This window comes from Fundulus heteroclitus, unplaced genomic scaffold (assembly GCF_011125445.2).
Source record: "Fundulus heteroclitus isolate FHET01 unplaced genomic scaffold, MU-UCD_Fhet_4.1 scaffold_210, whole genome shotgun sequence".
Lineage (NCBI taxonomy): Eukaryota > Metazoa > Chordata > Actinopteri > Cyprinodontiformes > Fundulidae > Fundulus > Fundulus heteroclitus.
The window spans coordinates 225,826-287,916 of record NW_023396622.1 but is presented as its reverse complement, the minus strand read 5'-3'; the positions used below and the strand labels follow the sequence as shown (position 1 = coordinate 287,916).

The following is a 62,091-nucleotide window of genomic DNA, read 5'->3' as shown; positions in this document are numbered from 1 at the left end:
TGACGTTCAGAGAAATGGGTTATTCACCGGGAAGATGTTAGAGCAATCCAACACTAAATGGCTAAAAAACAAAAAATTAAAGATCTGGACTGGCCTAGTCTATTGAATAATTAAAAACAATTTTGCTAGAGTGGGCCAAGTATGTATATATAAACAGTTCAGTGTACGTGAATCACAGACCACACTTCAACCCACTAATTAGACAGGATAACACAGGTTAAATAAGAAACTATTTTAGTTGTCAAAGTTTTAGAAGATTAGAAAAAGACACAAAGTGGTTTACAGACTCCACCCCACTTCCTCCAGAGCATTTCACTTAGATTGTTATACAATATTCTATAGCTACTAATCTACAGCTACATGCAGCATATTTTTATGTTTTCTTCTGATGGTAATATTCTGTGGTAAATATTTGTAAATAACCCTGTGTGTCATTTCTCACTCCTTGTCATAATCTATAGACAAGTTGTGACATGGTGTACACTTAAATAACGTAGACATTTTTTTCTCATCTTGCATCACAAAGCACTATCTATATTGCACAATACAGGTGGGGACGATCCAACTGTCACATCCATAATTCTTTTGAAAACTGTTCTGTGGAAAGAGGACAAAAGACAGGACAAAAAATTTTAAATACAAGAAAAGCATGATCACAATAACAAGCTGAATATGGAGATTGCATTAATTGTTACATTTAAAACCTTTAGTTAAGGAATTATTTAGAAGTTTAAATTATTTAGAATAATTATTTCTCTAATAAAAAAAGAAATAAAAAACTAAAAAACTGAACCAAACAGAAATGTTTTCTGACCTGATTTAAAGGAGCCACGTTTCTGCAGAGCTGAGGAGTAGTTCTGATCCTGGTGACATACAGTAAAATGTCCCTAAAGGCCTGAGGAGTCTCATACCATTCAGCTCTGAGACCTATGGTATTTAGGCCAAAGATAATTCAGTACCTTATAGATCAACAACAACCTAAAGCTGGACAGATCTGTGGTGGTAGCATTTTACTGACATGGCTCACCAATGAGAGGAGTATGAGAAGAAAACCTGGAACAGAAAAAGTACCATCTTCAATTCTGAGAATCAAAGGCCAGCTTCTCCTTCTTGGTTTTGAAACAAATTATCCTGAGTTTGTTTTTAAAATGAAAACTTTTTTTGTCTTGTTAAGCTTAAGACAGAAGTCATCCAGTTCTAGAAGGTCTAAGAGGCTAGACTTTCCTTGAAGTAGTTGAGGGACACTAGTGAGGATGACTGCATGGCTTCCAGCTCTAGTTCTGTGGTACATCGTATTCACGACAACACCTGCTCAGACATGAACAAGAGAACTGAGCCGACAGTTATGCTGAAAACATTCTGAGGAATCCTAAATTTCTAACGAAACAGTTTTGCAAATCCCCACCCAGTCCCTCCCCTATGTCTTAAAATGTTTCACAAGAGATAAAACCTGAGATAAAACCTTATATTTCACTACAGAAAAGAGTGGGTACCAAAGTTGCCTGCCCACAAAATGTTTATTTTGACATCAGAATGTGACTGTTTATTTTAAAATAAACGTTTGTACACTAATAACCCAAAATGGCTGCCATCTCTGTTCTTTCCATTGAAGTCTCTTTCAACAAATTCTGTCCACCTATGGTCTCTCCAGACCCAATCGCACCGCTCGTAATTTAAATCATATTTGAGATTTTAGTAGAAAAAATGCCTGGACATAGTCACAGCAAAATGTCTCCAGAATAAATTTTTTGTTACTGTTAGAGTTGCAGTAGGTAACACCTGTATGCGTTGCATCATTTCACTATTAAGACAATCCATGTACAATTACTGAATATTTATGTAACTTATCTCTAGAAGTGGGTTGTAACTTTACCTTTACTCATTTACATTTAGGTAAATAAACTTTTGAAAAAAAAAATAACTTTAGGAGTACCAGTTTGTGTTACTGTGCTGTACTTTTTAATTTTACTTGAGTAATATTATTGTGAAATGTCGCTACTCTAGAGGAAACGTTCCGGCTACTCTATCCCTGTTATTTGAATAAATTTTTTGGCTACGCCACCCATCTATTATTATGATTTTCTGAACTATGACGTGAACTTATTTGACTTGGTGGGGGCTGTGATGTATGTGAATTTAGTTTTAAAAACATAAAAATATTGACATTAAGTAGTGAAATTTACATTTGCAGTCATTTTTGTCACATGTGAATATGAGAAGGTATACTGTGTAAAATAATATTTTAGTACCATTGATGCTGTCATCCTTAATGTCAATTAGTTTTTAGTAGTTGTGTCCTGATGTGGGGAAAAATTACCTTTAAATGAGAAAACTAAATGATGTTGTATCCTTAAAAATATCTCCCCCTTTTTATATTCTTTACAAAGGCTACTAATAGAGTGCAGGATCTGCTTTAAAATTCTCACACTAACACAAAAAGCACTAAACAACCAGGCCCCAGATTGTGAATGCAATCTTCTTACAAAATAGACCGCTGCTTGTTTCCTTCGTTTGGAAATTCGGGTTCTGTTAGTTGTTACATGTACCAAATTAAAAACAAAGGGGGGCCGAGCCTTTCAGTCTGTGGCATCAAGGCTTTGGAGCAGTCTACCTCTGCAGTTGCATTCAGTTGACTCTGTGGACTCTTTTAACAAGCACATAAAATGCTCTTTTTTTTTAAAACAGGCATTTTATTGAATGAGTATTTTTATTGGGCTTTTTATAAATTTTTATTATTTTATTTTCATTGGTGTTTTATTGGTTTTCTGTACAGCATTTTGCGAGTGCTTTGTCTGTGAAAGGCACTCAATAAATACACTTTACTTTCTTGAACATTTTTGAACTGTACATCTTAATGATATTTTATTATACTATTACTCAAAGGGCAAAAATGTCAGCTTTCAATAAATATGTGAACATTATTAAGTTAATGCAAAAATAATGTGAAGTGGGGACCGTTTCCAAACATCCATGTAATTTCCAGAAGAGTCAATATATAATATACAAGTTAAGCACAAAACACAAAAGTTATTTACTGGGGGAATACTAACACAGTTTGTCTGACACAACATCATATTTAACACCTAAGTGAAGAACCTTAGTGAAGAACACTAAGAAAAGCAAACACACAGTTGTCCTAAAGTAGATAGATGGGAAGAAAATGTAAATGACACATTTACAAAACTTTTTCACTTAATTTGCAAGTAATTTTTTAACAATGTCTGTAACATTGTAAGAATGTATTAGAGATTCATATACTTTTTAATATAGTAATATTTTTGCTAAGGTCTTTTTACACATCACACCAGTTAATATTATCCGGTCGTTGTTAGGAACAACAAACTAATATTTAAAATTGTAACATGTGAGCTGTTTCTATGGAAAAGCTTCGTTCTGGAGGCATGTTACCCCAGGCTGTTATTGCATAACTCCACAGTTGTATTTCAGGTAAATAACAGGTTCACAGGAATTATATTTGTTCCAAGACCGGAAATATTCTGAACCATGAGTGTATATAAAGGGAAATCAGGGGAATGGGTGCATAGATGCAATACTTCACATCTACAGAGGAACCTCTTGGACTTATTTGCAGGGGTAAGATACATGCCTTTTAAGAACATTTTCATGGGCTATAAGACCAGAATCAAATATTATGATCAAAAACAGCTTAATTCAACTGTTATGCAAAGTTTCTCTATTGACCATGAAGAAAATGCAGCTAAATGGTTTTGATATGCAGCTTTGTCTATTGATAACCAGTCTAAAAGTTGATAATGTCCTTTCTTTCTGCCATCAGAAGTGCTGACAGAGTGAAAATGGAAACCTATGAGGTAACTGTGTACTATTCCGAAGAATTGATGTCCGGCACGTTGAACAATATCTACATCGAGTTGATAGGAAAAGAAGGAACCAGCGGAACAAATTGGCTCCCAGGAATTAAATACTACTTAGGAATGGTATACCTTTTATTAACTTTTATCTTGATGCACAAATAATTTGTAAATGATGTCTTCTTTATCATCATATCACTTGTCTTTGTCTTAGGGGTCTCAATATACCATAACCTCAAAAAACTCCATTGGAAAACTGTTGCTAATCAAGATACACAAGAAGCCTTTAGTTTATTATCAAGACAGCTGGTTTCCCAAAAAAATAGAAGTCAAAGCTCCCGATGGAAAACTCTACATCTTCCCAATGTGCACCTGGATAACTGATGATCAGATACACTACTTCAACGAGGGTCAAGGTTTGTGCAAGTTTGCTCATCTGACATCTTCCTGCTATGCATAGACCAGATATGTCCAGTGATTATACTCTAAGGGGCACACATTATCGCATAAAATTTGTCAAAAAATAAAAAAATTAAATAAATCTCTGCTCATCACGTGCAGACAAAGTAAGAGTTAAACAAAGAGATGTTGCTATTGATCACTTTACATTACAAGTCTTTTGGAGAAGCTCCACTGAATTATGGCATTTGTTCTTTATTTATCTAAAAATTGTTTAAAGATGCCACATGGCAAATCAACATGGGAGATTTTTAGTTTATGTCTTTAGTATCATTGTCCTTCACATTTCAACCAAATTGTTTCACATCAATCATAAGTTGAAGAATTTGGAGGTAGACTTTGTTCTTCATTCAATACTATTGGATTAGTGGTTCGAAAATCTCCAAACTTGTGTAAATCTGCAGCTGTCCTTAGGTCTTTATTGTTTTTTTTTTGGGGGGGATGGTTTCATGCCTGACATGAGAAACTAATTGTTGTAGTAAATCAAAATCACTAAAAGTTCATACATCTGGTATTTGACAAGTTGAGACATTCTTGTACCTTGACGACAAATTATTTACAAATGTTTGGAAATTTTGACACTCTGCTAATGATTTTGATCCTTTTGGGATTAAAGAGAATCTACAACAAATTCAAACTTGTGCACCCTGCAAAAACCACAATTGAGATAAGCAAATATGATACCAAAAAATTTTATGGCAATATTTATTATGACTGATATAATAATAGATTTCCTGCTTTTTGTCAGAATAAATCCAAATGTTGATTTTGAGCCAGGGAATCCAGTAAGTTTGACAGGTATAATTGAATAATAATCAATTAAAAGTAGCCATGGGAATTCAAGCACCTAAAATATGTAGCTCTGTTTATGTAAAACATACAATATATTTTTTTCTGAACTCAGGGTATGAATCTATATCTTTTATCTTTATTGTTGTTTTTTATATGTTCACTTCAGCTTTAAAAGACTTAGAGGACTGCCCTCCTCGAAGCCAGGAGATACGGTCTGAAGAACTGCAGAAACGACAAAAAGCATACAGCTGGAAGGAATCCGAAAAAGGAATACCTGAACATGTTGAAGCAAAATCCGAATCTCAGTTGCCTTTAGACGCCCAATTCATCTTAAGCAAGAGCATGATGTTCAAGCTAAAAGCAGCATTAGGGTGAGTCCCTATATTGTAAATGTCAGGTTTTAACAAATATTTATAGTTCTATAGTTCTATGTATGCAATGGGTAAACATATTGTACATAGTTGCCTATTATAATGCTTTAATTGTGTTAATGGTGTTTCCTATTATTTTATAGAAAAGTTTGGGCCGATGGGTGGACCAAATTTTCACGGATGTTTAATGCTGATCAATGGACTAATTTTGATCAACTCAATAAACTGGTGGACTACAGCAGTTATAAAATCCTGGGTATGTACTGTTATGCTGGGGATTAAATTACAGTAATTTATATATAATGGCAAAATAATGCCCACCAACCCCCCCCACCCCCCCCCACACACACACACACACACACACACACACACATCCATGTTTGTACAAAGTGAGGACTGTTCCCTGATTTCCATAGACTTCCATTCATTTTCAAGCCTTCCAATGGCCTAAACCTGACCCTAACCCCTTTTTTCAGTCCACACTTTACATTAAAGTCTTCACTTACAAGTAAAATGACCAAAAAAATTTCTCGCTCAGCTGCAAGTACAAGAGCACACAAAGTCAAAGTCTTAATGCTGTAATAGTGGCAGAGCAGGGTTTTGTTTTTCACACTGATATTTCTTTTGTTACAGACAAAGTCAAAGAGAACTGGAGGAAGGATGAATTTTTTGGCTATCAGTTTCTAAATGGTCTCAATCCAATGTTGATCAAATGCATCAAGGCCCTGCCTGACAACTTTCATGTCACTGACGACATGATCTCCCATTATTGCAATGGCAACTTGGACGACGAAATAAAGGTGATTGCTTAACTACAAAAGAAATCCATGAACGGAATGTTTCTTTGAATCAGTGACAATGCATGCCAGGTTTTGCTAAATAAAAGTTCACACCCCTTGTATCTGAGAAAAATACCTTGTTCTTTTTGCTCTAAATTTATACAGAAAGGCAACATATTTCTGTGTGACTACAAGCTTTTGGATGGAGTACAAACAGAAGAAATCAATAAAAAAAAGCAATACCTGGCAGCTCCACTCGTCCTGCTCTATAAAACACCTGAGGATACGCTGGTGCCTATTGCTATTCAGGTAAGATCTATCAAGTCAATTGCACCTAAGTGAGGTTAAGGACTAGTACAAAAACAACTACAAAGTGATCACAAGTGTTAATGTAGTAGATAGACTTATTGCTAACAATAAGAAGAGTGCCATTGAGAAAAGTAATTAACCTGTGGAAAACATTTAAGTTGTCAATGTTCCTAGAAATGTGTTTCAGCGTATTCATCTGAAGAACAGGCTGTGTGCTATGTGCAGAGAAATTAGTAGAAAACCCAAAAGTTACATAACATTAGTTGAGTCAGCCATCTTAAAGGGTTCAATTGTAATGTCTGTGCTGTGAAAAAAGTATTGTGTCATTCTTTTATCCTTAACTGATACTAAAAGGAAGACAAGTACTCAAAGTGGACTGAAGAAGGGTTATACTCAGTTCAACTTTAAACTTGCTGTTTATCAGGAGCAAGTCTTTCTGCTAATCAGCTAAATTAAATAAATGTCAGCACTGATTTAAAACCAAAACAGGTAAATGGACAACATATTTAAGAAAAGGGCAAACATAAAAGTATCTTTTAAAACACCTAATCTTTTTTTCATAACTCATGAATCGCTAGAAAATGCAGAAACTAACACTCACACTATTCTTTTGTAGCTGAAGCAGAAGCCAGCAGCAGACAACCCGATCTTTCTCCCTAATGACTCTCAGTATGACTGGTTGTTGGCAAAAATCTTTGTGAGAAGTGCAGAATTTCATTTGCATCAGCTCAACTTTCACCTGCTGCGCACTCACCTGCTGGCTGAGGTCTTCGCAGTGTCCCTGCTGCGCAACTTGCCGATGGTGCATCCTCTGTACAAGGTAACTGAAGCTGGACAGCCATAAAGTTTAGCCTTTTGTTATATTAGCAGATAGTTTACATTGTTTCTTTATTAAATTTCTAACTTCATACATATGTTTCCTGATTTTGGAGCAGTGAATGTTTAGCAGCAGAAACCAAATACTGAGCAACAAAACAAACTTGTTGATTCAGTCATGTATATTTTTAAAAGAATTGTCTCTGTCTTCAGCTTCTTATAGCCCACACTCACTACACTCTGGGTGTTAATGTCTTGGCTCGAAATAACTTAATTAATTCGACTGGTGCCTTCACACAGGTGAGAAAACAATGTTTGGTCAGAAACAACATATATGCTATTTCTAAAAAAAAATCTTATTTTAACTTTGAATTGACTTTTCAATAGATTTCAGCTTCAGGTGAAAAGGGTACGCTCCAAATCCTGAAGAGATCCCTGTCATCACTGACATACAAATCCCTCTGTATACATGATGACATTAAAGAGCGTGGGATGGAGAACATTCCAAACTTTTACTACAGAGATGATGGATGCAGACTGTGGGACATTTTACACAGGTACAATTGATTTATCCCTTTCAGGAATTATCTTTTTAAATTTGGATAATCAATGGTGTGAAAGATCTTTTGTCATTCAATAACTGCAAAAAAATTTTTTTTGGAATTACTTAAAGTCTTTTGGGACAAAACACTAAAATCAAAAATATTTGGGTAGGTTTTTTTTTTTTTTTTTACTAGTTCTAATAATTAACAGATAGTCAAATAGAAACATCAAGATACCTGAATAAATATTCAGTTCTTAATTAGGAGATGTTTTCATTGATTTTTGATTGTTACTTGACAGGTAAATGGCAAAAATCCAACCTGGTTTTATTCATTTAGCAAAATATCGTAAGATAAATGTTTATTCTATGGAAACATCTGACACATTATATCACTTAGTAACTAGCATTATTCTCTTGAACTAGAATGACTGAGAGATGTTTGTCGCAGTCATCTATCAGTCTCTAACATTACTCTGAAGTAAGAAGAGCTGGTAACTAAAAACAACAAATCTCAGATTAAACACTAGGAACAAACTCCAGGGCAAACAGGAGCTTAACAGAAAGATCTGACAAATTGAGAAATATCTGGGCTGAGGATGGAATTGCTGAATAAGGAGCAGTTGATTCATAAATTGTGAGGAAAGTTAAGAACCTGAAGTTAGACAAAGGAAATTAGAGAGCTGTGTTGAGCAAAATTTGCACATAAACAGTAAAGAATCAAGAAGACTTTATTGTCACCATGTGTTACAATGGTGAAATAACCTTTGAGCAGGCCTGGCTTAAGATGTACAGAAAAAAGAAAACAAAAATTAGTAAATAACATGTGTAAAGATGTATAAACTTGAAATATAACTCAATCCAACATCAAAATAAATTAAAAAAACAACAAAAGGTGATGAAGAATCTAAGAAACATAAATAACAAGAAGCAGAAAGAAGACAAATCTAAAGGAAAAATAGGTTGGGAAATAAAATTAAGATCTGAGAAAAACAGGAACTCCAAAAAACTTAAGTCAGAATCTAAATACATGGAAATACCTAAAATACAGACCACAGGTTCTGTGTATCTCAAAACTAATGCGATACGAACTGAATATTGACTGCAAAGATTGATAATACCACAAATTATTTAAAATGAAAAATCTTTATGGAATTCAATTTGAAGGTATTAAAGACCAGAAAAAAGTTTTCTATTACACTTCACAAAAAATATACGATGTAAGATATTTTCATTTGGTTTTTATGTTCATTTATACTAACTCAATTTTACACTATTTTGAAAATGTTTGGTGTCCTATTTTTTCATTTAACTATTGGTTAAGCCTTTAATGTAACAAATCTATTTCAATTAATGCTATCCTTCATCTACAAAAGCTTTGTCGAAGGAATCCTGAAGCACTACTACAAGAATGAAAATGATGTTAAACGAGATGCTGAAGTGCAAGAGTGGATAAGGGAAATTAATCACCGTGGATTCATGGGCCAGGAAAAATCAGGTAGGCTTTCATTCTGTAAACCCAGGTGCTACTTGAAACAGAATATACAAGGGTAAGAGTATAATTTTTAGGGCTGTCTGCCATGTTTGTTCTTTGAAGAAATTAATAGTGAATGTAGTCTGGTTGGTTTTCTGATCTTCAGACCAATTGAGATCAGGGCCTTCACATTTACTCACACTAAACATCTCATTCTAGTTTAAAGATTAGAAAGTAGAAGTTAGTGTTTGACTTTGATTTAAATTTAACAAGTAAAGGTGTAGGTCTGACATGCAGTGGCAAAGCAAAGAAAAGGTTTAGAGCAGAAACAGCTCAAGTTTCCAATCAGCTTTTAAAATGTACTTACTCAGCAAAATCAGTTCAATTCTAATTTCTAGATGTAATCAAGGCCTTATCATAGCCTGCTGGCTTTTCCCTCCAAGTAAAAGAGGTCTTTGATAGGGCAGTTAGGCATTTCCAGTGCATTGTCGGCATTTTATTTTACATAGTTTTCTGTTCATAATTAATGTGCTATTTTCTAAGATAGGCACATTTGGTGTATTGACGATGTTAAAGGGTAATAAGTTCTCTACTTAACTTCTTTTGAGTTCTCATCCAGAGATCAGTCAGCACAAAAAAGAAAAAAGATGACTCCGCTCTGCTTTTGGATAAAAAAAAACCCACTCTGAAAATATCTATTTCCTGATCATGTTGGCTATTACTCAGTTCACACAACTATTCCAGATCACATTGGATTATTATAATAAAGTAATAGAGCATCTGTCTTAAGATAATGTTGAAATCACCAAGTTGAGTTGAGAAAAACTGTATGGACATTGATCTGAAAGAGAAACAAACCCACTTTAGTATAAAAAGGATTTAAGGCAATATTTAATTTGTAGAAAGGGGACCTTCCTTCTAAAGACCATTTCTACAAACATGCATGGTTTATACAACAGATAACATGTGACAGTATTACAGGGATTGGTCATAGAGATGCAAGATGGAATTCTGGTTTCCAGGATGATGAGGAATGGAACCTGCATGGCAGGCTTCAATCTCCTTCATAGAGATAAAAAGTTACTTCATCTCTTTCCTGGGTTAATCTTGTTTTCTGCTTGTCACTTCGTACTATACTTCATATTAAATGTTGAAGTCAATAACACATCACATCACCTGCATCAAAGTGAGCCTATATCATTATATAAATCTTCAAATATAAGCAACATTTTGAAACTTTAAAATGTATTCTATCAAGGTGGCTTGTAAACCGTCTCCCTGAAAACCACATCTAAGATGTAAGGTTCATTGCCAGCAACTAGTCTGAAGCTTAACTTTGGCCTACTTTATTAATTCTAAAAGAGTTTTGGATCATTGTTCTGCTGGAACATCCACCTGTGTAATCTATTGATCAGAGTTAAAGTTACAGAATATCATGCTAGTCTTTTTTTGCATTGCACCCTCTGTGTACAATGCTATAATTACTCTGGTAAAAAAATAAAAGCTTTGTAGAATATTTCTACCCCACCATACTTGGCTCTGCCTTCCGCTTTGAAAGCCTCAACCTGACTCTTCCAAACACTTTGTGTCATCATGACCAGATAGCTCAGTATTTGTATTGTCTGACCATAAGACATTTCTCCTGTAGGCCTTTGTTTTGTGCATGTGGGTCACTGAAAAGCGCTGTTGTGCTTTAAAGTGTTGGTTTTAGAGTAAAGGCTCCTTTGCTGTCTGTAATAATTTCAGTGGATTGTTCTTTTCTATTGACAGTAACAGTTTGGGTCAGATAGATGGGATTTGGACACAATAAGCTCACCTAATTTACAACACAAGTTTATTTGCATAGCAAATTTCAGTAGCAAGAGAATTAAAACTGCTTTAAGCGTACTAAATTAATTCCACTCTTTAAATTTTTTTGGCTAAAAAATATGTGTTGTGAAAGTGGTTAAAAAAAGTATTCAAGTTTAATGCCACCCTGGAAAAATAATTATTCAAATATTCTTAAAGGACCAAACTGACTGATGATAGTATCGACTTTTTACATGACCTGTATGTAGAGAAGGCACACAATCTGTTATACAGTAGCAAATGTCATACATTTTGAATAATTTTCTTTAATTATTAGGAATCCCACAGAGATTCAACACTGTGTCTGAGTTGGTCAAGTTCGTCACTATGGTGATCTTCACTGGCTCGGTCCAGCATTCTGCTGTGAACTCTGGACAGGTGAACTTTTGAACTTCTTTTACAGACACAATATACTCAGCAATTCTTGTTCAATTCTTGCACTGCTTTGTAAAGATTTGGATATGGTTTTAGTCTTGATTGTTGCATTATATAACAAATAAAAACCAAACTGAAGTATATATATATATATATATATATATATATATATATATATATATATATATATATATATATATATATATATATATATATATATTCTGAGTCCAAACCAGAACACGAGCCAACATGTCAAACTATTAGATTCATTATTTGTAGCCTTCATTGAAACTTGTTGATGACATTTTTGTTCACCCCAGTATGACTTTGGTGGCTGGATGCCCAACCTGCCAACCACCATGAAATGTCCCCCACCAACAGAAAAGGGGAAAGCAACTGAGGACACAATAATCGCCGCACTACCAGACAAATCCACAACATATAAAGCCAATGCAACGTTGTATTTGCTGACTCGGGAGTACAGTGACTTTGTAAGTGGGAAAATCTCAGTCTAAATCATATTATATTCCTTTTGTGTAAAATACACTGCTTTTTGCATTATTTCTTTTTTTGGCTCTTAAGACAAAACAGTAAAATACAGAGGGTAGTGTTCAGTATATTTTAAGATAAACCTTTCATCATGCTAAAGCAGGTTGTTCCAAGTAAAAGGTATTATGTAATTAGTAAAACAAGTTTATACACTAAACAAGTTAAAAGCATAACACACATTAGATATGTTTAAATACACTCATTTTTGCATTTCTACATATTAATTCTACTTGACACACATTCACAGATCAGTAGAAAATATTTAAAGTGATTGATTTCATCAGGTCAAACTTGGTGATTACCCAGAGGAACACTTCACTGAGGAGAAACCCCGCGAGCTGATAAAGAAGTTCCAAGATGACCTGAAAAAGCTGAGTAAAAAGATCAAGAAGAGAAACAACAAACTCGATCTGCCATATGAATACCTGGATCCAGAAAAGGTGGAAAACAGTGTGACCATTTGAAAATCAGATGTTGAGACCTCCTTTAAATTGGTCAAATTCACCAATTTACCAATTCACAAAAACAAACAATTACATATATAAATAACTAATGGAGGAAATCTACCTTTTCATTTTGAATAATCCTTTATGGTGGGAAAAAAGAAAACTTCTTTGGATGTGTATTAATATTTTATTAATATTAATAAACACTGAAGAAAAAAACAATCAGAAATTTACGTAAACATGTTATATATCGTAGAACTTCTGTGATCAGTCTGCGCATTAATGACAAACATCTTTGTTCTGGGGTTTCAACTGACTAATACATACTTCTGGCCTGTATATGTTATAATTTGATGTTGGTTACATTTTCTTCCTCCACAGATGTTGAATGATTCAACATCAGTCTTCTATATGGAAGTTGCTGGAATTTACTTTATATTTTGAAGGGTTTAATACTTGGGGTTGTGCTTTTGTGCTTTTGTGAGTGTTCTTGCAGTGATTAGATTTACAGTGATAACAAAATATCAAGGTACACAATAGATATCAATTGTTCCCAGCATAACATTTAGCATTTAACAAAAAAGTGTTTTTCTGTTCACTTTATTCAGTCATTTTCCATACATATTGTGTCCAGGTTTAATCATTACATGTTGTTATGGGTGGTGAATTTACATTTGTTCAATACTTTGATAATAAGCTAAGTTGCTTTGTAACATGCTGGTGAAGATTCTTAGTCATCCAGATCATGGTCATTCCAAAAAAGTAAAAAAACAACTGGACTTTTTTCCAAAGTTTGAAGATGTTTCACGTTCTATCCAGAAAACTTTTTCAATTCAAAATGTCTGAAATAGTGTGGAGTAGTCAACACAGGAGAGCTACCTCCTCAGGACACTCTTTTGAGTACCAAAATGTTCACATCTTGGACAAAGAAGAGAGATGGTTTGAAAGAGGGATAAAAGAATCCATTTACATTAAGAGAGAAAAACCAACCTTAAACAGAGGAGGAGGACTTAGGTTCCAACTTTCAAAAACGTACAACACAGCAATAGGGTTGATTCATCCCAATTATCACATTAATCCTCACCTCCGTATGGGTGATCAAAACATAGCTCTTGTAAGCCAGGCCAATAATGGCCCTGACGATTTCCCATTGCAGAGGCGTGGACCTGTTTCAATTTAGATAACAATTTGCATGCTATCTAAGCCATTACATGGCCTTTGTTGGGCAGTACTATAAAGCTTGTAATTCCATACTACTCCAGACATTTTGAATTGAGAAAGCTTTCTGGATAGGAAGCGAAACGTCTTCAAACTTCGGAAAAACGTCCAGTTGTTTTGTTTTTACCTTTTTGAAATTGCTTTGTAACATTTTAAGCTTACTTTTTTAAAGAAAAATAGCTTTAATTCCTTAGGAGATAAGCTATTTATATATGTTTGAAATGTTAGAGTTACCACAAGATGTTATGCATAATTTGACCCACCACCATAATTTCTGAACTATGCCCCACATATTAGATTTGAAAGCCATATGAATGGTATGTTGAACTAAATTAAAAAAACGTTCTAATTGGTGTTTGGAAGAAAAAAAAAATGTTTTGTTTTCTTTTTGTAAATACCTGCTTGATGTTTTTTGATTATTTGTATGTGTACTTATTAAATTAACAGTACGTATGCAGATAAATTTCAGTGTTAATTATATTCATTGAGCCTTTTTAAAACCTTCATTCCTTAAGAAAATCCAATTGAAGTGGCGTTTCATAGAAAAATGTAAGTATGATTAACCGTGGGCCTACTTGTGTTTATATCAGCTTACTTGGCCAGCTAAATGGACAAAAGCTTTGTTCAGCTGAGATGAATATTTCTGTGATTTTTACAAAACAACAGAGCATCACTCAGTGTTTAGCTAAATTATAATCTTGTTAATTTTTTTTATGTTCCCTGAGCTTTCTTAATAGCTCTTATGTTTTGTTAATTAGCAATTTATTCCAGGTGCAGCCAAGACAGTGGAAGTCATATATTGACGATGATTTGAGTTTAATAAAGAAAACACATGAAGGCATGAAGGATACTGACACACAGGGGTAAACCTGGACATTTGGGTGCATATGTTTGGAGGTGGGGGGTTACTTATACCAAAATCCAATCTGATCCAAATGAGCTGTTTGCAGTTTCACAAATATAATTCGTATTATGTTTGAAGCAAATTTAATCATACGCGTGTGATTTAGAGCCAAACATACTTTTTAATTATCAGGCTCCTCTTCTGTGGACCCAACTGTGAGGTTTAGTCTATTAGGAAGATACCCTGTCTAGTATTACGACTAGGCCTAAAAAAATCCTTTTAAACAAAGCTTATATTTATTATTCAATTATCCTGAGCTATCTCTGTAGTTATGCTGATATAGGCTCAGGCTGCTGGATGACTTAAATATCTATTTCTCTCACTCTGCTGAGTTCTCCTACTGTTCTCCAATTTTTTCGTTTTTCTTTTCTCTTCATAGTAGGTGTATTTGGTCTGGTTTTCTGTTTAGCCATGACACCATCCAGGAGGGCAGATAATCTGCCATTACCTTTTCTAACAAACAAAAGATTCCTTGATCAGTGTGTGCTTTTGTGTCTCTGCTCTGTCTTCTCTAACCCCCAGTCGTTCATGGCAGATGACCGTTCACACTGAGCCTGGTTCTGCTGGAGGTTTTCGTCCCTGTTAAAGGGGAGTTTTCCTCTTCACTGTTACTTCATGCTTGCTCAGTATGAGGGATTACTGCAAAGCCATGGACAATGCACATGACAATTCACAGTGTCTCTACGATCTTTCAGGAGGAGTGAATGCTCCTTGTCAAGACTTGATGTAATCTACTGGGTTTCCTTAGATAGGAAACGTTTTGACAAATCTGTATAATCTAATCCAATCTGTATAATCTGATTCAATCTGTATAATCTGACTGAATTTGATTTTGGAAAGTGCCTTGAGATGACATGTATCATGAATTGGCGCTATATAAATAAAATTGAATTGAATGAATGCTCCTTGTCAAAGACTCGATGAAACCTGCTGGATTTCCTTAGATAGGATATTTTTGACCAATCTGTCTGTATGATTGGATTAAAATTGACTTTGTAAAGTGGTTTGAGATGACGTGTTATGAATTGGCACTATATAAAAAAATAAATTCAATCAACTTCATGGTCTAAATGGGTATGGCTAAAAAAAATCACTTGACCACACCAACCTGTCAAACAGTCATCCACAATACAGCACACAAACTTTTGTGCAGATCTGATGATGTGTCAGGGAGCAATAGCTGTCTAAATATTCATGTGCTCTGTACTTTTGTGGGATGACTCACAGAAAGTGTCATGCTGGTGGGAACTTTGGTGTGGAAGTTATTACAGCTCCGTGCTTGATGGCGTGAAGTCAGATTTATAGGCTTGGCCACACCCACATGTTTTGATGCATCAAAAAGCTTTTGACAACTTTTGATCTTCAATGCCTTAAGACTATACTGAGTGACTAACTCTGTTAGTCGAAAAGTGTAGGAGGGGTTCACTTAGATACGACATTAGTAAAAAAAGACAGAAAGGTGGCTTTGACCCACATTGGATCATTGCTCCAAGAGACTTTTTTGTAGGTACTCGGAACTTAAATATTTGTACTAAAATTCATAATCCTCAGTCAAAGCATGGCTTGGGAGTGACTCTTTTAGTTATGCTAAGTGGCACTGTCGAGGTATTAGGCCATGCCCACCAAATCTTTCACCCCATATCTCTCGGGTGTTGTGCAATTATACACTGTTTAAAGTTATTTAATGTTTAATAAATAACTCTCTGTCTGTTAGGTATTGTACGGTGGCCGACAGGTGCAAACGCCCTGCAACTTCAGAAAACACGTGCAAATAGGCAAAAGACGAGCAAATTAAGAAACCAACTTCATCAATTTGACAACACCTGTGCGGCATTCAGCAAACGCGCTGCATATACATAAACGCGATGCAAAAAGAAAACCAACTTCATCAATTTGACAACACCTGTGCGGCATTCAGCAAACGCGCTGCATATACATAAACGCGATGCAAAAAGAAAACCATGATGTTTTCTGAAGTTGCAGGGCGTTTGCACCTGTCGGCCACCATAGTATTGTCCGGTGAATATCAGCTCTTAAGCTGATATCAGGACAATAGTTCAAAGGGATCATGCGAGCACTGGCGATCTTTTAACAGCAAACTCTGCACACACATAGAATAAAGGAGTAACAACTTCTCTTCAAGTTCAAGAATTTAATAACAGAAATAAAATTAACATTCACAAAACATCACTATAGAATGTTGTTTATCTGAATTAACACTAAATTTCAATCAATAAATCCTCTCTACTAGGCAAGTGAAACTTAACTACACTGCTAAGCAAAATAAAGATAAAAGAAGCTAAGCTAGGGAAGTATATACATACAAAAGAACACAAAAGACAAAACAAAAGTGGTTGATCATCATCAGAGTAATTCAGTGATTCTTGGTCCACAGCAGATCTGACTTAAGAACATGGAATGGAGTTCAATTATCTTAACTAATTGAGAACAACATTTGGCATGTGTTCAACCCATTCACAATGCAAATCCTGAGTTAAACAAAACATTATTTGATGAAATAACATTTTGTTTGAGTTAAAGAACCAAAGTTCACCTTAAAGAACATGGAATAATCTTAAATTAGCTTCCTTAATTCAAAACAACGTTTGGCATGTTTTCAACCCATTCACAATAAAATTCCCGAGTTACATGCCCCCAAATAACAAAACGTTATTTGGGGGGGTCGTGGCCGAGTGGTTAGAGCAGCACGCTTGCAGTCTGAGAAGGTTGCAAGTACCCGGTTTGATCCCCAGTCCCGGCACTCTGGGTCCCTGAGCAAGACCCTTAACCCCAGATTGCTCCCCGAGCGCCGCACATGGTAGCCCACTGCTCCCCAAGGGGATGGGTTAAGAGCAAAGAACAAATTTTGTTGTTATGTATGTTTCAATGTATGTTTCAATGACAATAAAGATGATATTACTATTATTACTATTATTTGAGGAAAACACATTATAGATAATGATTTGCTCAGTAAAATCATTACTTTAGAGACGCTCGATTTTATCAATGCGATTCTACCTCCGGGAGTAAGGGGTCGCTGCAGCGATTGGTTGCTAAAATTGGTTACTCCTAAAGTTACACAAAACGTCTTTAAATCAACATTGATATTCCATATTAGTTTGGTAATAACACTTATAGCACTATCGAACGATGGCGGAGCGAAACAAAGCAAGCCTTATGTTTAAAATGGCTTTTGTTGAATAACCGGAAATCGGAAGTTACCAGAAGCTAACTAGCATTTTGGCTTACGGATTTTTGGCACTAACTTTAAAACTTCTGCATTAGTTTTAGTCATAATGAGTGAGCCGGTTAACATAAACATTAATATACCATAAGTGTATGAAACCCCTGTTGAGAGAACATTTGTTATAACCATAAAAACACAATCTAATTTATCGACCTGATAAAGAATATTAGCATGAGCTACGCCCGTTAGCTCTTTGTGTTTAAAAAACACCATGTACTCATTACACAAACATTTCCAAATTAACCATTTACTCTCCCTGCCACAATCCTGCCAGACCTGGCGGTGCCTCGTGAGAGTTCGGTTAATTTTGGCCATCCAATGAAAAGCAGCGGTCCAGTGAAAGCGTTGATCCCTTCAGCAGCGGGTTAGCCTGTGGCTCTGCGGCCCAGCAGCAGCAGCCATGTGGCCATAAGCCAAACAAAACGTGGTCAGGATCGGAGGCCTGGGCCGACATCCTCCATGCAGTCCCTGATCTCTCAGCTTGTCTGGTGAGGGAAGGCGACCAATCCGTCATCTCGCGTCCACTTTCCTGCAACAGCTGACAAAGATAAACAAAGCTGTTTCGACATTCTTTACTCCGCGGCTGGTTGCACAGAAGTCAGAGTGCAACTTAGCTTCGGTTGGGTTTCAGAGTTTGAAATACTTAGATCGGACACAAAGACTGATTACGGGAAGACATGTCAGCTGGGATATGTCTACACTATAGTATGGTCTTCTCCACCAATGTGATGAACGGAACACTGATGTCATACTGTGCACACCCCTTAATTCGACACAATTGGTCCTACTTAATATCTGTGTAATGAATGAACTGGGCTCGCTCTGGTGTCTGGAAATTTGCCCATTGTGCTGTTGTGTATGAGAGCCAAGTACTGAAGCTGTAAACATCCCTCTGCCTTTTAGATTAAATATGGTAAAATAGAGTTTCAGTTTCAAGAGTATTTTTATTACTACCCTTTTTTATATAGGAACTGACGTGACTTCCTGTGGGCCCGTTATCTAATGGCCCAAATCTCGTTTTCCCCGGTCGATGATTTGGCCACAAGAGAAGAGACAGTGAATTCAGAGGCAAAAACAGTTTAACATATATTTATTACAATTTGGAATTCCAAAGTGGGAGACACTTACAAGTTTTATCACAGGCGCGGATACCTTAACCATCTCTTTCCGTCTCATAAGCGTGTCTCATTGCTTACACGTTCGTACTTTGCTTTTCAACCCAGGGTGGCTCCAGAAGGGGGCGGACCAACCTTTTCCTGAGTTTCCTCCCAGTCTAAGTGCAGACACTGAGTCTGCTGAAAACATCTGTTTCCTGACACTTGACCGTTAGATGTAATCTATTACCCTAGCTCGGTTCCTGGGAGTTGACTGAAATAACATTGAAACCTTGAGAAAAGAACTTTAAAAGCGTTATCTGCTCACAAGGCTGTCATAAATCTCCCGTTCCATCCTGTGGCTGGTACACGCTTGCTGAAGTCTGAATCCACCTTTTGTTCTGCACACATTCTCATCTTTAGGTTACTGGGTTAAAGTTGATATCTGTATTACTTTAAAATACACTATTATCATATAGGTTCCATAACAGAACCTAATACAACATGATGTCAGAAGGTGCCGTGCCTGGCGATTAATAGCGTCAGCTTTGCAACCGGCTAGTGACAATGGATAACTCAGCACAAGCGATGGCGGCTTCAGCAGCAGGGACAACTGCGGACTGGGGAGATGCACTGATAAGGCAGGCAATGGCGACCGCAGTCCTGGCAGCAACATTCACCATTAAAACATTGGAGCTCCTTTATTTTTCCAAACCCCAGGAGTGGGACAACGATTTGAGCATTTTAACCTATCAGTAACCTAAACAACTCTTCAGACGCTAATCAAGTAAACACACTTGTTTACTGCATGGGGGATGAGGCTGATGACATGCTAAGAGGACTCGAGCTAACGAGAATACAATTCCAACGATATGCTAAAGCTGTTAAAACAGCCTTTGATAGACTGTCCCAAGGAAGAATTTGAATAAGAGAGTGCAACAGCCATCAGAACCTGTGGACTCACCCATAACAGCTCTCTACGCATTGGCAGAAAATTGTGAGTATGGTGCACTTCATGAAGACCTCCTGAGAGATAGGCTTGTAGTTGGTCTTAAAGATTCGTCACTGTCAGAAAGAACGCAGCTTGACAAAGATCTTACTCCGGCTAAAGCTATCATGATGCCAAGGCAATCTGATGGAATAAAAAGACAGCAAACTGACTTAAGAGGGGAAGCTTGCAAAATAGCCATGGATGCAGTACAAGTAAAAAAAGACTAAAGCAAATAAGTTCAGAAGCAGAGAATTTCGATCGGAGTTCGATCACACCAAGCTGCCGCTTTATTGCGAGGCGTTACAGAGTGTCAGGCTCGATCCACGACTGCAAGCATGTGTACGCATCTAACTCAATCATCAAGTTTGCGGACGACATTAAGGTGATTGGCCTCATCAGCAACAACGATGAGACAGCCTACAGGGAGGAGATCAAGCACCTGGCCACATGGTGCACTGAAAATAACCAGCTCCTCAACACCACCAAAACGAAGGAGCTCATCGTGGACGTCAGAAAAGATTCAGCAGGCACGCACAACACCATCCACATCAATGGAACGGCTGTTGAGTGTCTCTCCAGTTTCAAGATTCTGGGAACCCACATCTCAGCGGACATGTCCTGGTCAACCAACACCTCCTGCCTGGTCAAAAAGGCTCACCATCGCCTCTTCTTCCTGAGGACACTGAGGAAAAATCAGCTATCCTCGACTATCCTGGTGAACTTCTATCGCTGTGCAATAGAAATTATCCTGACCAACAGTACAACAGTGTGGTATGGGAGCTGTACTGTTGCAGAGCGCAAGGCACTGCAGCGGGTGGTGAAAGCCACCCAATACATCACTAGGACTCCACTACCCACTATTTAGCACATCCAGAAAAAACGCTGCCTACATCGAGCTCGCAGCATCCTTAAGGACTCTTCTCACCCAGCCCACAGACTGTTTTCTCTCCTACCCTCCGGCAGACGTTTCAGGTGCCTCCAGACCACAATCAGCAGACTAAAGAACTGTTTTTTCCCCAGAGCTGGCTCTTTATTGAACTTTAACCATCACTGATAGACTCTCCTCTCCCTCCTCACACCTACCTCCATTTTGTTATTCTGTTATTTACTAGACTGTAATGTTCACCTGCACTCCTAAGTGTTTCTATTGTACAACTGTTTACATGCATCTTGCACTACTCACCTTGACTGAATATTGATTTGCACTGCTGACTGTTTATTCACAATTGTTTACATATACATTGCAATACCGTACTTTAACTGTAATATGCAATTACCTTCCACTGCATTTTAATTTAAATAGCTTCTGTCCAAACTCTATTTATTCATTTTATAGTAATAGCTACCTGTATACCATGTTCACAATTCTGCCTATAGTAATAGCCACCTGTACATATATTCATAGTACATGTAAACTCTGTTATAATAATCATCTGTATATTATGCTACTGTACATATTGTACATGTAAAACTCTATTCATAGTAATACCCACCTGTATATTGTATTGGGTACATTCCAGCTGTAAATTTAGTTCACAATACTAGTTATCTATATATTATACTCATAGGACAAATCGATCAGTAAAATTATGTCTATAATAGTATACACCTCCATATTTATTCAGTAATAATCCATGTCCTGTACATATAGAACCACTGCTTATCCTGCACTTGCTGCTATTGCACTTCAGGTTAGACTTAAACTGCATTTCGTTGCCTTGTACCTGTACCTGTGTAATGACAATAAAGTTGAATCTAATCTAATCTAATCTAATCCGGCATTACCTAATAATGTTTTATTAATTAAGCAAACTGGCATTACGATAGTTCTGGGGTACTGCCGGTAGATGGAGTCACGTCTGTTTATATCTGGTCATCGCACTTGGTGCTGGGGCTGTTTTTATCCACAAAAAGGACCATCAAAACATGATCAAGATGGAGGCTTGATGTATATAACCTTATTTGATCATGATCAAATGGTTCTTGGTGTTTTTTATAGGCATACAATGTTGCTACATACCTTTAAATTATCATTATTTTCACATGAGCTTATATTTTAGTCTGCCTGACTACATAACTTTAAAATACCAAATCAGCACTATGATGTAAATCATATCTAATGTAATGATTAGTTAATCAGTACTTGAGTAGCCTTCTGACAAAATACTTTTTCTTATCTTTACTTGAGTAAAAATATGTTGAAGTAGTGCTACTCTTACTTGAGTGCAAGTTTTTGGCTACTCTACCCATCTCTTATCTCTATAATAGCTAAACCATAACCCAGTGAACAGTTCACTTGGTGGGTACTTTAATGTATGTGAATTTACTTTTACAAACTTGAGAAATATTGGAATCATATTGTGAAATGTACACTTGCCTTAAAATTTTTCAGATATGAATATGGGAAACTATAATGTGTAAAATGATATTTTAATAGCATTGATGCTGGTCTCCTCCATGTCAATTATGTCGTTTTTAGTAGTTATGCCCTGGATGTAGCAAGAAAACTAAATAAAGACAATAATGTTAAACATTGTTGGATCACAAAAATAAAAAGCACAAATCAATACATTTTTGAAGCATAGATAAAGCATTTTAAATATTTAGTTGCTTGATTTACTTTTTTGCACAGTCTGATTGTAATGATTCTGGCACTGGAGCTGATCCATTTCCCCTGTTTACTCACCTGCTCAGTCTCCACCTCTCTGCAATTAACCGTTACTGGCTCCACCTGTCTCCAGCTGCATAAAAGCCCCGTCAATCTCAGTCTCCAGTGCCAAAACGTCTCTAGCCTTTTGCCGAGTACCTTCCAGCCTGTTGGTTTATTCCTGCCTGTCTGTTGCCGACCTGACCTGTCTTCTGTTTTCCCGAGCCTGCCGAAGCCCTCTCTGGTCCTGTCTGTCCGATACCTGTCTGTCTGGAAACCCTTCCCCCTGGACTGTCTCCCCGTGTGCCGAACCTGGACCGAACCTGAACCCGACCTTGGATATCCCTGCTGTTGGATCTTTGGCCCCAACGTTAACGAACCCGGACTGTCATTGGATTTACGCCCCTGGATTACCCCATACGGACTCTGCCTGTCGGCCTCAACTGCCTGCGGACGGCTCTCGTATCCAGAACCACCTTCCCCGAACAATCCAGCCCGCAATCAAGTTAGTGATCCAGCTTTGCTGATTTCTCACGTCTACCCCGCTGGTCACTAACCTGTTCCCTTGTCTCCAGGAGATTGCCGGCCGGTTAGACGCAAGCAGCGCGTCCCGAGAGCCACACTTCCCCTCTCCTTTAAATAAACAAACCTCTAAACGCCACTGACCTGTTTTCGGGTAGTCTTTGGTGTCATGATTTGGGTTTTGTCTTGGTTCAGGTTATCCGTTTTATTTAAGTTTCTGCTTTGGGTTCTTTCTTGTTTTGGCTTTGTTTTAGACGTGTTGTTCTGTTTAGATTAACTGTTATTTACCTGTCACTTTATCAGCTCGGTTTGTTCTCCCCTCAGCAATCAGTCAGCTCCCTTGCCCTGATTAGTTCCACCTGCTCACTTGTAATTAGTCTTCACTCCTGTTCACCTGCTCACTCCCCTATATAGTCCTGCCACAAACCTCTGCAATCTGCCAGATCAATTCAAACCACATGGTGAGTCTTATCCAGCGTTTTATTTCTGATAGCCCTGTTGATACCGACCCGATTGCCTTTTTGACACTGAGCCAGCCTGATCCCTAAACCTGATTTTCTTGCCCTGAATGATTGCTTACCTGTTTTTCTGACCTGGACCTGCCTTGTGATATTCTGAGTTTGCCTTAGCCTTGTCTGTACTTCTGCCTTTTTGGATTGCCATTTTGTGTACCGGATTTTGGACTGCCTTTTTGACCACTGTGCATTGCCTGTCCCAGTTTATCATTAAATCCTGTTTTTTGCTTAAAACCTCTCTTGTCTGGCTGAATACTGGGTCCATCTGTCTCTGGTTCCTGACACTTTGGGTCCGACTCCTGTTCATCACACTGATGACCTATTATCATATTCTATATTTTATTTATCTTCCTTAGAAAGTACCATGTACTTACTTACAGGGGTGTAGTACTGACATGATCTAGAGCTGCTCTGCCTCTTCAGAATTTGGACAACTTGCTGTAATTGATGGAACCATGAATTCTGCAATCTTAAAAGAAAATCCTGGAGAATAATCAAAGTCATCAGGGTGTGACATCCAGTGCAATTGGAAATCCACCACAAAATGACTAAATAAACAAAAATTAAATATTTAGACTGGCCTAGTCTTGTGGATAATAAAAGACTGTCCCGAGGAAGAATTTGATTTACAAAAGGGCAAAGGACAATAAGAGGGTGCAACAGCCATCAGAACCCATGGACTCGTCCATAACATCTCTCTATGCCTTAGCAGAAAACTGATTATGGTGCACTTCACGACGACCTTGGGTACTTTAATGTACGTGAATTTACTTTTAACTTGAGAAATATTGCAATCATATTGCAAAATTTACATTTGTTTTAAATTTAGTCAGATATGAATATGGGAAGCTATAATGTGTAAAATGATATTTTAGTAGCATTGCTGCTGGCCTCCTCCATGTCAGTTACGTAGCTTTTAGTAGTTGTCCCCTGATGTAGCAAGTTGTAACCGTACGTCCGTCCGTCTTCTTCCGCTTATCCGGGGTCGGGTCGCGGGGGTAGCAGCTTCAGTAGGGAGGCCCAGACGTTGTAACAAGAATACTAAATAAAGACAATAAAGTTCAATATTGTTGGATCACAAAAATAAAAAGCACAAATCAATAAATTTTTGAAACATTAGATGAGGCATTTTAAATATTTAGTTGCTTGATTTATTTTTTGCACAATCTGATGACCTATTATCATATTCTATATTTTATTCCTCTTCCTTAGAAAGACTTACATGGGTGTAGTACGGACATGATCTACAGCTGCTCTGCCGCTTCAGATTTTGGACAACTTGCTATAATTGATGGAACCATGAATTCTGCAATCTTAACAGAAAATCATCAGGTCGTGACAATCAGTCATCAGGGCATGGAATCGAGAGCAATTGGGCTATTGCAGGTATCAGCAGGAAGATGTTAGAGCAGATCTACCACAAAATGGCTAAATAAACAAAAATAAAAGATTTAGAGTGGCCTAGTCTTGTGGATAATTAAAACAATTCTGTGAAGAGTGGGCCAAAATCCTTCACAGTGATGTCAAAGACTAATTTCCAAGGATGTATTTATAAACAGTGGGATGAAGTGTGTTCTGTAATTCACGTAGACTGAACTAATAAAACAGAATAACGCAAGTTAAATAAGAAACTATTTTAGTTGTTAAAGTCTTAGAAGACCCAAAGTGGTTTACAGACACCACCCCACTTCCTCCAGAGCCTTTCTTTTTATATAGATTGTTATACAATATTCTATAGTTTCTGATCTACAGCTATATGCAGCATATTTTAATGTTGTATTTTGATGGTAATATTCTTTGGTAAATATTTCTAAATAACTCTGTGTCATTTCTCAGTCTTTGTCATAACCTATAGACAATTTGTGGCATGGTGTATATTTAAATAACCTAGAAAGTTTTTTTTCTCATCTTACATCACAAATCACTACCTATATTGCACAATACAGGTGGGGACGATTCAACTGTCACATCCATAATTCTTTTGAAAACTGTTCTGTGGAAAGAGGACAAAAAAACAGGACGAAACATTTCAAATACAAGAAAAGCATGATCACAATTACAAGCTGAATATGGAGACTGCATTAGTTGTTACATTTAAAAACTTAAGTAAATAATTTTTTTAGAAACAGTATCTAATAAAAAAGATTTGGTGTTCACTAAAAAACTGAACCAATCAGAAATGTTTTCTGACCTGATTTAAAGGAGCCACGTTTCTGCAGAGCTGAGGAGTAGTTCTGATCCTGGTGACATACAGTAAAGATGTCCCTAAAGGCCTGAGGAGGCTCATACCTGAAAACTCTGAGACATACGGTATTTAGGCCAAAGATAATTCAGTACCTTATAGATCAACAACAACCTAAAGCTGGACAGGTCTGTGGTGGTAGCATTTTACCAACATGGCTCACCAATAAGAGGAGTATGAGAATAAAACTTGGAACACAAAAAGTACCATCTTCAATTCTCAGAATCAAAGGCCTCATTTTCTTTTAGACAGTGTTGCAGCTTCTCCTTCTTTGTTTGAAACAAATTACCCTGAGTTTTGTTTTTAAAATGACATATTTTTGTCTTGTTGTTAAGCTTAAGACAGAAGTCAGAAGGTCTAAGAGGCTAGACTTTCCTTGTAGTTGTTGAGGAACACTAGTGAGAATGGCTGCATGGCTTCCAGCTCTAGTTCTGTGGTACATTGTATTCACGACAACACCTGTTCAGACATGAACAAGTGAAGTGAACCAACATTTCTGAGGAATCCTAAATTTCTAACGAAACAGTTTTGCAAATCCCCACCCAGTCCCTCCCCCATGTCTTAAAATGTTTCACAAGACACTGGTTAACATTATACATATATTGTGGACTATTATAGTTGTACAGTAGAACAATCCTTGAGATAAAACCTTATATTTCACTACAAAAAAGAGTGGGTACCAAAGTGGCCTGCCCACATAATGTTTTATCTTGACATCAGAATGTTACTATTTATTTTTAAAATGAACGTTTGTACACTAATGACCCAAAATGGCTGCCATCTTCTGTTCTTTCCATTGAAGTCTCTTTCAACAAATTCTGTCCACCTAAAGTCTCTCCAGACCCAATCACACCGCTAGTAATTTTAGATCATATTTAAAATTTTAGTAGAAAAAATTAAGACAATCCATGTACAATTACTGAATATTTATGTAACTTATCTCTAGAAGTGGGTTGTAACTTTACCTTTACTCATTTACATTTAGGTAAATAACTTTTGACAAGAAATTTATTTTTAGGAGTACTGGTAGTGTTACTGTGCTGTACTTTTTAATTTTACTTGAATAATATTATTGTGAAGTGTCGCTACTCTTGAGGAAAGTTTTCAGCTACTCTACCCCTGTTATTTGAATAATTTTTTTGGCTACGGCACTCATCTCTTCTTATCTCTATGATTTGCTGAACCATAACCACGTTAACTTATTTGACTTGGTGGGGGCTGTGATGTATGTGAATATGTGAGTTTTAAAAATGCAAAAATATTGACATTATGTAGTGAAATTTACATTTGCAGTAATTTTTGTCACACGTGAATACGAGAAGATATACTGTGTAAAATAATATTTTAGTACCATTGATGGTAGGCGTTGGAGCAGTCTACCTCTGCAGCTACGTTAAGTTGACTCTGTGGACTCTTTTAAGAAGCACATAAAATGTTTTTTTTTTATTATTGAATGAGTATTTTTATTGGGAATTTCGTCAAATTTTTATTATTTTATTTTAATTGTTGTTTTACTGGTTTTCTGTACTGTTCTATACGTTTTGTGAGTGCTTTATCTGTGAAAGGCACTCAATAAATTCTATTTACTTACTTATATAAGGAGAAATCAGAGGTTTGGGTGCATAGATGCAATTCAATCTGAAAAACTCACACAGAAAGAAAAGGCAATTAGAAGAATTTTATTGATACAATATTTTAAAAGTTTGGCGCTCAGACCTCGGCAGGAAAAATTCACGCTGAATTATACTTCACTATGCATAAGCAGGCGTATGAGAATAGGGATATTTCCCCCCAGGTCTGAAACTGGTGGTGGAGTGGAGATAAATAAAGTTTGTTCAGTCCATATGATGAACTGTTTGAGCTAGATGTCCAACTTGGATAAACACAGGTTTGCATGAACTGTCCATGATGAGCAAGCATGAAGCGACTGTGGAGAGGAAAAACTCCCCTTTGGGAAGAAACCTCTGGCAGAACCAGGCTCAACATGGCGGTCTTCTGCCGGTGCGTTTTAAGGAGTGACTGGGAATTCCATAAGAGTCCAGGAGGAATTACACTCTGATAGGGACGAGGTTGAAGGAGGACCGTAGGAAAGCCAGGTGGAGCTTGCTACGATGGTGGAGAAGGGGATGGAGGTGGGTAGAATCCGGTCATCAGAGTCCAAACCAGACACACCCAGCCACTGCTTGCTCGCTGAGGAGAAGGCCGAGACGTGGATGTGGAGTTCTTTTAAGATGAACCCAGGATGCTGATTGGCTTCGAGGAGGAGAAGTTCAAAGCTGATTGGCTTGCGTCGAGGCGGATGAGTCTCTGATTGATGGAGGTAGGCAATAGAGTTTCTTCAGTTTGAATTTTTGCTTAAGCTCCATTTCTTCGCATCTTCAGAGGAACCTCTTGGACTTATTTGCAGGGGTAAGATGCATGCCTTTTGTAAACATTCCCATGGGCTATAAGACCAGAATCAAATATTATGATCAAAAACAGATTAATTCAACTGTTATGCAAAGTTCCTCTATTGACCATGATGAAAATGCAGCTAAATGATTTTGATATGCAGCTTTGTCTATTGATAACTAGTCTTTATTTTATCATCGTATCACTTGTCTTTGTCTTAGGGGTCTCATTATACCATAACCTCAAAAAACTCCATTGGAAAACTGTTGCTAATCAAGATACACAAGAAGCCTTTAGTTTATTTTCAAGACAGCTGGTTACCCAAAAAAATAGAAGTCAAAGCTCCCAATGAAAAACTCTACATCTTCCCAATGTGCACCTGGATAACTGACGATCAGATACACTACTTCAACGAGGGTCAAGGTTTGTGCAAGTTTGCTCATCTGACATCTTCCTGCTATGCATAGACCAGATATGTCCAGTGATTATACTCTAAGGTGCACATATTATCACATAAAATTTGTCAAAAAATAAAAAAATAAAATAAATCTCAGCTCATCATGTGCAGACAAAGTAAGAGTTAAACACACAGATGTTGCTATAGATTACTTTACATTACAAGTCTTTTGGAGCAGCTCCACTGAATTATGGCATTTGTTCTTTATTTATCTAATAATAGTTGTCCTATCAAAGACATCTGCCACAGTTCATGGGGGATTTTTAGTTCATGTCTTTAGTATCATTGTCCTTCACATTTCAACCAAATTGTTTCACATCAATCATAAATTGAAGAATTTGGAGGTAGTCTTTGTTCTTCATTACTTAATATTGGATTAGTGATTCCAAAATCTCCAAACTTGTGTAAATCTGCAGATGTTCTTAAGTCTTTGTTGTTTTTTTGGGGTGGTTTTGTGCCTGACATGAGAAACTAATTGTTATAGTAAATCAAAATCACAAAAAGTTCACCTGGTATTTGACAAGTTGAGACATTTTTGTTCCTTGACAACAAATTATTTACAAATGGGAACTTTGTCACTCTGCTAATGATTTTGATCCTTTTGGGATTAAAGAAAATCTGCGACAAATTCAAACTCGTGCACCCTGCAAAAAACATAATTTAAATAAGTAATTAGGATACCAAAATTATTATGGCAATATTTATTATGATTGATATATTCAGACATTTCCTGCTTTTTGTCAGAATAAATCCAAATGTTGATTTTGAGCCAGGGAATCCTGTAAGTTTGACAGGTGTAATTGATTAATACTGAATTAAAAGTAGCCATGGGAATTCAAGCACCTAAAATATGTAGCTCTGTTTATGCAAAACACACAATATTTTTTCTGAACTCAGGTTGTGAATCTATATCTTGTCATGATTCAGCCTGTCTGTTGCACCATGCACAGACTCTAGACACTTGCCACCTTCCATACTGCACCAGTCTCCAGTTCAGTAATCATCCACACCTGTCAGCTACTAATCAGCCAGCATTCAGCACACCTGTCAGCCTCACTACTTAAGCTCACTGCAGTCTGTCATTCCTCGTCGGTTCGTTCTGTTTCCCTGCTTACCTCTGTTTCTGCTGCTCACCTCATCCAGTCTCGTCCAGTCCATAGTTCCTCCATTCTGTCGTGCTGTGAGTCCAACCTGGTTCCAAGTCTCCATTCTGTCGTGCTGCTGGCCCAGCCTGGTTCCAAGTCTCCATTCTGCCGTGCTTCTGGTTCTGCTGCCTCCATGCTCTGGTTCCAACCTGCTTGCCAGTTCCTGCCTTCACCATCCTCCTGCTTAAACTCAGTACAGACTCTTGGTTCTTCCTCCACTATCCACAAATTTCAATAAACTGTTAAAACCTAACTCTGTTGTGGTTGTGTTCGGGTTCAATAACAAAACATGACATATCTTTTATCTTTATTGTTGTTTCTTATATGTTCACTTCAGCTTTGACAGTCTTGGAAGATTCTTGTCGAAGCTGGGAGGTACGGTCGGAAGAACTTAGGAAATGACAAAAAGCATACAGCTGGCAGGAGTACAAAAAAGGAATACCTGAACATGTTGAAGCAGAAGATTGATCTCAGTTGTCTTTAGACGCCCAATTCATTGTACGCAAGAAATTATGGTTCTTCGTAACTGCAATATTAGAGTGAGTCCCTATATTGTAATTATCAGGTTTTATATTTTTGGTTCTATAGTTCTATGTATAAATATACAATGGTCAAACATATTGTACATATTTACCTATTATAATGCTTTAATTATGTTAATGGTGTTTCTTATTATTTTATAGAAAACTTTGGGTCCGTGTGAGGACCTTTCCCTGGTTTACTGATCAATGGACTAATTTTGATCAACTCAATAATCTGATGGACTATGGCAGTCATAAAATTCTGGGTATGTATGGTTATGCTGGGTATTAAATTACAGCGTAATTTATATTTAATGGCAAAATAATAATTAATAAAAGGTTAAATACTGTAATGGTGGCAGAGCAGGGTTTTCTTTTTCACACTGAGATTTCCTTTTTTACAGACTGTCAAAGAGAACTGGAGGAAGGATGAATTTTTTTGGCTATCAATTTCTAAATGGTCTCAATCCCATGTTGATCAAATGCCTCAAGGCCCTGCCTGACAACTTTCAAGTCACTGACAACATGATCTCCCAGTATTATATATTATAATATTATAAATAAAGGTGATTGCTTAACTATATAAAAAAAGCAATCAATGGAATGTTTCATTGAATCAGTGTGACAATGTATGCCAGGTTTTGCTACATAAAAGTTCACAGTTCACACCCCTTGTATTTGAGACAAATGCCTTGTTATTTGTGCTCTAAAATTAAACAGAAAGGCAACATATTTTTGTGTGACTACAAGCTTTTGGATGGAGTAAAAACACAAGAAATAAATTACACAAAGCATCACCTGGCGGCTCCACTCGTCCTGCTTTATAAAACACCTGAGGATACGCTGGTGCCTATTGCTATTCAGGTAATATCTTTCAAAATTATGTAACTTAAGGTTATGGATATAACCCCGGTTCTCTGATTAGCATGAGTGAGTGTCTCACTATGGGGAACGCCTCCTGCGTGACCTCATCAGAAGCTCAAATGGCATTACGCCAGCCCCGATTGGCTGGCAAAAGTGACAGTCTATGTCAGGAGGGGATGGGACCCTCCTCCTATATAATAGGCCGACATAGCTTCACTCGTCATTCAAAACAAGCTCACCTCTTCCTCGCTTCATAGCAAGGAGGGTGGTCTGGTGAGACACTCACTCATGCTAATCAGAGAACCGGGGTTATATCCATAACCTTAAGTTCTCTTTCATAGCATTCGTTTCGTGTCTCACTATGGGGAAAATACTGACTCCCGGATTGCCAGACATGCCTGTCAAGATGACAACTGTCCCCACTGATGCTTCACTCTGGAGAAGCTGCACTCAGAGAAGAACCAGTACTGAGGACCGAATGTGCCATAGTCGGAGCCGTGACATCCAAACTATAGAATCTAGCAAATGTGTGGGGTGACGCCCAGCATGCAGCTGAACACACCTCTTGAATAGAGACTCCCCTAAAAAGAGCCCAGGAGGTTGCTAGACCTCTAGTGGAATGTGCCCGGAGACCAGCAGGAGGCTGGAGGCCCTTGCTTGTGTATGCAAGTGCAATAGCCCCCACTATCCAGTGGGAAAGGCGCTGCTTAGACACCGGCTTTCCCATGTGTGGTTTCGCCCACGACACAAACAGCTGGTCACCCTGTCTAAAACCACTCGTTCTGTCCAGATAGATCAGTAATGCGCGAACTGGACAGAGAGTGTGTAGACGCCTTTGCTCCTCAGAGGAGAAAGGCGGAGGGTAAAAAGCATCCAGTATTATGGGGGAGCACGAGCCAACCACCTTTGGAATAAAGGCCGGGTTAGGCCGCAGACTGACCCTAGCATTCCCTTCAGAAAACTTGATGCATGCTCGATGTGTAGAGAGTGCATGAATCTCACCTATGCGCTTAGCTGAGGCCAAAGCGAGCAATAAGGCAGTCTTCAGGGACAACGGTTTCAACTCTGCTTGTTCCAGGGGTTCAAACGGGGAACAAGAGAGCGCATCCAGTACCGTGGGAAGATCCCAGGATGGCGCCAATAGTCTAGATGTAGGCAACATACGACGTGCTCCTTTCATGAATCGGCACACCAAAGGATGTTGACCCACTGTCTTTCCTTCAAAGCCAATATGGCAAGCAGAAATAGCCGCCAGGTACACCTTGATGGTTGAGAAAGCTTTACGCTTTTCAATAAGGTCCTGTAGGAAAGACAGAACCACTGTCACAGAGCACTGAAAAGGTACAGCCTGTGACCCTGCGCACCAATTCTCAAACACGCGCCACTTGTTATCATACAGTGACCGAGTTGAGGGGGCTCTGGCACACTGAATAGTGTTAATAACGCTATTAGGGAGCTCCACCGTGTTCAGGTTGAACCACTCACGGGCCAGGCCCACAGAGCTAGCCTCTCTGGGTGGGGGTGGAATATTTCCCCCCGTGCCTGAGACAGTAAATCTCTGCGTAGTGGTAACGGCCAAGGTGGGCTGGAGAGAAGTTGAAAAATCTCTGCCAGCCAGTGCTTTCCTTGCCAACGTGGGGCTATCAGGATCATAGTCAGACCCCCTTCCCTCACTCTGGCCAGAGTCGGGGGAATGAGAGCTACAGGGGGAAATGCATAGAGGAGGGTCTTCGGCCACCTGTGTGCCAGTGCATCCACGCCCAGTGGAGCCCTCTGGTCGTGCAGTGAGAAGAACAGAGGGCACTGAGCGTTCTCCACTGTTGCATATATGTCCACGGTCGCCTGACCGAACCGTGACCATATCTGACTCACCACTTGGGGGTGAAGCATCCAGTCTGCATACAGTGGGTTTCCCCTGGACAGCAGATCTGCCCCGTAATTCAGAACACCCGGTACATGAGTTGCCCTCAGTGACCGTAGGTGCTTGCTGCTCCAGACTATCAGTCTGTGTGCCAGCATGTGCAACTGGGGGGACCGTAGCCCCCCCTGTCTGTTGATGTAAGCCACTACCGTGGAGTTGTCCGTCCTCACCAAGACATGGTGACCCCTTAGCCAAGGGAGGAAATGTTTCAGAGCCAGGTGAACAGCCAGCAGCTCCAGGCAGTTTATGTGGGTAGAACGCATGTGAGAATGCCATCTCCCATTCACCGCTCTCCCCTCGTGAGTGGCACCCCAGCCCATCAGGGAGGCGTCGGTGGTGATCACTTTCCTTGCCTGAATGGTTCCCATAGCGACACCCTGTGTCAGGAAACCTGGGCTCCTCCACTGCCGCAGTGCAAGTGAGCATTCTGTTGAGACCCTCACCCTGCGATGGCCATGTCGGTGGGGGTTCAGACCCAGAGAGGTTACCCATCGCTGAATGCCTCTCATATACAGCCGTCCGAGAGGAATAGCCACTATAGAGGAGGCCATCAGGCCTAAAAGTCTTTGGCATTGTTTGAGGGAAACCATGTTGCCCCTGCCAAACAGCGCTAGACTGGCACGCATTGCCTCCACTCTTTCCATGGACAATGATGCCTTGGCCTGGAGAGAGTCCAGAGTGAGCCCAATATAAGTAATTCGCTGAGTGGGAATCAGTGTGCTCTTTTCCACATTTATCTGAAACCCCAGACTCATGAGGTGTTGTGTAAGAACACCTGTATGATGAGCCGCCTCCTGGCATGTGGGGGCTGCCACTAGCCAGTCGTCTATGTATGTTGCCACTCGGATGCCCCGCTCTCTCAGTGGAGACACTGCCGCCTCGGTGCATTTTACAAACACCCTTGGGCTCAGGGACAGACCAAAAGGCAGGACCACATACTCGTACGATATCCCCTCGAAGGCAAATCTCAGATATTTCCTGTGAGGGGGGTATATGGGGACGTGAAAATACGCGTCCCTCAGGTCTATTGATGTGAACCAGTCGTCTGCTCGCACGAACCGCAGCAGAGACGTGTGTGTCAACATCCTGAATTTGTATTTCCTTAAACAGCGGTTTAGGGCACGGAGATCCAGAATGGGTCTCCGCCCCCTCCCGCCCTTTTTGGGGACTAGGAAATACCTTGAGTAGAAGCCGCTGTGGGATTCCCCGGGCGGAACTACCCTTATAGCTCCTTTCTTCTTCAAAGAGGAAATTTCCTCCAGAAGAATATTGGCGGACTCGCCTTGAGCATGGGAGTATATTATTCCCTTGAAAAGGGGCGGAGCGACATTGAATTGTAGCCTGTAGCCCTTCTCTATCGTTCTTAGCACCCACTTTGACTGCGTGCAGGCAGCCCAGCTCTCGCCGTGCAGCGAGAGGGGGCTGACCGGCAACTCCGTCCCCGCCGCCTTGTGGGCGCCTTGTCCGGGTTGTGGCACGCAACATACGCGCCCGGACGGCACCAGCGCGCACGGGTGCGCGCGGGCGGACGGCACCAGCGCGCGCGGGTGCGCGCGGGTGCGCGCGGGTGGACTGTGTTGTCACAGCTGCGGGGACGCTGTTCCCCGCAGGCTGCGTTATGACAGAAAGGATTGATTTGTTTTCCAACATATCTTTTCTCTTTATTGTCACAAACACATTTGACGGCGCCCTTGGCACGCAGGCCGGATGCGCTCGTCGGGACATATTTGTTACAGAATGCGAGGGAAACACATTTGCGCAACAACACTGCAAACATTGTCTTTTCCCTGGGGTGGGCACCGGAACATGAATGCCCATCCCGGCCATGCATTCTGTGTGGAACGAGTCCCGTTGAACCGGCTCCGGAACGGAGCTGGGTGGGGAACGAGCAGCCCAGGAACGGGGCAGAACGGGCTCGCTTTTCCCCTGAGGAGAGGCTGTCAGGCCGTCCGCTTCTTCCGCCTTCCCAACGCAGCGGCAGGTGGAGGCGGCGGAGGTGCTGTCAGAGGGCTGGGCTGAGGTGATTGCTTCCTAGCCCATGGACTCTTGGGACCTCTGGGGGCCTGAGTCGCTGCCTGCGCTTTAGGCACCTTGGGGATCCTGAAAGCAGGGATGGGGCGAGAGGCAGCCTGCGCATAGGACTGGCGCGGCACTGCTGGAGCCGCCGGCAGAGGTTTCCTCGGCAGGCAGAGCTTCAGCGCCTCATCATCCCGTTTCTTCTCCTCACATCTCTTCTGCATGCTGGTGACAGCAGCACCGAAGAGACCCTGAGGGACGACGGGTGTGTCAAGGAGCTCCTCTTTCTCCTTGGTTGCCAGGTTGGTGAGCCCGAGCCAGCGCGCCCTCTCCTGGAGAACCATGAGACCCATGGCTCTCCCCGTAGCCTGTATGGCTACTTTGTGGAGACGGAGGACGTGGTCCGTTATGACACAGATTTCCTCCCACAGAGCGGAGTCTGGTCTGTTGGTCATGTCCTCCTCCAGCTCGGCCTGGTAGGCCATCAGCATCGAGGAGGCGTTGAGGGCTCTCGTCGACAGAGCCGCCGCCTTGTAGCACTTGTCAGTAAGGCTAGACTGGAAGCGGTCTGCCTTTGCGGGCAGTGACGGAGCCGAGGAGGACGCCTTCGGGTGAAGGTGGGTCGCAACCACCGGCTCTATCGGCGGCATCTGGCACACGCCATGGGACTCCATCCCGTCACAGTCCAACAGGGAGCTTCCCGCGATGGGATGCTTCTCGCTGTACGGCCTATTCTTCCACGTGATCGCCAACTCATCCAGTAGCTCCGGGAAGATGGGCAGGACTTGTTTCCCCGTCTTTTTCGCTTTTGGCAGCTTCTTTCCGTCAAAGCGAGATTTCACAACCTCCGCTTGGACAGCTGGCCACGCGATGTTGAGCCTGACAGCCGCACGTTTGCACATGTCCTGCATGTCCATATCTAGAGGAGATGACGGCGGAGGTTGTTCACCTCCGTCGGCAGCGGGGGGCTTTGCAGCCCCGCTCGCACTGCTGAGGAAGATGGAGTCTTCCTCGTCATCATCGGACATCAGGAGCTCCGAGCCTGCCGACTCGTCGTCCCCATAGTCCGCATCTCCTCCCGGCATGTAGGAAGCGGCAGCGCCCATGTCATCCTCGTCCACCGCATGCAGCGGGGAAACGGGGGCTAGGAGCTGGGGGCTTGCGTCCGCCCAGCTCGGGCCAGGTGAGCCAACACCTCAGGCATGTCCGCACCTTCCTGCGCCGCGGCTGCTTCGTTCATCAGCGGGTCGCCCCCTGACAGGTTGGCCTGGCGGGCCAGCCGGCGGCGAAGCAGCTTGCGGGGAAAGGCTGCGCAGTGGATGCACTCATCCGTGGACGTCAACGCAACCTGGGCATGGTGTAAACCCAGGCACGCCGCACACACAGGGTGAGTGTCCCAGCTTGAGATCTTTTTGCCGCAGGGACAAAGTCTCGTGCCGTTACCCCCGTCGTTGGGGTTTATAGCCGTAGCCATGGTTAGCTATTGGGGCTATGGGTGGCTAGCGTGGTGTGTATCCCTAGGAGCTTGTGCAGCTACTAGGGGACAGAAGCTAGCGGGATGTACAAAGTATTGCTACTCTGTACACCTCAGGTATTACTACCCGCGAGGTTGCTAGTTGGTTTGGCTATCAGGTATTGCTACCAGGTAGCCGCGATGCTAGCGAAACCTCGTTTCTGAAGTAGTGATACTTCGTGTTAAAGGAGTATTGCTACTCCCCAGAGTTTTCTCTTTTTAGTATTTCTACTAAGCAGATAGAAGAGTATTGCTACTCTTTCTCTCCGACAACCGTACGTCCAGGAGCGGAGCGCCCGGTGACTTGAGTTGCGCACCCAAGTCTGTGGACCGTTAAGCTCTGCGCCCAGGTGGACAGTTGTTGCCTCTGTGAGAAGCGAGAAGAGGTTTTTGAATGACGAGTGAAGCTATGTCGGCCTATTATATAGGAGGAGGGTCCCATCCCCTCCTGACATAGACTGTCACTTTTGCCAGCCAATCGGGGCTGGCGTAATGTCATTTGAGCTTCTGATGAGGTCACGCAGGAGGCGTTCCCCATAGTGAGACACGAAACGAATGCTATGAAAGAGAACACTTAATGTACAAGAAATAATTGAATAGTATTACCTAAAATGCTGATAAAAAATAAATGTATCTGTTTTGCTAAGTAAATTGCACCCAAGTGAGGTTAAGGACTAGTACAAAAACAACAACAAAGTGTTAATGTAGTAGATAGACTTATTGCTAACAATATGAAGAGTGCCATTGAGTGCCATTAACCTGTGGAAAACATTTAGGGTGTCAATGTTCCTAGAAATGGATGTTTCAGCGTATTCATCTGAAGAACAGGCTGTTCTATGTGCAGAGAAATTACTAGAAAACCCAAAAGTTACATAACATTAGTTGAGTCAGCCATCTTAAAGGGTTCAATTGTCATGTCTAAGCTGTGAAAAAAAGTATTGAGCCATTCTTTTATCCTAAATTGATACTAAAAGGAAGTACTTAAAGTGGACTGAAGAAGGGTTATACTCAGTTCATCTTCAAACCTGCTGTTTATCAGGAGCAAGTCTTTCTGTTAATCAGCTAAATTAAATAAATGTCAGCATTGATTTAAAACCAAAACAGGTCAATGGACAACATATTTAAGAGAAGGTCAAACATAAAAGTATCTTTTAAAACACCTAATCTTTTTTCATCACTCATGAATCGCTAGAAAATGCAGAAACTAACACTCACACTATTCTTTTGTAGCTGCAGCAAAAGCCAGCAGCAGACAACCCGATCTTTCTCCCTAATGATTCTCAGTAAGACTGGTTGTTGGCAAAAATCTTTGTGAGAAGTGCAGAATTTCATTTGCATCAGCTCAACTTTCACCTGCTGCGCACTCACCTGCTGGCTGAGGTCTTTGCAGTGTCCCTGCTGCGCAACTTGCCCATTGTGCATCCTCTGTACAAGGTAACTGAAGCTGGACAGCCATAATGTTTAGCCTTTTGTAACATTATCAGATAGTTTACATTGTTTCTTTAATTAAATTTCTAACTTCATACATATGATTCCTGAGTTAGCAGCAGTGAATGTTTAGCAGAAGAAGAAAACAACGAAGCAACAAAGCAAAACTTGTCGATTCAGTCATGTATATTTCTAAAATACTTGTCTGTCTTCAGCTTCTTATAGCCCACACTCGCTACACTCTGGATGTTAATGTCTTGGTTCGAAATAAACTAATATCTTCAAACGGTGCCTTCACAGAGGTGAGAAAACATTGGTATGTCAGAAACAACATTTATGCTATTTAAAAAAATCTCCTTTTAACTTCGAATTGCCGTTTCAATAGATTTCAGCTTCAGGTGGAGAGGGTACGCCCCAAATCCTGAAGAGATCCCTGTCATCAGTGACATACAAATCCCTCTGTATACATGATGACATTAAAGAGCGTGGGATGGAGAACATTCCACACTTTTACTACAGAGATGATGGATGCAGACTGTGGGACATTTTACACAGGTACAATTGATTTATCCCTTTCAGGAATGATCTTTTTCAATTTGGATAATCAATGATGTGAAAGATCTTTTGTCATTCAATAACTGCAAAAAACATTTTTCGGAATTACTTAAAGTCCTTTGGGACAAAACATTAAAATCAAAGACATTTGGTAGTTATTTTTTTTTTACCAGTTCTAATATTTAGCAGCTCGTCACGTAGGAACAAAAAGATACCTGATTAAATATTCAGTTCTTAATTAAGAGATGTTTTCATTGATTTTTGATTGTTGCTTTAATTTATCCCTTCACAAAAATATATTTAGTAACAGGTAAATTGCAAATATTAAACCTGGTGTTTTTTTTTCATTTTGCAAAAGATCGTAAGATAAACGTTTATTCTTTGGAAAAATTTGACACATTATTTCAATTAATAAGTAGCGTTATTTTCTTCAACTAGAATAACTGAGAGATGTTTGTCACAGTCATCTATCAGTCTCCAACATTGCTCTGAAGTAAGAAGAGCTGGTAACTAAAAACAACAAAGCTCAGTTTGAACACTAGGAACAAACTCCAGGGCAAACAGGACCTTAGCAGAAATATCTGACAAACTGAGAAATATCTGTGCTGATGATGCAATTGCTGAATAGGAGCAGTTGATTTATAAGTTGTGAGGAAACTGAAGGACCTGAAGTTAGACAGATGAAATTAGAGAGATATGTTGAGCAGAACTTGCACATAAACAGTAAAGAATCAAGAAGACTGTATTGTCACCATGTGTTACAATGGTGAAATTACCTTGAGGTAGGCCTGGCTTAACATGTATAGAAAAAATAAATAAAAATAGTAAATAACACATGTAAAGCTGTATAAACTTGAAATACAACTCAACCTAACATCATAATAAATAAAAAAACAAAAAACAAAAGGGGGCGAAGAAACTAAGAAACGTAAATAACAAGAAGCAGACAGAAGAAAAATCTAAAGGAAAAATAGGTTGGGAAATAAAATTGCAGTCTACTGAGAAAAACAGGAACTCCAAAAAATTCAGGTCACAATCTAAATACATTGAAATACCTAAAATACAGACCAAAGGCTCTGTGTTTCTCAAAACTAATGGGATATGAACTGAATATTGACTGCGAAGATTGATAAAACCACAAAATATTTAAAACGCAACATAATTATAGTGTTTCATTTTAAGGTATTAAAGATCAGAAAAAAGGTTTTCTATGACATTTTACATAAAATGTACAATGTAAGATCTTTTCTTTTAGTTTTCTTTCAGTTTTTAATGTTCATTTATATAAACCTATTGTTATTACTATTGTGAAAATGTTTGGTGTCCTATTTTTTTCATTTAGCTGCTGGGTAAGTCTTTAATGTAACAAATCTTTTTCAATTAATGCTATCCTTCATCTACAAAAGCTTTGTCGAAGGAATCCTGAAGCACTACTACAAGAATGACAGTGATGTTGAACAAGATACAGAACTGCAAGGGGGGTTAAGGGAAATTAATCACCGTGGATTCATGGGCCAGGAAAAATCAGGTAGGCTTTCATTCTGTGAACCCAGGTGCTACTTGAAACAGAATATACAAGGGTAAGAGTATAATTTTTAGGGCTGTCTGCCATGTCTGTTCGTTGCAGAATTAATACTGAATGTAGTCTGGTTGGTTTTCTGACTTTTAATCAAAATGCAAAACCTTCAGACCTATTGAGATCAAGGCCTTCACATTTACTCACACTAAACATCTCATTCTAGGTTGAAGTCTACAGAGTAAAAGTTAGTGTTTGAGTTTGATTTAAATTTAACAAGTAAAGGTGTAGGTCTGACATGCAGTGGAAAAGCATAGAAAAGGTTTAGAGCAGCAACAGCTCAAGTTTCCAATCAGCTTTTAAAATTTACTTACCAAATTTAATTCAATTCTAATTACTAAATGTAATCAAGGCATTATCATAGTCTGCTGGCATTTTCCCTCTCAGTAAAAGAGGTCTTTGATAGGGCAGTTAGGTATTTCCAGTGCCATGTCGGCATTTTATTTTACATAGTTTTCCGTTCATAATTAATGTGCTATTTTTTAAGATAGGCACATCTGGCGTATTGATGATGTTGAAGGGTAATACGTTCTCTGCTTTACATCTTTTGAGTTTTCAACCAGAGGTCAGTCAGCTCAAAAAAAAACAAAAAAAAACATGACTTCCTGCTCTGCGTTTGGATCAGAAAACAGTCGCAAAATATCTATTACCTGATCATGTTGGCTATTACTCAGTTCACACAACTATCCCAGATCACATTGGATTATTATGATAAAATAAAAGAGCATCTGTCTTAATGTTGAAATCACCAAGTAGAGTTAGAAAAACTGTATGGACATTGATGTGAAAGAGAAACAAACCCACTTTAGTATAACAAGGATTTAAGGTAATGTTTTATACAACAGATGACATGTGATAGAATTACAGTGATTGGGCACAGAGATGCAAGGTGGAATTCTGTGGAAGTGATTGATTGGTTTCCAGGATGATGAGGAATGGAACCTGCATGGCAGGTTCCATTCCTGCATCAAAGTGGGTCTATATCAGTAAATATATCATTAAATATAAGCAAAATTGTGAAATTTTTATCAAGGTGGCTTGTAAACCGTCTCCATGAGAACCACATCTAAGATATAAGGTTTATTGTCAGCAACTAGACTGAAGCTTAATTTTGGCCTACTTTATCTATTCTGAGAGTTTTTGGATCATTGTTCTGCTGGGACATACACCTGTGTAATCTATTAATCAGAGTTAAAGTTAAATAATATTATGCTAGTCTTTTTTTGCATTGCAACTTCTGTGTACAATGCTATAATTACTCTGGTAAAAAAATAAAAAAATAAAAGCTTTGTAGAATATTTCTACCCCACCATACTTGGCTCCGTCTTCCACTTTAAAAGCCTCAACCTGACTCTTCCAAACACTTTGTGTCATCATGACCAGGTAGCTCAGTATTTGTATTGTCTGACCATAAAACATATCTCCTTAGGCATTTATTTTGTGCATGTGGGTCACTGAAAAGCGCTGTTGTGCTTTAAAGTGTTGGTTTTAGAGTAGGGGCTCCTTTGCTGTCTGTAATCATTTGAGTGGATTGTTCTTTTCTATTGACAGTAACAGTTTGGGTCAGACATGAGAAATTTGGAAACAATATACAATATAAGCAATATAAAGCTAGAATGAAAACAGAGACTTAATGCTGGCTAAAAAATATGTGTTGTAGAAGGGGTTAAAAATCTATTCAAGTTTAATGCCACGCTGGAAAAAAATATTCTAATATGCTTAAAGGACCAAACTGACTTATGATAATATTGACTTTTTACATGAACTGTATAGAGAAGGCACACAATTTGTTATATACTAGCAAATGTCATACATTTTGAATTATGTTCTTTTTAATTATCAGGAATCCCACAGAGATTTAACAGTGTGTCTGAGCTGGTCAAGTTTGTCACCATGGTGATCTTCACTGGCTCAGTCCAGCATGCTGCTGTGAACTCTGGACAGGTGAACTTTTGTCTTCCATCCATCCATCCATCCATCCATCCATACGTGTGTGTGTTCTGAGTCCAAACGAGAACACAAGCTAACACGTCAACTGTTAGATTCATTATTTGTAGCCTTTATTAAAACTTTATGATGACATTTTTGTTCACCCCAGTATGACTTTGGTGGCTGGATGCCCAACCTGCCAAGCACCATGCGATGTCCCCCACCGACCAAAAAGGGGAAAGCAACTGAGGACACAACAATGGCCGCACTACCAGACAAACCCACAACATGTAAAGCCATCGCAACATTGTTTTTGCTGACTCGGGAGTACAGTGACTTTGTAAGTGTGGAAACCTGAACAAACATTCTAAATCATATTATATTCCTTTTTTGTAAAATACACTGATTTTTGCAGTATATTTTTTTTTGGCTCTTAAGACAGAACAATAAAATACACAGGGTAGTGTTCAGTATGTTTTAAAATAAACCTTTCATCATGCTAAAGCACGTTGTTCAAGGTAAAGAGTATTCTGTAATTTGTAAAACAAGTTTATATACTAAACAAGTTAAAAGCAGAACACACATTAGATATGTTTAAATACATGCAGTTTTGCATTTTTACATATCAATTTTACTTGACACACATTCAGTTATGAGTAGAAAATATTTTAAGTGTGTGATTGATTTTTCATCAGGTCAAACTTGGTGATTACCCAGCGGAACACTTCTCTGAGAAGAAACCCTGCGCGCTGATAAAGAAGTTCCAACAAGACCTGACAAAGCTGAGTAAAAAGATCAAGAAGAGAAACAAGAAACTGGATCTGCCATATGAATACCTGGATCCAAAAAACGTGGAAAACAAAGTGACCATTTAAGAATCGGATTTTGAGACCTTTTTTTTTTTTTTTTTTTACCAAATTCACCAATTTACCAGTTCACAAAAATAAATAAATGAATAAACTATGGAGGAAATATACCTTTTCATTTTAGTATTCCTTTATGGTGGGCAAAAAGGAAACTTTTTTGGATATTTATTAATATTATATTAATATTATTACATAAACACGCTATATATGGTAGAACTTCTGTGATCAGTCTGCGCATTAATGACAAACATCTTTGTTCTGGGGTTTCAACTGACTAATAGATACTTCTAGCCTGTATATGTTATAACTTGGTGTTGGTTAAATTTTCTTCCTCCACAGATGTTGAATAATTCAATATCAGTTTTCTATGTGGAAGTTGCTGGAATTTACTTTTCGTTGTCAAGGGTTTAATATTTGGGGTTGTGGTGTTGAAGATGTGGGTTTTGTGTATTGGTCTTCCAAAGTGATTAGATTTAAAGTGATAACAAATATCAAGGTACACAATAGATATCAATTGTTCCCAGCATAACATTCTTTATTTAGTCATTTTTCATACATATTGTGTCCAGGTTTAATCATTACATGTTGTTATTGGTGGTGAATTTACATTCATTAAATACCTTGCTAATGAGCTAAGTTGCTTTGTAACGTTTTATGCTGACTTTTTTCTAATAAAAAAATAGCTTTAATTCCTTAGGAGATAAAATTTTGGATAACTGTTTGAAATTTTAGAGTTACTACAAGATGTTATACATAATTTGGCACACCACCATCATTTCTGAACTATGCCCCACATCCATCCATCCATTTTCCGAACCACTTTATCCCTCATGGGGTCGCGGGGGGTGCTGGTGCCTATCTCCAGCGTTCACTGGGCGAGAGGCGGGGTTCACCTGGACAGGTCGCCAGTCTGTCGCAGGGCAACACAGAAACAAACAGGACAAACAACCATTCACACACACACTCACACCTAAGGACAATTTGGAGAAGCCAATTAACCTAACAGTCATGTTTTTGGTCTGTGGGAGGAAGCCGGAGTACCCAGAGAGAACCCACACATGCACAGGGAGAACATGCAAACTCCATGCAGAAAGACCCAGGGGTGTACTCGAACCCAGGACCTTCTTGCTGCAAGGCAACAGTGCTACCCACTGCGCCACTGTGCAGTTTTGTTTTCTTTTTGTAAATACCAGCTTGATTTTTTTTTTCATTTTTTGTATTTTGGTACGTGTACTTATTAAATTAACAGTACGTATGCAGATATATTTCAATGTTAATTATATTCATTAAGCCTTTTTAAAACCCTCATTCCTCAAACCCCATTCCTTAAAAAAATCCAATGGCGTACCGCCAGCGAGCTATTTTTAGAACGTAACGTCACGAGACGTCATATCATGTGGTACGCGGTAGGGCAAGCTTGCTGTGTCCTCCGCTGTTACGCTGTAAAAGAGCTGTGCGTCACCCTTGGTTTTACTCGGTAAAACGACTGCTTTTTCCTAGTCTAAGACCATGGTTTTTAAACATTGTTGCAATGGAACGTGCAACAGCGACTCAAGGTACGCTGATCGGCTGCATATGAAGGATGTTTTCTTCATTAATTTCCCGAAATTCAAGACTGCCAAGGAGAAATGTGTGCACTGGGTACACCGGTTCGGTCGGCCTACACAACAGTTCAACCCGGGAAAAGTTACCAAATTCACGTACATATGTAGCAAGCATTTTGTGGGAGGAAAGGGCCCAACCGAAGAACATCCTGACCCAATTCCAGCGACATCAAGTAGTGAACAGGTTTTTGGTGTTTTATTGAAGCTTAAACTTAAACTCGTAGGATCGCCAAGGCTAGAATACATGTTGTATGCTATAATGAAAGACTGAAGAAATTTAAATTAATATCGCGCACTATTCCCTTATCATTGGCCCCACTTGCATCTCAGGCTGTATTTGTAGCATAATGTCTGGTAAACTTCCAGGATCAGTTTTTTATTTTATTTTTATTTAACCTTTATTTAACCAGGAAGTCCCTTGAGATTAAGATCTCTTTTTCGAGGGAGACCTGGCCAAGACGGCACACCAGTTAAAATACAAACAGAAGTACAACATAGATAAAATCTCACATAGTTGGCTAAATAATGTCTTAAATAATGTCATTAAAGGCCTTTTGTGTGTATTAAGTGAATGTATGCCTTAAAAGTTGAAAGTCCTTAAGTGAACAATTGACACAAAATTGCTTTTTGAAAATGAAACATTTATTTTTGCTTCAATTTACATGCATGTTTTTTAAATTACAAGAAAAAAAGCAAATAAAACTTTTCTTGTTTTTTTTCCTGGAATGTATGTACAAAAAACCACAGTTCAATGCAAAAAGTGAAAAAAGTAAATTACAGAAAACCCTACATCAAAGTCTAAGGGTAATGAATAGCAGCATTTTAAACATCACAATGGGTTGCTCACAGACACAAAGGAAAAAAGCAGCATAAAAAGAAAAAAATTCCAAAATCACAAGAAATACAAAAAGCATTACTGTGGATTAGTAAATCAAAAGTTGCAATTATTGCAAGTACAGTTGTAACCTATGGACAATGGCATGTATTTTCATAAATATCACAGTGACAGGTTGATCACAAACATTAGGCTAAATCACGCAGCACAAAGGGAATCAAATTTCGTGGAGCTCTCATCTCGATTAGTTCTGGTAAGATAACACACTTCCAAAATGTGACATTTGACTCAAGAATCATCTTGATAAAGCCATCGTCCATCTGTATTCTCTCAACTGATGGCTCACCCTTTGATGACCACACAACAAAGTCACACCACTGAAGACCAACAACTCCCAACTGATGTTGGATTTGGTAGTAGTATGGGACCTCACCAAGACAAGCTGTCCATCCTTCACCTGGAAACAGGAACTTCTCAGACGAGAACTACTCAGCTCTCCACTTTCTGCTGCCTGGACACATTCCTTTGGTGACATCGACTGAAGCAGCTTTAGCACTTTAATCTCCACAAGACCAGGCGCATTCATCTGGGGGTCAAATGAATGTCCATCTGGGCTACAAGCTAGCTCAGGAAACTGACTTGATACCCACAGTCCTGTCCTCACACAACTGTAGTTTGCTGTATTGCAACGCTCCAACTACATACTTTGTTAAGAGCATTAACAAAGCAGCAATGTGATTGCAACGTCCAAGAACAGATGCCTTGCACTGGCACCCATTAGATCTCACAGCGCCACTTAATAATGACAGTCCGACAGTGACAGTGTAGTTTATGCCTTTCATGAAAGCCTCGACAGTACACTTGTAGTTCATGATATTTCCTTTTTCGCCAAATTTCACAGAATGTACAAAGTCAGAATCAACATACCGCCACCCACGACGAAGGGATTTTTCAGTGATGACATCTGTATTATCGTTTTCATCGTCACTTTCTGTTCCAGGAGCTGTTGACATTGGGACAGACTCAACGAGCCAATGGTACACATTCCTGTAGTTGTAGAGGGGAGGCAGGTTGAAGCTTTCAAAGTGCTTCCACTCATCTATCACAAGTGATGGATCTTCACTGTTGGTAGTTCCACTGTTATTTAGTTCAGCAAGTTTCTTTGAATACCATTTACCTTTGTCAACCGAGCAATCGATTTGGTTTGCCCGGCTTGAAGAAATTGCAGCTTGGCAACTGAAAACAAAAAGAAAAAAAAAGAAATAGTAATTAGTCTAAACCATCCTAATGTGTCTAAATGTAGGCCTAGGCTACTACTTACTAACTGAACAGCAAGCCTGCCTCTACATGTTCCCTCTATAAAAGGCCTAAAATAGGCCTAGCTGATATATTAGCCACAGATAGGCATGATAGGGGGCCGACAGGTTAATAATGAAGCGCCTGCTACCATGATAGCATATAGGCTATCATGGTAGCAGGTGCTACCATGATAGCCTGCTCAAAAACATTTCAAATAAGACAAACATTAAACAAACAATTTGCCATGAATTTCTTAAGGGAAAGACTCTGAGATGTAAACAGTTGTTTTGTAGCTACCTATTGGCAACATATACCGATTCCTGGACGGTGATTACAAACAGAAAAAAACGGCCGACGACACCATGAACGCCGAGCAGGGATATAGACAGGTTGAATAAAACAGGGACTCAGCGTAGTTGGCAGTCAGTAAGTGTAGTAAAACAATACATGAGTGATTTTGGTCTTTGCGATGCATGGCGTTCTCTTCATCCTAATAGTAAAGAATACACTTTTTTCTCAAATGTTCACCATTCGTACTCTCATCTGGACTACTTTCTAATAAGTAGCTCACTGCTGTCGGTTGTTTCAGAGACGGTAATTCATCCTATTGCTATCAGTGATCACGCTCCTGTTACTCTCACCTTAATTAATAAAAAAATAACCACACAAAACAAAAGCTGGAGATTTAATACATCACTGCTTAAAGATGAAGAATTTATAAAATTCATTAAAGAACAGTGGGCCTCATACTTAGAATACAATGATCAACCAGGTACATCGGCATCGATATTGTGGGAAGCTGGAAAAGCAGTGATGAGAGGTAAAATAATTTCTTTCTCATCTCATAAAAAGAAAAAAGAAAACAAAAAGATTCAGGAATTAGAAGAAAAACTTAAGTTACTAGAATTATCTCAAGAAGAAGGGAAGTTAGGTAAAATCCGTGAAGTAAAATCAGAACTAAACCACTATATTGAAAAGCAAAATAGATTTCTAATACAAAGACTCCGAATAGAAAATTTTGAACATGGCAATAAGTCAGGAAGCTTTCTAGCTAATCAGCTTAAAATAAATAAGGAGAAAACTACTATATTTGCAGTTACAGATTCAACTGGTAATACAGTAAGTGAACCAGAGTGTATAAATAATACCTTCCGCGATTTCTACAAATCTTTATACACACCACAGATAAATCCATCAGAGAAGGATATTAAGCAATTTCTGGATAAAATTACACTTCCTAAATTATCAGATAACCAAAGAATGACACTGGATTCCCCGCTGACAACAGCTGAAACCCAGGAAGCTCTTAAAAGCATGCCTAATAAAAAGGCTCCAGGTCCAGATGGATTCCCCACTGAGTTTTATAAAGAGTTCTGGAATATTCTAGCCCCAACGTTCCACAGAATGTTGCAGGAAATACAGGAAAAAGGTAAATTTCCAGCTAATATGAACTCTGCCACCATCAGCCTTCTGCTCAAGCCAGACAAAGATCCTGTGTTGCCCAATAGTTATCGTCCCATATCCTTAATTAATGTGGATATTAAGATAATCTGTAAAGCTTTTGCAAAAAGATTAGACAAAGTAACTCCTCTCATAATACATCCAGATCAAACTGGTTTCATCAGAGGAAGGCAGTCATCCACAAATACACGCCGATTACTTAATTTAATTGATTATTCCTACAGTAAAAACATTAAAACCAATATATTGTCTTTAGACGCAGAAAAAGCATTTGATAGAGTAAATTGGAAATTTTTATTCGCTACTCTTCATAAATTCGGTTTTGGCGATTTATTCATAAACTGGTTAAAAATTCTATACAATTCTCCAACAGCCTGTGTCAGGACAAATAATCAAATATCTTCCAGTTTTTGTCTACAGAGGGGCACCAGGCAAGGATGCCCTCTTTCTCCATCACTTTTTGCCATCTTTATAGAACCTCTAGCAGCAACAATCAGACAAACAAAAGCTGTAAAAGGTATAAAATGCATGAAAATAGAGCACAAGATTAGTCTGTACGCGGATGATGTATTACTTTATCTCCAGCATTCAAATAATTCTCTTTTACAAGTAATTAGAATACTAGAATCTTTCTCTAAAGTATCAGATTACTCGTTAAACTGGTCTAAATCTACGGTACTGTCAATTAATTGCTCTCTCGAAAACTCCCTAGATTTACAAATGCAATCAGGAAATATTAAATATTTAGGTATTACTGTGTCGAATAAATTAACAGATTTACTTAAACTTAACCATGCCCCACTTTTAAACAGGATAGAAGAGGACCTTGAAAGATGGAAATCGCTTCCAATCACACTTATGGGTAGGGTAGCTTCAATAAAAATGATGGTCCTACCTAGAATTAATTATTTATTTTCAATGGTCCCCAATAAACCATCATCTGACTGGTTTAAATCTCTAGACTCTGCCATTTCTAAATTTCTTTGGAAAGATAAACCCCCACGTATTAGCTTAAAGACAATACAGAAGACTAAAGACAGGGGAGGATTAGATCTGCCTAACTTCCATAACTATTACTTAGCAAATAGGCTACAATACATCTCTAAATGGATAAAAAATAGTCTTTTAGATGAGCCTTGGTTAGATATAGAACAGGAAATGTGCAATAATATCATGATTTCAGATCTGCCGTTTATTAGCTCAAATATAAAACGGCATACATGCTTCAAAAATATCAACATTAGTTCTACTCTGACAGCATGGTGGGAGTTCCTCAAAATGACAAAGTCATCCCTTATCCCATGCAGTCGTACACCTATCTGGAATAACCCTGATATCCTACAAAATAATAAAATGATAAACTTTACATACTGGAAGAATAAAGGTATTAAATATCTGGAACATCTACTTGACGGAACCGAGTTCATCAATTTTGCTAAACTAAATATGCAATATGGCATTAGTAAAAATAAATTCTTGGAATATGAACAACTTAAATCTATAATTAAAAATAAATATAAGCATATTAATAGTGGTTTACAAGTCCCAACTAATATAATAGAGTTCTTAGATCTAACCCCCCCCCCCCCCCCAAACTACTGTCTAAATCATACAGGACACTGACTAAAATAGATGATTCGATATCTCTTCCTATAATGAAGTGGGAAAAAGATTTATCAGGCACCTTTAAACAAAATTTCTGGGCTCAGACATGTCTAAGAACTTTCAAATTGACTAGAAACACCAACTTACAACTAATACAATACAAAATCCTTCACAGAGTACACTACACAGGACAAAGATTATTCAAGATGGGTCTGGCACAATCTAATATCTGCCCACACTGCATAGGCAATCATCCTGATAATTATTTTCATGCGTTATGGTTATGCACACCAGTCCAGAGGTTCTGGACACAGATATGTAAGGACTTATCAAAGTGCTTGAGCTGTAAAATTACACCTTCCCCATCAGTTTGCCTGCTCGGTAATTTTGAGGAAAGTCCTCTGAAAAAAGAAATAGTTTACATGGTTTTTACTGCTTTATGTATCGCAAAGAAAACTATCCTCATGAATTGGAAAAGTAAACAAAATCTCAGTATCAATCAGTATAGAGATCTTTTGTTGGATCATATTAATCTAGAGACAGCATCTGCTTCCACATCTGATTGGTCTCTTTGGGCTCCTCTGATCAACACCATCACTTAGTGGAATAGGGGGCGGTGGGTTGCTTCCTGCAGGGCGCAGTGGCTGGATGGAGGGGTTCCTGGGGCCCTGGGGGCACTTGGAGTAGGGCGCCTGGTGGATCCGGCTCCGGGGTCTGTTGCCCCTATCTGGGAGGAGTTTGGGAGGCCTACGGGTGGCCTACAGCAGCCGCTTGCGGCGCTCTTTGGGAGCTGCGTGTTGACGGACGTGGGTTACTGACCTGGTAGCTGTGCTGCCGCTGGGTGGGGCCGGGGTGGGTCTGGGGGTTTGGGGTCCCTGGGGCGCGCCGCCCTCGGGCGCGGGGCCTGCACAGGGCCTCTGGTGCGCTGGGGGACCTCGGGGCCCGTTGAGCTGGTAGGGGGGCATGGTCATTAACATCTCTGGGCAGATGCTCTTCTCCTTCATTGGATAGGCACTCTGCCAGTGGGGGGAGGGGGAAAGGAGGGGGAGTAGGGACCTACCCAGCCTGGATGTCTACTGTCGAATGTATGGTGAGTTGTTTGAACGTTAGTGTTGGGGAGGGATTAAATCTACGGGTGGTGGTGGGGGGGGGGGGGGGGGGGGGGCTTGGGGGGAGTTGACGTTCTGGTGGGCTTGTGTCCGGCCCCCTGTCCCGGTCCTGGTCCGTGTCGTCTTCCGGTGCGGGTTTCACCTGGGGGGTGGGGTTTGGGATGGCTCGTGCGCGCCGGCTGGCCAGGGTCCCCCCCTCTTATTATTATTATTATTATTATTATTATTATTATTATTATTATTATTTATTTATTTATTTATTTAAGTAGGCTTGGTGGGTGGGCTGGGGGGGGGTTGAGGTGTTGGTCCTGGTGGGTGGTTGGCTGGCGGGCCCTGCGGCCTCTCCCTGGCCCCCGGGCTACGGTGGTGCCGCTGGCGAGGCCCCCTTCTCTGAGTGGGGCTTTCGGGGAGCGGGGGTGCCTATTGGAGTCAGTAGGGGAGCTGCAGTGTTGTAGTCAAGTCACTATGCCTCGAGTCCGAGTCCAGGTTCGAGTCACCAGTGTTCAAGTCCGAGTCAAGTCCAAGTCATTAAAAAAAAAGTCCGAGTCGAGTCCACTACTCATCCGAGTCAAGTCCGAGTCGAGTCACTATTGATCCAAGTTCGTTGTAGGAACATGCCGTGACGTGTGATGTATGACATGAAGCAGTAACATTCCATTGCACTAATAACTCTTTCGCTGTAGTTACCCTTGGTTTTACTCGGTAAAACTACTGCTTTTTCCAAGTCTAAGACGTCTGCTAACCATGGTTTTTAAACATTGTTGTTATGGAACGTGCAACAGCGACTCGAGGTACGCTGATAGGCTGCATATGAAGGATGTTAAAGCCGCAAGCGGCGTCGATCGGCCCTCGCAGCCAAGCGCGCTCCGGCCTATTGGCCACCGCCGCGGAGCGGGCCGGCGGGCGGTGTTCGCACACCGCCGCGGTGCCGGATGGCGGCTGGCCGGCGGGGTTCGCGCTCCGCCGCGGTGCCGGATGGCGGCTGGCCGGCGGGGTTCGCGCACCGCCGGCCGCCCGCCACCGCAGATGCTGTCACGCATTTTCCTCGCCCGTCCACCGGGCGATTCACACGAACAAGTTTGGCAGCGTTCCCCCATGACTCACAACAAATCTGGTGTGGATCGGTCGATGCAGCGAGGAGATACAGCCGTTTGACCATGATAATGCATTTGGCCACCGGACCGGACTAAATTGTTCGGCGGGCCGGACAATTTATACCGATTCCTGGACGGTGACTACAAACAGAAAAAAAAAACAGCCGCTGACGGCATGAACGACGAGCAGGAGAAAAACAACGACTTACCTTCCTATCAACTCGGCCCGTCTTTCCGAGCCCTCGACACTCAATCCATCGCTTGAGCTGAACGTTGGTATGTTGTTCCACAGTTCTACCAGTAAAATGGGCGCCTGGACATCCTCTTACGATAGTTTAACAGCTGTAAAGTCGGTCATATCGTTGCATGTGTAATGGCTGGCTGCTACGTGCGCTCTCACACTGTTTGCCCAACCTTAGCGGCAAGGGGCGTTGCTCATGAGATGGTGATGTCACGAGCGCGGTACGACATTTACATATTAAAATCATACACCAAATAATATTCTAATGACATTAAAATTATAGCCAAATTAAATAAAAAAAGTCGAGTCTTTTTCTCAATTTCCGAGTCAGAATGATCTGAATGTAGGAGTCCGAGTCCAAGTTCGAGTCATCAGTGCTCAAGTCCAAGTCAAGTCACGAGTCTCTAAATTTAGCTAATGACTCGGACTCGAGTTCGAGTCTCGGACTCGAGTACTACAACACTGGGGAGCTGGCTCCCTGGGTTGGCTTCCCAGTCATTTGCTCCCCATCCCCGGACTCCTCCCTCTGCCTGCTCCATCACGCCGCCACACATGTAGGTCCTGAGGGAGGGGGCGTTACTGGAGGTTGCCACTTTCTGGTGACGCCCCTCTCCCCAATTTTATCATGCATCTTAGACACCTTCACTTCAAACATTTTTCACATCGCACACTCATATAGGCCATGGTAGGGGGGGGTGGGGGGAAGACGTCTGGGGGGGGCTTATGGTTTGTGGGCCTCACCTCGGACGGCTCCCTTCACCTCCTCTCCCACTTAGACATTGAGGGTTCTGGGCAGTCGCCCGGAGGGGGTGCGCTGGCAACAGCTACCTTCCGGAAGGGGGGTGGGCTGTGCCGTGCATCCCCTTCGGCGCTCCCAGTTTTTAAACGCACTTGAGAACAACATGCAACAACACAACATTTGAGCAGGCATAGGGAGAATCGGGGTCTTCTGCACACCCCCGTTCTCCGATGGCGGCAAGGAGTCTGGGGCCTGGAGGAGGTGCGGGCCACTGTGGGGGGAGGGAGGGGGTTTATTAGGAATTTAGGGTGAGGGGGGGGCTCTGGCCGGGTGGCTCGTGCGGGTCGTGTTGGCCCGCCCTCTTGGGGGGGCCCGGTCCGGGGGGCGTCTGGTCTGGGGCCGGGGCCGGGGGTCGGGCACAAGCAGTCGTATAGTCGATTTGGGGTGACCCCCTCCCCCCTTGGTCAGTGTTGGATGTGATTCTTATGTGGGAATGTGTGTACAGCGTCTTTTCTTTTTTTTTTTCTCTGTGTGTGATGAGTGGGGCACAAGGGAGGGATGGGGTGAATGAGTTTTCCTTTTTTTTTTTTTTTTTTTTTTTTTTTCCAGGTATGGGTGTGGTCCGCTCCCTCTCCCAAGAACATCTCAAGTCTCCGCTAGGTGCGGAGCCCATCCCCCCACGTCCTGCCCTCCTCCACTTCGTTGGCGGGCGCCTTGGCCCCCTGGCGCATTGGTTGGCTTCGGGTTTGGGGCGGGTTCCCGGGCGTGCGCCGGCCCACTCCCGGCGGCCTCTTTGCGGGGCCTGGCCCCCCGGGGCGCGGCCGGGGCCCATGTCGCGGGGGCGGGGCGCCCCTGGGGCCTCTGGCCCTCAAGGCCCATGGCCGGGACCACTTCAGCCAGCTGCCGGCGGAGCCCACGGGCTCGTCTCCGCGGCTCTTGAGGGCGTCGGCATTGCGGTGGCTGGGGGATTTCCTCGGGGTCGTCTCTGCTCCTTCTAGGCCGTGGGCCAGAATCTGTAGGACGCTTCCTTAAGAAGTTTCGTATGAACTGTCAGGGGGCAACTTTCTTCCACCAGGATAAGTTGCTACACATAGCAGTGATCTCAAAACACCAATGTTCCCACGTTTTCGCTTGCACATTAATAAGTTATAGCCGATAAAAAATCTAAACTGTGGCGCTCCGGTCCAAGAGGTCACGTGATTCGATTTTTGCTGCTCAGCCAATCAGATCGCTGTATTGTCAGCTGTGCGCGTTCATCAGTTCATCATGGCTGCGCTCGTAAGATGTTTGTATGCATTTGTTTCCAGATGAAGAAAGCCCAATAATAGCATTTTCTGGCGCCAGCTGGCAGAGATCTTGATGGCAAGAAAAAAATAAATAGCCCAGACCATCTGTCCATCCATCCATCCATCCATCCATTTTCTAACACGCTTATCCCCGCTGGGTTTGCGAGGTGCTGGTGCCGAGCTCCAGCTGTCAATGGGTGAGACGCGTTGTATAAACTCGTTGTGCCAAACGAGTTATCCCCTTCGGAATTTGTAGAATTTTGTATTGTATTTTTGAAATCAATAAAAGTTTTAACCTCCAGCTTTGTGAAGTCTAAATATTTTAAACATCACATTCTAGTAAAATGAAATTTATTTTTTTTAAACTCCTAATACGTTGTTCTATTTTTAAAAGAGACATATCTCGTTTTCTTAATACGGTTAATATCTCGATAAGGTTCTTGGTTGAATTAAAATCTTATTAAATCTGATAATTTTGGCTGTGCCTTTATTCAGTGTTCATTTGATCACACGTGAAATCCGCTTTATATAATCTATTCATGCGGGTTTAGCTACCAAAAAAGAAAAAAAGAGAACCAGCAGACAGCTGTGATGGACTTAGGAAGGTGGATTTTGGTTTCAGCAGACAGACATTCGACAATCTAATAACATAAAGCTAATATTTTCGTGACACATCTGGAAATGACCGTTTTCTTTCTCATAACGTATTATACTGGATGGATGGATGAACGATAATGTAACGACACCATTGCTATATTTCGTTAAGAAAAGTAAAACATCCTCATTTCCACGCCTAATAGGTTGGAAATGAGGCGGAGTTGACTAGATTCATTCTTCCAGCTGAATGCGCTCTTGGTGCAGGGAATACAAATTCTGGCGGGGATAAGTCGTTTGGCACAACGACACCTGTGCTATCCTAGCGCAGCAGGTCTTGGTGATATCACAGTAAATTGGGCAAAAGTCTGGACTATTTCTGCCCTGCGATGGACTGGTGACCTGTCCAGTTTATACAACGCCTCTCGCCCATTGACAGCTGGAGATAGGGACCGGCACCTCGCGAACGCAGGGATAAGCGTGTTAGAAAATGGATGGATGGATGGATGAATGGATGGATGGTCTGGGCTATTTATTTTTTTCTTGCCATCAAGATCTCTGCCAGGTGGCGCCACAAAATGCTATTATTGGGCTTTCTTCGTCTGGAAACAGACACAACAGAAACAACCATCTTACGGGCGCAGCCATGATGACGTGGTAAACTCGCTCAGCTGACAATACAGCGATCGGATTGGCTGAGCAGCAAAAATCGAATCACGTGACTTATTGGACTGGAGCGCCACAGTTTAGATTTTTTATCGGCTATAACTTCTTAATGTGCAAGTGAAAACGTGGGAACATTGGTGTTTTGAGATCACTGCTATGTGTAGCAACTTATCCCGGTGCAAGAAAGTTGCCCCCTGACAGTTCATACGAAAAGTCACCGTACAGATTCTGGCCCACGGCCTATTCCTTGGGGGGGGGGGGGGGGGGTTGCAGATATCCTGTGTCGGCCCCTCCTGGGCGACCTGCTTTAGGGACCACTTTGGGAGTCCGGGGTTACGGGTCCCCTGACGCCTGCCTCTGTGCTCGGGGAAGGTGGGTCTTCGGTTCTCCACAATCACTATCAAGCTATTTCTGAATAATCTTCACCTTAACTAGTGCACTTTCACATCTCCCACAGGTGCTGGGTCCCAGGTATTAAGTGTTCACTTATATACAGTAATCTTATAATTTATTTATTTATTTATGTTCTTTCACTTTCTTTTTTCAAATATCACATTACACATGTCAGCTTACATAATAATATATATGATTTAGCAATGGCATCTAGGTGTTATTCGAGTGTATCTGTTGCTTTATGTCTGTTGGTTGTGCTGTTCTTTTTGTGTCTCTTTCCAGGTGATGGAGCAGACAAAGAAGGTTTTATCATTCTCTCCCTTTTATCTCCTCTTTCTTTCACCTCTACTCTTTTTTTTCTTTTCTTTCACTTTTTGTTCTTCCTTTACTCTCCCATTGTCATGTCCATATAATTTGAAATTCTCCTTGCAGGAATCATAATAAAGCTATTTACAAGCATAAATCAAGTGGAGCACTTGCTCCACTTGTAAAAGCAAAATCTGTCGAGCTCTATCTGGCATTGAGACATCAATTCCTATTGCCATATTGCTAGACAGGACACTGGGAAAAAAAAAAAAAAGAAAAAAAAAGAAGGTGGTGGTGGTGCGTGCGGGGGGGGGGGGGGGGGGGGGGGGGGGGGGCTATTTTACCTAAATCCAATTTGATCCAAATGAGCTGTTTGCAGATTCACAAATATCATTCATATAATGTTTGAATCAAATTGAATCATACCAAACATATTTTTTTGTTATCTGGCTCCTCTCCTGTGAAGCAAACTCTCAGGTTTAGTCCATCGGAAAGACACCCTGTCTAGTCTTAAGTTATCCTGAGCTATCTCTGTAGTTGTGCTGCTATAGGCCTAGGCTGCTGGAGGGCGTCAAGATCTATTTCTCTCACTCTGCTGAGTTCTCCTACTGTTCTCCAACTTTATGTTTTTCTTTTGTCTTCATAGTAGGTATATTTAGTCTGGTGTTCTGTTTAGCTGTAACACCATCCAGGACGGCAGATAATCTGCCATTACCGTCATGATGGTGACAGAGGTTACAGCGGGCCTTGATGGAGTGTCATGATTTGTCTACGTGAACCCGGACAGAGTACACACACACAGAGCTTATTCTATTGCAGTTTATTGAAGGTAATGAGTAGGATGATGATGATGACCAGAGTTAGTCACCAGACTGAAGATGATGGGTGTTAGAAGAAATGTGAATGTAATCATTTCTTTTTTATCTTTTTATTAAGGACTGTTCTACTGTTTTAACTTCCCAGGAGAAACAGATGGTTCTCCTAGACAAGGAGTCTCTTGCTATATATGTTAATCTCACACCTCTGTGTGTGCCAACCCCATGTTGTAAAACCCCCCTTGCCTTTTCTTTTGTTTCTTACCCCCATGTTGTGAACCCCTGACTCCGCCTGCCACTTCTTTGATGTCTGATAATAAAGGTAAAGGGACAGAGGTAACCAGCGCAGATGGAGCCGAGACTGTGATGAAAACGGCCTCACGTTTCTGGCTCTTCTGCCCTCTGTCTCTTTGAGAAGAGTCTAAAAACTTGTTTGTGTTGGCTTTCGTTCCAGAATCAAAGAGTTATTAAACTTAACTCTATCAGCTGGCGCCGTGACGCGGATCCCAACATATCGACTCGCTGACGAGAGGAGCAACACGCTGTAAACCACTGCAGGTCTGTGGCAAGGACCTGGTGAAAGCCCCGGGAGGTAATTTCCTCGCTGGGACCAGCGTCTCCTTTCGCCAACGAGAAGATTGACGGGATTCCGACTGGGGAGAAAGCCAAACAAATCAAATAAGTTTTAAAGCGATCAGTTAAAGTCCATCGTTCAGGGTTACGGGTGATTAAAAATTTCCCGAAAAAGTTAATCGAGAGTTTAAGTCTCTCGAAGCTGCCGGTTTGAGTCCGTCGCAGAAGTTAAGGAAAACCAGGTTAAAGTCCTGAAAAGTAGATTTAAAAAAAGGAAATCCAGGTTAAAGTCCTGAAAATTAGATTAAAAAAGGGAAATCCAGGTTAAAGTCCTGAAAGGTAGATTAAAAAAAGAAATCCAGGTTAAAGTCCTGAAAGGTAGATTAAAAAAGGAAATCCAGGTTAAAGTCCTGAAAGGTAGAGAAAAAAAAAGAAATCCAGGTTAAAGTCCTGAAAATTAGATTTAAAAAAAGGAAATCCAGGTTAAAGTCCTGAAACGTAGATTAAAAAAGGAAATCCAGGTTAAAGTTCTGAAAGGTAGAGAAAAAAAAAAGAAATCCAGGTTAAAGTCCTGAAAATTAGATTAAAAAAAGGAAATCCAGGTTAAAGTCCTGAAACGTAGATTAAAAAAGAAATCCAGGTTAAAGTCCTGAAGAGGTAGATTTAAAAAAAAAGGGAAATCCAGGTTAAAGTCCTGAAAGGTGTATATAAAAAGAAAAAAACAAACAAAAGAAAACAGGATTAAGGTCCTGGAAATGATATAAACACAACGCACAAGTAAAATAGGATGGGTTCCAGACAAAGTACAAAGGGAAATCCAAAAGGGGATGAAAAGTTTATGAATCAGATTGATCCAATTAATTTAAAATACTTGGGGAAGTGGAAGAAAAAGTATAATGTAGATGGTGTGTTGAAAGTGACTAAATGGGAAAACGTTGTGTGTCGGCTAGAAACAAGCGCTAGTGCAAAAACAGGAAAACAAAAACAGGAAAAAATAAAAGAGCTTGAAATTGCACGCTGTTGGTTAAATCAAGCACAAAAAAGGCAGGTTGCATGAGCAAAAAATAAAGCAGACCGTAGGCAGAGACAGTCCCGACCAGAAGGAGGGAGTGGGGTGGCCAATGGAGCGGTGCGTCAAACCCCGACTTCATCACCCATGTGGTCTCCTGCAAGTTTAGGCTCTAAACAAAAAATAACCCCCCAGAACATTACGTCAGTAATGCAAACCATGGTGGCAACTAAAGAAAACAGACCACCACCGTATAATCCCTCAAACCCCCCCAAGGATGTTTCAAATCTGTACCCAGACCTGGATGGACTGAGTAAATCAGATCACTCGTTATCTACAGACCAGTCCAAAGGATTGTGTCCTATGGTGCAGGTCCCAAATCCTAACGTAGGAGCTCAGCAGCCTCAAACAATCCCAGTTTTCCGTCCGTGGTCGTTAGAGGAAACCAGAAAGGCTGTAGAAGATGTCATTTCTCCAAAGGAAGATCCAGAAATATGGACCCAAGACATGGAGGGAATTCATAGCTCATATGGTTTAAATGGAAATGAGTTCGAACAAGCCTTACAGTCGTCAGTGGGAAAACATTGGGAAAAAGTAAGGGCGAATCATACAGGCAGAACCAAACGAGGCGGAATATTTGAACATCAAGAACAAATGGGGATCGAACAAAGGCAGAAATGGACAGCTCTAGCAAAAGCAGCACAAGCAGTTTTCCACAGAAGAGCAGATTATGGACACTTGGCATCCATAAAACAAAAAATAGGGGAAGACGTAGACAAGTTCAAAATACGTTTTGAAAAAGAATATAAGTTTCACAGCGGCATCCCTCCCGCTGATGGAGATGAAACACCATATCAGCAACAGCTAAAAAAAATGTTGATGGGAGGTTTCCAGCCATATATCTGAGTGGGTTAAAAACATTTAGTTACACTGGCAACATCTAATGTAACCACAGTTATGGAATATGTGCGTCAAAAAAGAGAAACACGCAAAAAAGGGAGTTGGTGCATCTGGAGGGGGGACACATTTTCTGGGCAGATCCTACGTGTGATTCAGAAGAAATATTTGCTTTCCAAGCCACCGTACCCTTCAACGGTGTCGAGGAGGTTTCCGAGGAGGCAGGGGCGGTCCTAGCAACCGAGGGGGCTTTCAGCCCAAATAAAAAAAAAAGAAATAGATGGAGGATGCAGGAATAATTAGACCATGCTCAGTGGGTGCAGAAACAAGTACAGTTACAAGCCCTGTTATCTCAGAAGAAGGTTAAAAGATACAGGAATAAAAAAAAAAACTCTAGCAGACTACATGAGAGAAATGTTGCAGTCTAAAGAAGTGTCCAATGCAAATTTACTGTCAGGAGAATCTTTTTCTCCACAGGATCCACAAGCAGTGAGACCAGGAGACTGGGTGTTTGTCAAAGTCATCCGAAGGAAAACCTGGGCGAGCCAAAGTTGGGAAGGACCATTACAAGTGCTCCTGACCACGCCAACAGCTGTGAAGATTGCTGAAAGACCTTCCTGAATTCACCTCAGCCACTGTAAGTTACAGAGAGTGTTAAATACCTAAAGGTTGGAACATTGGGGAAGTCCGACTTCAAAGGGGTTTGATTTTTTAGGGCCACTCGTCTCAACGTCGGTGAAGAAATTAACTGATCCCTGTTCTTTAGAGTCCTGGGTAAAATTAACGTCTCTGCTAACCTAGCAAAAATGTTTGCTGGACTCTGTTTGAGTCCAGATCCGCTGAGTGAGAGAGGAAGAGGTTCATCCACTCTACTGCCATGAAGATTTGGCTGGGAAATCTCCCAGACCATCACCCAGAGAACTTGTGGCAGATAAATGTGACGGTCTTGGCTGAGGAGAAGAACACGAGTAACTGCTACGTATGCTCAGTGATGCCCAAATCCACCAGACAACTCACACTGTATGCTAAGAGCATGCCAGCAGGAGACGGAACGTGTTTCCTGAGGACTGTTCTCGTACCTGTGTTTGCACCTGGAAATGCGTTTAATGGTACTGGAAAACAGAATGGTTTTGGACATGCTAGCCAAGGTGGCGTATGTGTAATGATTGGAATTTCCTGCTGTACGTATATTTCTGATGCAAATGAAACTCATATTACTGAAGCTATGTCTGCTTTAAAGAATCTGCAACAAGCAATGTCCCAGGATGCTGTTCCTCTAAGTGTGGACTTCCTCTCCTGGTTCTTTTAAGGATCGTGGTGGCACCTTTTACTGAAAATAATGACACCCATTATTATTGTTCTTATTATTCTTTGTGTTTTTACTGCTTGTGTAATCCCATGCCTAAAGTCTATGATTGCTAAGTGTCACGGCTGTTGCCGTCACATTTGTGTTTCCCCTTTTTTCTTTCTCATTTCTACTAAGTAGGCTGCTTGTCCCTGTGAAAAGACCCGCCCACTTCCTGGTTTCTGGGGTGCTGACCTCAGTCCCATCCATTTGTTCCCTCGGTTCCACCTCAACCAATGGTTCATCACCACCTACAATCACCTCCTGTTCATAAGGAGAGCCAACCCGTTGATTGAGGCAGCTTGTCACAGCCAGTTGACTTGTGTGCCTCGTGTGAATAAGAAATTGTTAGTTAGCTTATGCATTTGTGCTTAGTGGAGTGGCTCGTTTAAGTTTATGGTTATCCATTTTGGTTTGTGTTTAGTAGCCTGTGCCAGTGTCTTTTGTTGTGTTTGGTTGATGTGCCTTTATTAACTTGAGGCCAGAAAGAGGGTGGAATTAGGGCCAGAGTCCTCACTGATTGCCACACTGAGTTTTCCTATGTTAGTTTCATTAGGTGTAGTGGGTGCTGTGCTCTCTGTGTTTTTTAATAAGAATCGCCTCTGTTTAAATGTAGAGTTAGGCACAATCCTCCTTTTGAGGATCTCTTTTATTTAACTTGGTTTGTTATTTTCACAGCACCCTCATCCACCCTTGTTTTTGTTTGTGTATTGCCTGAAACTCTTGCTACCAAATAAATTATCATTTTATAAGAACTTACCGGTTTTTGCCTATATGTTTATGACCCCACTCCCCTAGACCAACAGGGGGTCGTAACACTAAGACTATGGGAAATGTAATGTTTCAATATCAAATGCTTTCACAAATCCCTCTTGAAGAACTACACCCCGTAGTTTAACTTTTCCCTTGTTAAATGCTTAACAAAATGACAGTCTCATTAAAAATGCAAGAAATGAGTACTTGAAGTAGGTTACGTTAAGCTCCAATTGTAAATAAAAATGATTAAAAGGAGGGAATGTTAGAAGAAATGTGAATGTAATCATTTCTTTTTTATCTTTTTATTAAGGAC

The 62,091-nt window shown here is 40.4% G+C and overlaps 1 protein-coding gene and 1 pseudogene across 1 annotated transcript; both read left to right on the top strand.

Moving 5' to 3' along the window:
* Positions 1-3,551: 3,551 nt before the first annotated feature.
* Positions 3,552-12,672, top strand: LOC110367363 (polyunsaturated fatty acid lipoxygenase ALOX15B). The gene is made up of 14 exons (XM_036129738.1): positions 3,552-3,594; positions 3,797-3,956; positions 4,045-4,246; positions 5,248-5,452; positions 5,596-5,708; positions 6,086-6,252; positions 6,397-6,540; positions 7,157-7,360; positions 7,570-7,656; positions 7,744-7,913; positions 9,274-9,395; positions 11,497-11,597; positions 11,915-12,085; positions 12,428-12,672. The coding sequence occupies exons 2-14, from the start codon at positions 3,816-3,818 to the stop codon at positions 12,605-12,607; spliced, it is 2,007 nt and encodes a 668-aa protein (XP_035985631.1). The 5' UTR covers positions 3,552-3,594; positions 3,797-3,815; the 3' UTR covers positions 12,608-12,672.
* Positions 12,673-20,244: 7,572 nt separating this feature from the next.
* Positions 20,245-43,160, top strand: LOC118559049 (annotated as a pseudogene).
* Positions 43,161-62,091: the final 18,931 nt, after the last annotated feature.

Bases quoted from the DNA above. Each gene is read 5' to 3' on its own strand.
- LOC110367363 (XM_036129738.1), top strand. From the start codon at position 3,816: ATGGAAACCTATGAGGTAACTGTGTACTATTCCGAAGAATTGATGTCC. The intron at 7,914-9,273 runs GTACAATTGATT...CATCTACAAAAG, and splicing joins CTGTGGGACATTTTACACAG to CTTTGTCGAAGGAATCCTGA. The intron at 11,598-11,914 runs GTGAACTTTTGA...TGTTCACCCCAG, and splicing joins CTGCTGTGAACTCTGGACAG to TATGACTTTGGTGGCTGGAT.